At 34.0% G+C, this 72,089-nt stretch overlaps 3 protein-coding genes and 1 long non-coding RNA gene across 4 annotated transcripts; 1 reads left to right on the forward strand and 3 right to left on the reverse strand.

Annotated features, from left to right (window-relative positions):
- Positions 1-12,413: 12,413 nt before the first annotated feature.
- Positions 12,414-14,216, reverse strand: LOC120182697 (glutelin type-D 1-like). The gene is made up of 5 exons (XM_039187590.1): positions 13,964-14,216; positions 13,775-13,877; position 13,742; positions 12,667-13,283; positions 12,414-12,569 (listed from the first exon to the last, which is right to left on the reverse strand). The coding sequence occupies exons 1-5, from the start codon at positions 14,157-14,159 to the stop codon at positions 12,416-12,418; spliced, it is 1,071 nt and encodes a 356-aa protein (XP_039043521.1). The 5' UTR covers positions 14,160-14,216; the 3' UTR covers positions 12,414-12,415.
- A 1,740-nt stretch (positions 14,217-15,956) lies between these two features.
- LOC120182723 lies at positions 15,957-34,609 on the reverse strand. The gene is made up of 5 exons (XR_005521857.1): positions 34,559-34,609; positions 25,776-25,778; positions 24,925-24,928; positions 24,835-24,843; positions 15,957-16,060 (listed from the first exon to the last, which is right to left on the reverse strand). It is a non-coding gene; the product is annotated as an uncharacterized LOC120182723 (long non-coding RNA).
- Positions 34,610-37,331: 2,722 nt separating this feature from the next.
- LOC120182719 (60S ribosomal protein L23a-like) lies at positions 37,332-40,866 on the forward strand. The gene is made up of 3 exons (XM_039187606.1): positions 37,332-37,699; positions 38,041-38,164; positions 40,853-40,866. The coding sequence occupies exons 1-2, from the start codon at positions 37,332-37,334 to the stop codon at positions 38,123-38,125; spliced, it is 453 nt and encodes a 150-aa protein (XP_039043537.1). The 3' UTR covers positions 38,126-38,164; positions 40,853-40,866.
- Positions 39,696-40,816, reverse strand: LOC120182687. The gene is made up of 2 exons (XM_039187584.1): positions 40,718-40,816; positions 39,696-40,638 (listed from the first exon to the last, which is right to left on the reverse strand). Exons 1-2 carry the CDS (start codon positions 40,751-40,753, stop codon positions 39,850-39,852), a joined length of 825 nt encoding a protein of 274 aa, XP_039043515.1. The 5' UTR covers positions 40,754-40,816; the 3' UTR covers positions 39,696-39,849.
- Positions 40,867-72,089: the final 31,223 nt, after the last annotated feature.

Raw genomic sequence — 72,089 nt, forward strand, 5'->3', positions numbered from 1 at the left:
TCACTTGATTTTATGTTTTTTAACTTATATATGTTATGACTTGTGATATTTGTATACCTTTTAATATTGTAAACTTAAAAAAAGTGTTACATATATATTAATATTGTTTTGAATATTATGTAAAATTTAAAAAACTATTATTTTATATAAAATCCGGTTGAACCCGGTTGAACCAGTGAACCAGTACCTTCACCGGTTCAAGGTTCGGTCCTGTTTTAAAAACATTGGTAAATAAAATAAAAATTTAGAGTATTAAATTGAGGCCAAAAAACCAAACTTAAAAAAAACAAAATTAGAGAGTTAATTCACAAAGTATAAATAGTGACTAAATTGAATAAATTTAGAATCCAAAGGTAAAATTACAAATGGTGACCAGATTGTAATGCGATTTAAACTTTCAGGGACCGTGGAGTGAATTCAAAAATCCTCTAATTACACAGAGGCCCCTGGTATTTAAATAGCTCAATTACCATTTTTTTCTCTTGTTTTTCACCATTTCTCAACTAGTCATCTCTCTCAACCAGCTCCCCGGTCGAACCCCTGCCACCGAACGTCGCCGCCTCAAAGCTCACTTAAATAAACCCTCTCGCCCTTGTGAACTTCGATCATAGGCCAAAAAACTCAAACTCCACCTCTACCGCCGTAGATCTTAAGAAAAACCTTTCGGTTTTTTTTACCTTCTTCGACGGCTCTTCGTCTCCCGATGGTCCTCCGGTTTTGAGGCTTGGCTCCTCTTGGTTGCCTTCTGTTTTTTGTTATGGTTTTTTGCTTTGTGTTTCTGTGTGGATGTTCTATATTTCAACTGTTTTGTGTGTTTTCCGTGGCTCTCGTTGATACTTGGTTGTTGGCCCTTTGGGTTCTGTCCGATTGTTCTCGGTTTACTTGTGGGTATTTTCTGTTGGTCGTACCTATGGGTTCTGTTTGGTGTGGCCGTGTGTTTTTCTGGCAGTTTTCTTGGCTTACTGTTGATGGTCGGTGTACTCTCCCTTTGCTCGACGTTGGCAGTGTATTTATATAGCCCCGATGAGGGCTGTTTCCGGCCATTTTGTGGGTCGATCTCAGATATCACGGGTCATTCTTGTTCGTGGTTGATCGACCATTCCGGGATATGTCAATCCTGGGATTTTGGCCGACCGTTTTGCCAATGACCCTTTGACTCCCGTGTGGCGCGGTAACTGAGCATGTTTTAGGGTTCCCAAACCCTAAACTCCAACAGGCTGGATCATGCCCAAAGCTGGACCGAATTTGGATTACTGGACAGTTGACCCATTTGGACCTGAAAAAAATAAAATAAAATAAGTAATAATAAAAAAATAATAGTAATAATAAATAATAATAATAATAATAATAATAAATATAAAAACTATATAATATACATTTTTAAAACAGTTTCTTTTAAAAACTATATATTATACATAAATTCAAAAATATTTTTAGAAAACTATATAATTTTCAAAAATGTTTTTTAAAAACTATATAATTTTCAAAAAAATTTTAAAAATTATATATTATATATATTTTCAAAATGTTTTTCAAAAACTATATATTATATTTATTTTCAAAAATGTTTTAAAAACTATATAATATATAAATGTTTTCAAAATGTTTTAAAAACTATATTATATATATATATATATATATTCAAAATGTTTTAAAAACTATATAATATATATATGTTTTCAAAAATGTTTTAAAAACTATATATCATATATATTTTCAAAATGTTTTCAAAATTATATTATATATAAACAAAATAAAAAAATATGGACGAATATGAGTGTCCACAGTTGTTAAACGGCAAGTGCCTCAACTAGTTCCCAAATTATTTGGTCACCCATCTGAACCAGATCTACGTTGTCAAACTTGAAGTACGTTTTAGCATCTAGGGTATTTCTGGATCCGGTTTGGATTGTTGTGTTGTTGTTGTTCTTACTGTTGTCATTGTATTCTTTCCCAAAATGTGCATGCGTGTAGTCTTTGGGCTAATGCTTCGATATTTGGTTCACAATATACTAGTTCTCTAGATTCTTCCTAGTCATAATCAGTAATTTGCCGAAGACCCCAGTAATGACGCCAATTTGACAAGCTTCATATATTGTCAAATAAATAATCCTTAATCTCAAAATAAATGAATGAATAAGCATAGTAAATAGAAGAAGGGTCGATCCGCAGGGACTAAGGAATTGCTTATGTTAGGGGTGCTCAAAACTGTATTGGGTACTATATTTGTAAGCCTGTGACATGGTCCGCTAAGTTCAAGTTCTCGGTAGTCGAGTGCCCATAAAATTCGGGTACTCGATTCTCATATTTTTTTTATTTTTCTAATTTAATTTTTTTAAACTCATAGGAAATACATAAAATTTTAAAAATTCATAATACACAATCCACACACAAAAATTAGTGATTTGAAGTTAATTGTAAGGATAAATATTTGGATATATATATAATTAAATTTTATTTCTAGAAGAAAATATTAAAAATATTAATATCGATCGTGATCTTTTTCGAATCTCGTATTTACAAATTAATAAAACTTTCTTTGAAAATTTTAAATCTTAAAAGTACATAATATAAATCTAAGAAAAATTTAGGGATTTAAATTTAATTTTAAGGTAAAATATTAAGTAACCTAAAATAAAAAAAATATTTTAAACTATATATATATATATATATATATATATATTAAAACTACCAGGTTGGGTTGGGTACTCGATTATAAAGAAATTTTGGTCCAGACTCGACCCATCTACCTGGAAAAAATCACGGGTCGAGCACCTGACCTGGTTGGGTAATTTTTTTAAGAAGATTACTCGATTTTTTTAAGTTTGAGTCGATGGGTCAACGGGTCTAGTCAACCAGGTCGGGTATTTTTTAACACCCCTAGCTGACGTTGACAAGTTTTGATTCTCACTTGGTGAGAAAATAAAGAAAAATGGGAGGAAATTAAGTTGAGATAGTAAAGTAAAAATAAATGCTCAAAGTAAAAGAATTGAATCTAGAAAAAATGATGGAAGTAAATTTGAGAGAATAAAATTAATTGAATAAAATAGTCTTAAGCCTCTCTTTGCCTCAATTCATTTCGATCATTGAAAAAGATTTTACTTCGAGATTTATGGCGGTTACAATTTACAAGGCCCAACCCCTCTAACTTATTTTTCTCTCTCGTAAATCGATATTCCCAAGTTAATCTTTGAAATTCAGTCATTGTTTGGACTAACCACCGCAATCGACTCGGACCAAATCAATTTAAGTATGTTCATAGGAAGTCAAATGTGCTACAAGTTGATCCTTCCTCCCAACTTTAAATTAGAATAACATCCAAATCAGTGAGTTTTTTTTTTTTTTTTTTGAAATGATAATGTTAAGATTTTAAAGGAAAGGTCGATTGTCAATCCAAGTTTCCATAAAATTGAGAATGTAATCCAAAGTTATTAAGTGCTTTTCGATTCTCATGAAACGAATTGAGTCATCGCTAAGCTTTTGGCTAAATGAGAAAATAAATTAAGCATGGTAGAAATCATACTTAACATGTTTTAAAAGAAAACAAATTAAAATGTAAAGCAAGAATGAAGATGAAAAAAAAAACTTTATAAAAATTAAAACCTAAAAAAAAAAACCAAATTAACTAAGCATGATAAAAATCATACTTAACATCTTTCAAGCTTCACCCTAAGGGGTATTTATAGCTTGAGATAACCTAAAGATAATCATAAAAATATTTAAATAAAATCCTAAATAATAGAAAGATAAAATCCTAAAAATAAGTTAATAATTCTCAAACATTTAAATTCAAACTAAATATTAATTCCTAAGTAATTGTCGTCCTCCTGTCCTTCTAGATGATGTTGATTGGATCGCCTTCTAGAAATTGTTGTTGACTCAACTATCATAATTTGCCATGTCGGACATCGTCATGCCCCAAGTCATGCCCATGTGTCCATCCTTTAATGTGAACATTTTAATCTGCCCATGCCCAAGTCATGCCCCAAGGAATAATTAATGAAAAATAGTAACAAAATAAATAACTCGACAATAAATGTGAACATTTTTTATATATATTAATATTGATGTGAATGAAAGTTGACAATAGAGATCAACAACCACAACTAAAGAAGTTTAAGATTTTTTGTAAGAAAATAATGATCACATTATTATGTGGTTAGTGATTTTGTCGCTAAAGCCTTGAAAATTTGACTCAAGCTAGCGCGAGGTCTCTTGGTTTTCTAAGTCATATTGTCCCTAGAATTATCGGGATATTTTAAATGTTTTATTTTTCAAATGTCCATCGTAATGCTAACAGCCTTTCAGCTTCCTTGGCCATAGGTGCAGTTGATCACACTTCTTGATTTCTCGTCAGTTGATTGGCCTTGTTTTCTTTGATTAAGTAAATATAAATATGAAACTTATTTAATATATTTTAATTTATACTATCAAAATTTCCGTGCATCTCAAATGAAATCTAACTATATATTGATGTTCAACTTCTTATTTATCTTTGTTTTCAAACGTTGATTTCTTTTCCAATTGTATCCATAAGATTTTTTTATGTATTAAATCTAATTTTCTTTAAGGCATGTGATACACAACATTTTTATTACCCTTTTTAACAAAAAAAAATCTTCATACATCTCATATATAATCATACATGGCTAAGTCATTATGTTTAATGACATAACGAACACTTTATTGTATATTACCCTTTTTAACAGTAAACCATGCATTGATCTTACAATCCATGGTGTAGTCATTGTCGTCTTCACCGCCGCCGTAACCTTTCCTTGATAGACTATAATAAGCGAAGCACTTAGCATGGTAGGTTAGCTTCTTGTTATAACAAGGGCCTTCATATTTAAAAACAATTGTGGGTTTAATAACACAACCTTTAGAGTATCCTTCCTTAGGACTTCTGAAACTAGTTCCATAACCACCGCCTACGATCTCATTTCCCCATCCAATTTCAAAGCTCCACAATTCGAAGTCGGGTATTGTACCGAAAAACTTATTGTTTCCTTCAGTGTTTATCACCATGTTTGTTATTGTTTTGGTTGGTCGGTTTATTGTTGCCTTGATTTTACTTTTTCAATTTAGATGATAAGGCATTGAATGAATCAGACCTAATTGTTGCAGATAGTGAAGCTATCATTAGTAGAACAAACACGATGAAGATGCTTTTGAGATTCTTTTTATGGGAGGATTTTCTCTTTGAGCTATCACTTTCTCTTTTTCTTTCAAAGCATGTAGATGAGATAAAAGAGTGTTATGATAAAGTTTGAACTTCCTTTCTCTTTCATAACTATTTTAATCATCAATTGTAGAAGAATACCTCTAATATTTTTAATATTAAGAGACCAAAACATAAACACATGCAGTTTATTTATTCATGTGTCCCCTTTTTCCTTTACGACAACCATGGATTGTATTAGCATGTTGAGCATACTTCTTTTTCTTCTTGTTGCAGAAAATAATAGTTTTGACATGTAACATCAGTCGTGTAAAACATTTGTTATTTATAAATATTTAAATGTCAAAATCGAATTTGATTTTAGATAGCAACTAGACAGTTATATATTGTTTGCAATATCATAAATGAAAATGCCTAAAAATTGTCTAATTTAAAAAATCAACTAATTAATATTTAAACATAATTTAATATTATATTGTTCATTTATATTACTAATAATACTTAATATTATCTATTTTAAAACAGCTCTAGATTTTATGTTACAAACCATTTTATAACTAATATTTATATCAAAGCAGCTAAAATTCTTTATTATACATGTCACTATCTAGGATAGATAACAAAACATGATACCCTTACTGATTTTGGGGTAATTTGATTCCTCGAAAATGATGTTGGTATATTGTTTACTATGCTCTCTTACTTGTAACTTCGTGTGAAACAATCATACGTTAAGTTTTCCACTTAGTGAAGTAATAAGTAAAAAAGATATAAAATTTCTATAAAAACATATAAAACATATATCGTAGTATAAAAAAATTATTAAAATAAAACAAGTATAAAATAAAATTACTTGTCAAGATCAGATTCAATCACTAGAGATTTGTATTTAAACTATTCAACTATAAAATAATTCTATGAGTTTTGTATTATTCTATTTCAAATCATATCACAAGCCAGTGTACATTATGAGGATATATGGTACGCGAGTCTATGTTTGAGTGTTATATGCTATGTGTAGTATAACTATATGTGAATAATTTGCACATAAAATGCCATATGATTGCACCATATGTGCTCTGTGAATGTACATGTACTGTAAAACACAGTAACATTGTATCTATGATCCTGAATACATAAATGTATTTAGTACTTTTGTTGTACATAAATGTACCTCTGCATTATTGATCAATAACCCTCCATCTCTTGTTATGCCAATTGCACCACTAAAACGTATATTCAAGATAACATTTTAAAATATTTTCTTTATAAATCAATCGAGGTTGATTCATTGCAAGCCATCCTCGTATTATCTTTAATAAAATATTTAGGTTCACTCATTGGATGCCTCACTAGCTTAATTTTCTACTATTAATTTAATTCAAACTTAATCCTTTTCTTTTAACTCATTTGGAACTTGATTTCGATCACGATGTGCAGAACGATCAATTTTTTGACAATTTTAAAAGTTGCCATCAATGCATATTTAATACTAATTTTCCTTCATCGAATTGAAACTAACTTTAATTCTATAAAATCAACCTTTCAAGTCCCTTAAGTAATCATTCATCACAACCATTCATTAAACTTTTCAAGACTCCACTTTTAGTTACCAATTAAATTTTCTTTAAAATAATCCCAATCTTTTCAAAAACCTTCAAAGTAGTCCCTTCATATTCCACTCAAATTCCAGTACTATCACCAATCAACCAATTTCACAATACTTCCAAAATAAATCCTTAACATTGAAAAATTGCCATTTCATCACTAACTTTCCAAAACTTGAAAATTGATCCCTAAAAATATTATTCAACTTTTCAAACCAATCCAATTCAACATTTCGTCATTCAAACTATAATTTCTAACATAGTACACTAATTTTCCAACATTTACATTTTAATCCTATAATTCCTAAAAACTTCAAAAAGACCCTTAATGCTTCACAAAATTCCAATTTGATCCAAAACACCATTCCAATCACATAGAATCATTCTTAAACTCAATCTAAGCCCTTACGAAAATTTTGTATATTTTCCCCTAATTATTCTTCATGGTCGCATATTTAGGGACTTGTTTCCCATGGTGTCAAGTTTGGTTCAACCATAAATTCATCGTCTACAATTCATTTCTATTCAATTACAACCATTCTCAATCCATTCCATATCAAACAAATCAAATTCAATATTTTTTTTCATAAACCCCTATAGTAGACGAATTTTCATTTTAGTCCCTCCAATGATTTTTAATCAACTTTCATGCTTGATTATAACTCTACAACACTTCTAATATCATAATCCAACCTTATTTCATTGAATTCTAATCTCCCCTTCATCCACCATAATCACCAATTCAACCAATCAAACAAGAGTTCAATGAAATATTAACACCAAATGAAAGAGAATTTAATGAAGAACAATTTCTATTTCACAACTTAGTCCAAAATCTAAATAAAATGACTCAAAAAATGAAAAAAAATATCACCTTGGGGGAATCTCACGGAAGCAATTAGAGGAAGAAGAAGAGTTTCTTGATATTTCTCTAATAAAAATCTAGCTACACATGGCTTTTATCTAATTTAAAATTCATTTAAAATTCATTTTAATCCAAATATCCTTTTTACCCTCAATAAATCTTGATATTTACCTCCATGCCACCTTTTAATATCTATTTTATAACATTAAATAAATATAAAAATATCATTTGTGAATTTCCATCTTTGCCCTTCTAGTTATCAAAAAAATTCAATTTAGTTGCTTAATTTCACTATTCTACTTTAACATGGAAAATCCACTTAATTCCACTTATCTACATCAAATAATACTGATTAAAAATATCAAAATAATATTTCTAACCTCAAACTATCTTCCTTCAAATTTTTGTAAACTTTTGATTCGATTTGATTATCCGAATATTTTACCAAACTTTATCGCTTCATAACTGTTTACACAAACTCTAGATCAAAATATGAATTTCATAGAGAATCCATTCTTAAGGATAAACTATTTATTTATGGAATAAAATTTTTTTTGGGAAAATTATCACTTTAGTCCTTGAACTTTTCCTAAGTTTATACTTTGGCCGTCAAACTTTCAAAATTTACATTTTGATCACTTGTCAAAATTTTGGAGTATTACAATTGAGCACACTTATTTTTCTTCTTGTTTCAGAAAATAATATTTTTGACATGTTAAAGACAATGATATATACAGAACGAGCAGAAGCATTAGATGTTGTCAATTTTGTGACTTGTTCAAGTAAAACCCCACTTTTTCCCTTTTTCACTTATAAGAGGAAGAGGAGGAGGAGGAAAAAGAAGAAATGTATAAGCACATCTGCAATATGTTTTCACCCTGAAACATCAAGCGAAGATACAACATCATAGCTAATTGAAACCAAAATTTTTAAAATAATTTTTTTTCGCAATTCAAAGTTAAAAGTACTTTGAGCACATTAAGATTGCATAATATTCCGAAAGCTAAGAAAATAAGAAATGAAACACAAATGAGACGTGGAGCAGTAAGAATGAATACATCTTTGTGAATCCAAACTATCTTTGATGTATTTTGCGACTACTCTAAATGCTAATGAATTTATTTCAATTTTTTTACAATTTTATTAGTTTAATTTTTCTCAAAATCTTTTTAAAACTCATAAAATTAAACATAAAAAATATCAGCTCTTGGACTAATGAATTTTAAGATTTGAGGTGTTTGTTCAAAAATTTAAATGGTGAAAAGCATTATTTCAAGAAAGCGAAATAACAAATCCCAAAACTAGTCATGGGATAGTCCCAAAGGATATTGAATCATTAGAAGGTCTTGACAACTGTCGTTTTAGATGTCAAAATAAATTCATTATTCTCAATCAATAAATAAAGGAAATACGTAGTAAAGAGAAGTAAGGGTCGATTCCACAGGGAATTAGAAAATTATAAATTTCTGTATGATTTATTTATGTCATGCGTGAAACAGTAAAAATGGGGGGATTTTGGTAAAAATATATTAAAATAATAAAAGCGATTAAATAAATAACAGCAATTAAAGTAAAAATAAGAAGATGAAGATTGTGAATAAATACGGTAAAAGTAGCCTCAAGCTTCGCTTTGACTCAATTTCCTTATGATCATCGAATAAGGTTTTCTCTTCGGGATTCACGTTAGTTACTTTGTCTACAAGGACTATCCACGTGACTCTATCTTGTATACCGAATACCCAAGGCAATCTTTGATTCCGGCTTCGGTAATTGATTCTAACAACATCAATTGTCGTAGATCAATTATCGTTTAAGTTCATGGCGTCCGACTCGGATTGTTGCTTCGATAACCATCAATTCTGATCTCAATTCCCTCTTGGCGAAGCTATCTCGCCAAGTGTGTTCCCAGGAAGTCGAATTGCTTTCTATAAGCCGAATCTTCCTCCCACACATTTAATCGCAACAACCTTTTGACCAAAGTCAATCTTTGATTTTGAAAACTGTTTTGATTTTGAAAAAATAAGCGCAGAGATTGAGAGAGATATTCTGAAGATATTAAGGATCTGTTTCAATTCTCCCGATGGAATTGAGTCATTGCGACAGCTCTCGGCTTATGAAAAGTTTAGCTAAGCATGACAAAAGTCATACTTAGCATTTTGAAAACAAAGCTTGAAAAATAAAAGAAAAGTGAAAAGAACTTGAAAAGTAAAAAGAAAAAACTTTTATAAAAACTAAAGAGAAAATAAGAATGTAATCTGAATGATGAGTTTAGGCTTATCCCAAGTGGGCATTTATAGCCTCTCAAAGCCTAAAAGATAAACAAAAAAAATAAATAAAATAATCCTAAAGATAATTGTTTTTTTTAATTTAAATTCAAACTTAAACTAGTCTCCTAATGCAACTCTGCTCGTCCATCTTCCAGAAGGCGTGCGGAGAAAGTCTTCTAGAAGCCGTCATTAACTGGACCTTCTAGAAACTTCCACGCCACACGCGTCGTGCCAGGAGTCGTGCCCATGTCTCCAGTCATGACCAAATAATAAAAAAAAATACAGAATTCGCCCGTTTTGTCACTAATTCTGGAAAGTAAGGACCTGCACGAAAACAAACATAACACGACCAATTTAGCAGCAATAATCCCACAAAATCGAAAAAATAACGAGCAAAGATTGACGATTCTAAACACTCATCAGGTCTAAACTTCAGATAATATTTTATTGGTTTTTATTGAATTTTGTGAAAAAATAATCTTAAGAAAGGATGTTAAATCTAAACATTTTGATATTAATATTGACGTAAAAGAAAGTTGACAATAGAGATCAACGACCACACCTAAAGAAGATAAATGTGAACATTCGACTTCGTTATTTATCTTTGTTTTCAAACGTTGATTTCTTTTCCAATTGTATTCATAAGGTTTTTATGTGTATTAGATCTAGTTTTTTAAAAGCATGTGGTACACAACATTTTTATTATGTTGCATTACAGTTTTTCACATTTAAATAGATGAATTTCAAAGTAAATCCATATTAACCAATGGTAAGAGTCAAATGGAAAGCGCAATTGCACTTTGGGGGAAATAAATCTAACTTTGAAAAAGAAATCATATGCCTCAACGGCACCTAATTCCTGTTGTGAAGGAAAACGATGAAGAAAATAAAGAGAATTTTTGGGCTTGTCCCTCCCCTGTATGAAAATCTATCCCTAAAAGTAGGCCTGTAAATGAAATGAACGTTCAGCGAACCGTTCATGAACCGTGCGACGAGAAGTTCGTTTATGTGCGTTTATTTATTAAATGAACGAACATGAACAATATTTTGTGTTCGTTTAATTAAATGAACGAACATGAACATAGGTCTCGTTCGTTCATTTACGTTCGTGAACGTTTGGTTATGTTCGTTCGGTTATGTTCGTTTATGTTCGTTCATTTATGTTTAACCCAATCTTCTTAAATCAATTTTGGTGACCAATTTGTAAGTATCTTAAAAATATTAATTAATTTGATATTCTGATGACCAACTCAATAATTATCCCAATTTTATTTGGAGATTAAATCCAATATGTTAACCTTTGTGGCACCTCGTACCTATATTCATTTTCCCCCTAGTGTTCATTGGAGAGTGGAAACGATCGGTGAAAGCTTCAAAACAAGTTATATTATAGTGCAATCTGAAGTTTTACAGGTCTGTTTTCATCTCTTTCTCTGTTTTATATGGCTTAATAGTTGATATGTAAAGTTATTGTCGGTATCTTCACATCTAAAACTCAAGAAAACATAATACTTCTTTCTAGAAATAGATAGGAAGATAAAGGTAACAATCGGAAGTATATGAGCATCAGTAAAGAGAAAAATATATAAAATTTGCCAGAAAACAAAACAAATGTTTCTATGCAATTTCTGAAAAAGAGTGTAATAGCGAAAGTAATGGATTTTTCAGGAAGAACCCATTAATAAGTAGAAAATACACTTTGACAATGAACTTTTGTTTTCATAGTTCTTGTGTGACTTTTAGTTGTGGAGTAGACTTTAGGTACGTTAAAATTTTGAATGATGGTTTAACAATAATATTAGTTACGATATGTAGCATCGAAGGGATTTCGAATCTATGTTATTGCCTTGTAGTCCAATTTGTACCGTTCGAAATCTTCATGCTGTTAAATTTTCTACTCTACCAACGGAAATGATCATTATTAACAAATCTCACTAATGTCTGACATTGATGTCACGAAACTTTTAGCCAGCGAATTTATTAGAATAACGTAGTGGAAAATGATTGTTCATATGTAATCATAGACCACTAAGATATATGTTATAGCGTTAAATTAAAGTCGTGTGAATCATTTAATATCTTTAAAAGATCGATCGAAATATCTGATATCTTCAAACATTTCATCACTGCTAATCAGCTCTTACGCTATTTATCACTGTAGATTTGGTTGATTTGCATTGTCGACTATTTTTCATGAAAGAACAATGGAAGGTAGGGTCTCCAACGTTTATGTTCGTTTTCATTTATGTTCGTGTTCGTTTATGTTCGTGTTTGTATATTTATTAAATGAACGAACATAAACAAGCTATATTCCTTAATGAACGAACATGAACAAAAAAAAATTTGTTCGTTTATGTTCGTGTTCGTTTATGTTCGCTTATTTATTAAATGAACGAACATGAACATACCTCCGTTCGTGTGCGTTCGGTTCGTTTACAGGCCTACCTAAAAGCCATTTGCTTGGAATAACTAAACCTAAAAGAATAATGTTTCTTCATTTCAGTGGTGGTAAGAAAATGGCATCATTGGTTCTCTTGGACCGGAAAAGCTTCTCCGTCTCAGCAGGAACCTTGAAAGCTGCCTGTAAAACTTCAGGGGATATAGCCTTCCATGCCCCAATGCTTCCAGCCAAGTAAGTGAATACAGGGCTGCAAACGTGAATCAAAACAAGTTATGTCTCGCTATTGGCAAAACTGTTATATACAATTTTAATTAATGGATTTAAACTCTCAACGAGTAGCATACTTGGGAGTGGTGATGATCGAGAACCACGACAAACCCTCCGGATCTGCAATCTTTGAAACAACAAAGAACCTTTGCACAATCAACAGGTTACCTGGTTTCACAATGGTTTCCAAGACCCTTTTTCCATCGACACCAACAACTTGGAGACGGGCGCTGCCCTTGAAAATATAAGTTACCTGCAAAGATGAATCACAAGAGAACCCCGGGGAGCACATTGCATTGCCTTCCAATCTAAAGAGATCAGCACCAAGCCCCACCTGACCAACCAAAGGAAGATTTTTTGTATTCAAGAGCACGACATTTCCAGCGTTCTTGGTATCAGTATCCAAAGGATCTTCCTCGCAGTTCAAAGCCATTCCTTTTCGGTGATCAGGCTTTGGTTCAGGCATCTTAACACTAGCATCAAGCTTGACAATGCCTCTACCTTGTTGGTTGCGAATGAGAGCCTTAGCAGTATTATCATCCACATCCCATGCTCTTTTGACAAAATCGGTTGTGAAGCCAGTGAAGATACCATTAACGCCAGTCAAAAAGAAATCTGTAAATTGGCCGCCCTTGTGACCTTTAGAGGTATCTCCCATAAAGAGAACCTCCGATTCAGAATCTTCCTTGTTGTACTTGTTGCGGAATACGGCTATCAGATATAGCAAAATCGTAGTTGATAATTTGAGAAAATTAAAAGGAAAATAAAAAAGACACAAATTTTACGTGGAAACCCCCTAAATAATATAGGGTAAAAACTACGGGCAAAAGTAAAAGAATTTCACTATGAGAAAATAGGAATTACAACTTCTCTCGATTTAACAAATAGAAAACAATGACAATTTTCTCTTGATAAAAAGAAGAAAACAACTCTCAAGAAAATTCTCTAGTATTGAGAGAAATTTAGAATGATTTGGGATGATTTTGAAGCTAAATAGGTTAGGATATTTATAGTTGAAGTTTAAGGACTAATTTTATAAATACCTTAAAGTATAGGGACTAAATTTATAATTTTCTCATTACCAAAATTCAACAAAATATGCTCTTTGACCATTGCATATTCCGTGCCAAACTTTGATTTCTGGCCATGCACCCTTCAGTGCCAAACTTTGATTTTCAACAGTACCACCTGCTAATGACACCGAAAGGGAGAGCAATGGCATCACCCTTCTTGATTGCTATTACTTTCTCCTCAGATTCAGGGAGAATAATTCCAGCAACACCGGTTCCTATGTATCAATAAGCTATGTTAGAAAAGAAAACGAAACCAAGGAACAGATTAAGAAGAAAAGAGATAAATCTGTAAAGATGATACCTTGAAGCACGTAGGCAACCTTCGACGAATCAGAATACCGAGGGAAGGCAAAGCCATTCTTTTCAAGGGTCAACTTGGCGGCACCATTGTTGCCGTGACAAAGCATGGGGAGTTCATCGGGGCACCAAGCGTAGTAGCTTCTTCCATCGCCACCGTACACTTTCTTAGCCAATTTAGGAGAAAGATCTAGTTCCATCGTCTTCTTTCACAAAAAAAATAAATCCCAAAATCCCTTAACGCAAAAAATTTAAAAAAGAATGAAGAGAAAGAATCACTGAAGTGGTGAATTTTTTAGGTACGACAGCATGATATTTATTCCTTAATGTTTTAATAAATTTATTGAAAAAATAAGGATTTGTTATCAATCAAATCAAATATTCTTGAGGTACTATATTTTAGTAAATGAATTAGATTAAATTAAAATTGCATTGTTCTTTGATTCTTATCAAATTACACATTTATTAAAGAAATTTTTTTTGACTTTATACGGAAAATTAAGAGTTAAGTTTAATTAAAATACAAATACTAATGGTTGTTATTGTTAACAAACACACAAATATATAAGTCAATATTTTTATAACATATCACGTTTGTTGTAATTCAAGATTTTGATTACTATAAAAATTCAATTATATACCTAAATATGTATTCTTATAATACGATTAATTGTGGGTTATCTATTCAATGCATCTTAGAATGATTCAATCAACTTTAAAAAGCAAAATGCATCTATTTCATCAAAGACAACGTGTGCATGAATTCTTATATGAGATTAATATCATATTTTTATTTACAATTTTAATATTTGTATTAATTATTTATAATTAAATTCATATTAAGACTTCTAATTATATATTTTAGATAATTTAGAATGATATTTATTATCTTTTTACAAATTTAGATAAATTATATTTTATTACTGAGATATAACCATATAATCTCCAAATCGATGCACTGAAACAATCGATTGTTGTAGCTCTTCCTCCATTGGGATTGAGAAACATTACCTTATGTTTTACCTTTTCTTTTTTAAATTGAACACTCCCTTACTCTTCGACATGTTTTTCGTCATCCTCAACCCCTTTAGTTTGATGTTGTTGATAATAAAAATTATCAATATGAGGTCAAGTACTTTGATAATTTTATAGATGGGTCAAAGGAGTTAGAGATGTGATGATAAAAATCATCGATTTAAGATCATGCTGATAATTTTATAGATGGTTCAAAGAAGATAGAGATATTTTAGTTTCTTGGGAAGATAAAACTTGGTGCACAACCATCTCAAAACATTACGACATAGTTTACTTCTTTATTGACAATATCTATGTTGGAAGCATAGATGAACACTCAATAAATTATAACTCGAACTATTATTGATATGAAGCAAAATACGTTACAATGACGTTACCACAATATTACAATACTAGCTGCGGTTAGTTTATAAACTCCTTATAGCTTTGTTAAGCTCTCTCAAATCTCTCTACTTTTCTTCACTCGTATTACATTATACACATTAAACTAGAACACCCATATATATATATATATATATATATATATATAATAAACTGCTTCTACATTCTTCTCGTCGTCTTGAATTTGCTTGTCGTTGTGGACATCTTTGCTTGCCAATTATTACTTAATTAATAAGTAGTATATGTGTTGCCTCCATTATTATCCAAGTACGGCTGCTGACATCAAATCATGTTTGCCACCTTGATTTCCACGTTAATTTGCTTCTAAGAGTTGAACACTAATTGTTGCCAATACAACAATCTTGTTGCCGCCACGTTTAGATTCTACACAATTCCAACATATGGATGTTGAGTTTGACTTCCAACACTCCTTTTCTTCATCTGTTGTTGAGTGAGCATCCTCCGGTTTGAAGACTATATCGAATTTGTCATTATTGACCACCTTCTGCTCCATCTCTACTTCTGGCTCACGGCTATTAGTAAATTCACCTTCTTTTTGATCTTTTGCATTGTAGTTTGATACTTCCTCAATTGGTTCCTCATCAATTGAAATGGTTGGTTCCTCATCAATTACATCAACAGGCAACTCCTCTAACAAGTCAATCTCTTGGTCTGCTTGGGTGCACTCATCTGGCAAAGACGGATTGATTGCCGGATCAGATTCTGTCTCGGTATTGCCATTTCCGATTTCATTTTCAGGCTCACAAACTGCTTGTAACATCCCAAACTATGGGTTAGTGACTAAAGTGTAAAACTTCAGAATGTGGTGATTAAAGTAGGATATTTGAATAGTTCAATGAGTTATTCAAAATTATGTCCTCAAGGTTTTAGTAATTATTCAAGGAATCAAAGAGCAAAATGGTCATTTAGCATTAAAGATATTTTTCCCTCTTATAAGATAAGGGAACCACGTGGGGAAAGGAGAGATTTCTCCATAGTTTTCTTCTTCCTTCTCCCAGCCGTAGACTCCAACTTGCAAAGGTAAAATTTCTTAATAGTTGATTATTAGCTGAAATTTAAGTTGGGTTTCTATCATTAGAAGATAATTAAGCTTAAGGAAAGCTTAAGTTATCTTAAAATCAAAAGATGATGGAATTAGGAGAGATTAAAGAATATGAGTTCTTGAATGAAATCTTGATATAGAGTTGATAATTAGAATTGGAAGTTGAATTTGATTTGTCATCAATCTAAATAAGGAATATGAAATGTTAGAATGAGATTTGGAACATGTTGATATTTGCGTATGATTCTTAAATGTCATATAAAAGATATGATTGGGAGGTTAAAGAAGTGATTATTGAGTAGAAATAAGTGTAAATATGTGTATGAAAGTTAGGAATATTAAAGAATGTCAAAAATGAAGTGTTGAGAGGAAAATGAAGGGATTTTCGTGTTTAAAATGACATTTCTGGGTTGTGTGCATCAGTACATCTTCAATGGATATCGATGCACTCTCAAATAAATAAACATTAAATGCAATTAGTGCATCGATGCATAAGGAGTGCATCGATGCATAAGGAGTGCATCGATGCATAAGAAGTGCATCGATGCACCCCCTTAAGAGGAAAAAATTGAATGTAATTGGTGTACCAATGCACAGGTAGTGCATCGATGCACACGTTAAGGAATGCATCGATACACTGTAGAGTGCATCAATGCATACCTTCATTAAAAGATGAAAATATTCTTTCTTTTAGCCCAAGAAGTGATAGTTTAGAAGATATCAACTAGTATACTTATACGTATCAATGTATTACTATGTAGGTTTAGAGCGTAATCTTGTTCCGGAATAATCGAAGAATTAGGATCGAACCAAAGCAAGGCTAAGGTGAGTGCATAGTGTACTGTATATGGTGATTCATGGAAATAAGACTTGTGTTAAGTCTTTTTCCTATATTAGAATGCTTGAATTAATGAATATAAGCATGTGGTTGGTATAAGTAACTGTGTTATATGTTATGATATGTATGGATATATGTTAGAGTAGTAAATCATATGAATATATATATATATATAATTCATGTGATTAGATAAGAAGATGATATATGTTATATGATCATGAACTATGTAGATAATAAAGATTTAAGTTATAACAAGAGAAAATGGTATACACTTGGTGGTATAAATACCCAGAATTATATGGACATGTAATATAGGTTAGTTAATGAGGAATTATGGGTCTATATGACTATGAGAAGATATAAGAACCATGGGTAAAATATATAATAAGTGTACACAAACACTAGGGAATGTTATAAGTGGAAGGGAACTATATGACATATAGTATATTGTAGGGCAATGATTTATATGAAATATGATAACCAAGTATAATTTATGTAAGTTAGATTCTATATAACTAATATGATGGATTCATATCATTAAATGAAGACTGAAATAAGTTGAGTAACATTGATGTATATATATGATAGAAAATGAGAATCAGATGTAACTAAGAAACATTGGCATAAGTTATTATACTAATATTTAATAGTAGTTATATAAGAATTATATAGGAGATCATATGTGAATATAGGTTTAGATAATAAAATATGTGAGGTTGAATTAAGTAAATATATGGAATTAGTATAAACTTTGTATGTTGTAAGGGATTATGCAAATCGGTAAGATACGTTATATGGTATTGATATAAGGGTATATGCATAAAATTATATGAGATGAGTTGTGAAGCTATATGATATGCTATGAGAAATGACCCATGTGAATACATGAGCTTATATGAATTAGTGATGTGAATGTATATGTGAATATAAGTAATATGAGCAACGTGCTTATGAGATATGAATATGGAACATGGCTATGTGAAAATAAGTTAACTAATTACATGTGCAAATCGAAATGTTATGTGAAAAGCTATGTGGCTATGTGAAGATGTGTAATGGTATAAAAGATAAAACCCATGTTATGTGATATGAGAGCTAGGGTATAGTTGGCATGCCAAGAGTCGAGGGATTATCAGTGGTCCATCGGGACAAACAGTGGTCCTTCGGGACATAGTGGTTCTTCGGAACAATCAATGGTCCTTCGAGACATAGTGGTCATTCGGGACAAATATTCAGTGCCCTTTGAGGGAATTATACGAGTTGTGGTGATAGCATAGTGCACAACCTCTATATAATTTAATATCTTTAGTTCTCAGATGTGTACATGGGCTAATAAAGAGATAATATAAATAAACTTGATATGATGATATGTTTGTTTCCTTGTGAAATGTTATGTGTGATATATGATTGTACAAATGGTAACTATAAGATCATATGATAAAAGGAATCTATGATAGTGATAAAAATGAAGATGATGATATAGTTGCTTGATTGTATATGTTATATGATATAAGTGAGTACATATTAAGATATATGATATGAACATGAGAGATTATATGAACAAGAGAATAAGAGATATGAATGATAATGACATGTATGTGTGTGTGTGTAGTGTATTTGTTACATGAATAAGGATATGAGTGGTATGATATAATAGTAGTAATTATTCATGCTTGATTACAAGTTATAGTTTACATTATATGTTTATTTTTCTCACTAAGTCATCGAATTAGCGTATGAGTGTTTCACACGTAGGTTCTGAAAAGCGACATGAGAAGTAAAGAGGATCAAGACAGGTCAGACTCTCCTTTCCACAGATCATATCAGAATTGTAGTTAAGTGTGGATATTTGGTTGTATATAGTGTGTTGGCATGTAACGAAATTGTGAATTACTAATTCTCTGATTGATTTTGTTTATTTTGGTCCAACTTGTGTGAATTAACATCTTTTATTTTAATGAAAGTTTAAAATTTTCATGATTTTCTTTGAGAGTCGAAGTTTGAAAAGTTAATGTGACATCTCAGACTCGGATCCGGGTCGGATACGGGTTGGGGTGTAACATTTAATGGTATCAGAGCTATGGTTAAGCCGATTCTAGGCTTAAAATGAAGTCAAAAGTGTTTTAAAAAATATACATGCGAACACAAAGTAAAATTTTTTTTGATCTGATAGTGTAAGGAGTGTATTGTCCTTTTAATAGAGTTAAATCATTATATTAAATTAGATATCTGATTATGAGAGCTTTTAAAGTGAAGCGAAATGTGATAGACCTGAAGGTAATAGCAATTCACCTGCCCTGACTAGGCAGGGCAAAGAGCGAACACCTCAGGGAATGCTTGTATAAGATTAAAGAATGTTTTTCATTATGTTGAATGAATGTATAGAAGTAGTTAAAATAGTTAAGAGCACCCGAGTTCAATGGTGAATTTCATGAAGGTTATGTTGTTACAGACATTTGGTTAAATGATATGAAGATAATACTAGAATGTAACCCCCCTAGACCCTGCCTATGCATTTCGACTAAGTCTAGTGGATCACAAAGACATTTTCCAAAACCGTTATCAAATCAATGTAAATCCACATTATTCATGACATGAATTATAATAAATTATACTATTTAAAACTCAACTCTTAAATATAAAACCAATCAGTAATAAATTAATTTAAAACATATCTTAAAAATCAAAACCACGATAAACTGAATAGTAATAGCAAAAGTATCATCATTATAAAATCCAATACTTTAAAATAAGTCCATGTCACCAGAATAAAGTCAACTTGCAAGTTTAAAATATTACAATCAGATATACTTCAAGAGATATGTTGATCCTCCAAGTGCTCGAACCGAAGTATCTAACCAACAGTATCTGAAAGGGGAAAAACATTTTCGAAAGGTGAGCTAGGCTCAGTGTGTCCCAATATTACCATAAAATCACAATAGGTACATTAAACAAATCATAGTCCAGTAAATCTCACAAATTCGTAAAAGAGTTTAACTTTTAAAAATCATAGTTTAAACCCTTTTCTGGTACACCATCAGTAGTTCCCAAAATTATTTTCCATATAGCTTACTTTATGCACATAGCAAAAAGAAAGCCGACTTAAGGATAGGCTATGAAGCTTGTATCCTTAAGCCCAAGTCAATAAGTCCATATAGCTTACCCTAAGCACACAGCAAAGGAAAGCCAGCCTAATGAAACATCTTGGGGCCCTAAAGAGTCACATTAGGCCCGTTTATTAGCTTGATCAGAGCTATACAATTGTAGTTCAATCAATCCCAAAATCAATATCCATATACCAGTCATCAAAGTCCATAAATCATCAACAATAAATCGGTGTACCAACAATAATAATTCATAGATTTCAATGTACCATATTTCAAAACATATAAAACCATTATGTAGTAAACAGGAACACACCTCGATAATGGGTTCAGATAGTAGATCTACTGATTGCTGGTTTCACCACGCTCTGTTACAGTTTTCGAACGGGTGAATACTGGTATACGTGGTTTAACTGATCTAAAAGAGCTGGGTCGAGCTGTCGAACGATCCGGAGAGTCTCTTGTACCTTCAAACAATAATAATTAATCAACCCCAAATCTTACTTAATTATTCAAAGCTAAAATTCTTAAGTATATAAGCATTTTTCGGGTTTGACTATCATTTTGGGGTATTTCAAGTCTGAATTTGGCCAAACGGATTAAGGAATCGGAATCAGGACGTCGAAAAACATAAAGTATGAATTTTCAAAAATTCAAATTCTTGGTCAAAGTCAAAGTCAACCACTTTGACCGTCAATTTGGAGGCCTTCGGGTTCGAATTTGACGAAACGGACTTCGGAAATGGATTCGGGATGTCAAAAACTATCAGAATATGTATACACGGAAAAGATATACGGTCGTTTAAGGGTCGGTCAAAGCAATTTTAAGTTTTGGTCAAAGGAAGTCAACGGTCGGGTCGGGTCGAGTCAACGGTCGGGTCGGGTTGGGTCGGGTCAGACCGGTCAAACCGGTTCAGACCGGTCAAACTGGTTCAAATTGGTCGAAACTGATCAAACCGGTCAAAACCGGTTGAAAACTGGTCAAACCGATTTCCAGCCCTCCACTCTCCCTGCGGCGGCGCGTGCGGCGCGTGAGGCCTCCTCTGGAGGTCTAAAAATTCCGGAAAATTTTCTAAAAATTATTTTAAGCGATTTCGAGATACTTACAAAATCGGTTCAAATTTTTGAACGGCGGAGAGCTCGATTTCAACTCGGCCAAATCTTTGACTACTCCACCTCCTCACGCGCCGCCGTCGACGGCGAACAAGGTTGACACCGGCGGACTCGAAACGACACAAGGAACACGATGGTGCAGGAGGTGTCGTAAACGGAGCAACGATCGGCGGTGAATTTAAGATTTTCCCGGCGATAGAGCTAATAAAAACGTCGAGACTTTGACTGTAAATTCCCGACGTTTGGCAGCGTTTCGCTTCAATTAAATTGAAGGATTTGTTCCACGCTCGATGATGAACACAAAGGTGGTTTTAAAACGATGATCAGAATTTGGACGGCGTCGGAATCGGAGTTGGAAACTGCGTATAGGAGAGGAAAATTGGGAGCATTTTGGTTCTGAAAATCAGAACCAAATGCACGCTTATAATCAAAGCTGTCGACAGTTTTAGGGTAAATTCAAGGCTTGGTCCTTGGATTTCCTTCACTTCTAAAATGGCCTATAAACTCTCATAAATTTTGATTTAGTCACCAATAATTTACCAATTTTCACAATTAACCTCTAATTTCAATTAAATATTATTTTATAAATATTCGGGTTGTTACAATTCTCCCCCTCTACAAGAAATTTCATCCTCGAAATTTACCTTATGAGAACAGTTGAGGAAACTGAGCCTCCATTGACTCCAATGTCTCCCAAGTTGCTTCTGAGAGGCCTCAGTTACTCCTTTGAACTTTGACCATTGGAATACGCCTATTCCGAAGAACTCACTCATCTCTTTCTAAGATTTGAATGGCCACCTCCTCATATGATAAATCAGGTCTCAGCTCTACTTCCTCAACCTGAATGATATGACTTGGATCTGGACGTTATCGCCTTAACATAGACACATGAAAAACATCATGAATACGACTAAGATGGGAAGGTAACTCGAGCTGATAAGCAACAGGTCCAACTTTCTTCAAAATACGATACAGCCCAATAAATCGCGGACTCAGTTTACCCTTACGTCCAAATCTCAATACTTTCTTCCAGGGTGAAACTTTTAAAAAGACCTGATCTCCAACCTCAAACTGTATATCTTTCCTTCTCTGATCTGCAAAAGATTTCTGCCTATCAAATGCCTCTTTCAGATGGTCACGGATCAATCTGACTGTGTCCTCTGTCTCCCGCACTAACTCAGGTCCCAAAGTCTTCCTATCACGCAACTCAGTCCAACAAATCGGGGTGCGACACCTACGCCCATAGAGTGCTTCATAGGGTGCCATACGAATGCTGGTCTGGTAACTGTTATTATAAGCGAATTCAGCCAAAGGCAAAAAGTTCTCCCAGCTACCATGAAAATCGATTACACAACCCCGTAACATATCCTCCAGAATCTGAATTACTCTCTCAGATTGACCATCAGTTTGTGGGTGGAAGGAGGTACTATAATCCAATCTCGTACCCAAAGCCGTATGTAGCGCCTTCCAAAATCTCGAAGTAAATCTCGGATCTCGATCTGAAATGATAGATAACGGAACACCATGCAATCTAACAATCTCTGAAATACATAACCTCGCCAACTTGTCCAACGTATAATTTATCCGTACAGGAATAAAGTGAGCTGACTTTGTAAGTATGTCAACAATCACCCAAATTGAGTCCTTTTTCGAAGGAGTCATAGGTAAACCAGTAACAAAATCTATAGTAATACGCTCCCATTTCCATTCATGAATCTTGATAGGTTGTAACAAACCTGATGGATGTTGATGTTCCGCCTTAACTAGCTGACAAGTGAAACACCTCGCCACAAAATTTGAGATGTCCTTCTTCATCCCGACCCAATGATACCTCTCTCTCAAATTCCGATACATCTTATCTCCACCGGGGTGCATAGCATATGGACTACTATGAGCCTCCGTGAGGATAGTCTGCCTCAACTCAGCATCATCTGGCACACAATACCGACCTTTGAAGTATAAAACTTCATCCTGATCAAGGGCGTAATCTGAGCTTGTCCCTTGCTCTACTAGCTCAAAGATGGAAAGCAAGGAGCTATCAAGGGGCTGCTTAGCTTTGATCTCATCAACCAAGGTCGGCTTAACTTGTAATTCTGCTAACAGAGTGCCATCGTCATATAAATTCATCCTGGCCATTAAAGATCTCAACTCTGTTACCTTCTTTCGACTCAAAGCATCCGCTACAATATTAGCTTTACCAGGGTGATAATCAAACACGCAATCATAATCCTTTAGAAGCTCTAGCCAGTGTCGTTGTCTCAAATTATGCTCCTTCTGGGTCAGAAGATACTTTAAACTCTTATGATCCGTGAAAATGTAACACTTCTCTCCATAAAGATAGTGTCTCCAAATCTTCAAGGCAAAAATCACTGCTGCTAACTCCAAATCATGAGTAGGATAATTACACTCATGCGGTCGCAGCTGACGGGATGCATAAGCCACCATCTTACCTTCCTATATTAGAACACAGCCGAGTCCTGAGTGTGACGCATCACTATACACTGTAAAATCCTTCTCGGACTCTGGTTGAATCAACACTGGTGCTTGAGTCAATACTGTCTTTAATTTCTCAAAGCTCTCCTGTTGTGCCTCACCCCAGTCAAACGGCACATTCTTCCTTAACAACTTTGTCAAATGAGAAGCAATGATCGAGAAGCCCTCAACAAAACGTCGATAATAACCAGCCAAGCCCAAGAAACTGCAGATTTCAGAGATATTCTTGGGTCATTTCCAATTCACAATAGCCTCGATCTTGCTTGGATCGACCTGAATACCTCGCGCATAAATAATATGCCCCAGAAACGACACTTCTTGAAGCCAAAATTCACACTTGCTTAGTTTGGCATATAGACGATGCTCTCTCAAAGTCCGCAGAACGATTTTCAAATGCTCGTCATGCTCTACCTCAGTACGAGAATAGATTATAATATCATCAATAAAGACCACCACAAATTGATCCAAATATGGTCAGAACACCCGATTCATCAAATCCATGAAAGCTGCAAGAGCATTCATCAAACCAAAAGGCATCACTAAGAATTCATAATGACCATATCTAGTGCGAATGGCCGTCTTGGCAACATTAGATCCTTTAACTTTCAATTGATAATAACCCGAACGAAGATCAATCTTAGAGAATACAGTAGCTCCTCGCAACTGATCAAATAAGTCATCAATCCTGGGTAGTGGATATTTATTCTTGACCGTCATCTGATTCAACTTCCGATAGTCAATACATAATCTTAGCGACCCATCCTTCTTTTTCACGAATAGAACTGGAGCTCCCCATGGTGAAGTACTATGTCGAATTAATCCTCGATCAAATAATTCTTGCAATTGGACCTTCAACTCCTTAAGTTCTTTTGGAGTCATGCGATAAGGTGCCATAGAAATAGGTGCAGATCCCGGATAAGTCTCTATCTCGAACTCTACCTCTCTATCAGGAGGTAAACCAGGCAACTCCTCTGGAAAGACATCAGGAAACTCGCTAATTGTACGGATCTCTTCGATCGTGGACAATGAACCTTTAGTGTTCAAAATATAAGCAATGAAAGTCTCATACCCCTTCCGGATCATACGATCAATTTCCATAGCTGAAACTATATTGGAGAGATAGCCACGCCGTTCACCAATTAACACCACGGTCCGACTATCTGAAGTCTTTAGAGTAGCCCGCTTGTATTCGCAATCCAGATTTACCTTGTGTTTATTCAACCAATCCATCCCAAGAATTAGATCGAACTCCTCTAAAGGAAGTTCCATAAGATCAGCGAGAAAAATTTCTCCCTGAACCTCGAGAGGACGACGCCGAAATACTTTATTCACTAATACCACTTGTCCTATTGGACTCATAACTGTAACAGTACTTTCAGTGTTCTCGATCGGAATCTGAAGGTTTCGAGATACCGAGCTCGATACATAGGAGTGAGTGGAGCCATTGTCCAGTAATGAAAAGTATGGGATAGAATAAATGGTAAATGTACCTGCTATAACCTCAGGCTCATCTCTGTCATCCCGACGTCTAGTGGTATAAACCAAAGCTGGTTGTCTAGCCTCAGAAATTGTTGGCCCTCTATTTTGCTGAGGTCGGGCTCTACTGTCAGTCTTGGACGCTGAACCACGAGCCTTTACTTGGCTACGATCTCTAATTGGAGTCTGTACTGTAGTCTGAGAACGTACAAGAGTCTGAGTAGCGGTCTGCTCAAACGAAGCTAGCTGAGGACAATCTCTCCGAAAATGACCACTAGATCCACACTGATAGCAAAGACCCATCTTCTTACGACACTCTCCTGTGTGTTGTTTACCACAAAACTTACAGAGGAACCCATGATAATACGACGAGGAACCACCTCGACTGCCAACTAACGGTGAGGATGCTGCAGGCCTGAAACGTGTATTGCTTCTCTAAGGGACTGAAGTACGAGTCCTTTTCCTGGACTGTGCTGATGACTCCATCGGGCCTGAAAATTTCTTAGATCGTTCTTGTTCAACACGCTCTCTACCAGAAGCTAAAACCTCCACCTCTTCAGCATCTTTGGCTCTGCCCACCAGCACATCAAATATCTCATCCTGATGGGTTACAACTTGCCTACGCAGCTCGTATCTGATTCCAAGGGAAAATTTACGACATCGATCTCTCTCAGTAGGTACCATACTGAATACATACTTCAGCAACTTCAAGAACTCGATCTCGTACTCAGAAACAGTCATGTCTCCCTGAACCAGGTCTTGAAACTGCTGACGTCTCTGAGCTAAGTAGCGCTCTCCCAGAAAACAACTCTGAAAGCGATCCTTAAAGAAATTCCAGGTCAAACGATCGGTAGGAACACTACTGGTCACTGACTCCCACCAAGTGTAGGCATTGCCATCTAACATCGCCACAACACCCTGATATCTCTTAGTTGAGTCTAAACCCAACTGATCCATGCGTCTCTATGTATCCTGGAGCCAATCCTCAGCTTCAGTAGGAGCTCCACCAATCTGTCCCCCAAAATTTCTAACTCCATTGGCAATCAAAGTCTGCGAAATAGGAACTTCTGATACAACACCAGTAGCTCTGACTGCTCCCTGTATCAACTATAGAAATTGACTACCAAAATTCTCATCCAAAGCAACTCCGGTAGACTCTGACTCAATATCGGTCGCTCCTATGATCGGTGTAGTCATGCCAATACCAGTGGCAGGAGGAAGATTCGTTGGGGTCGTAGGAGCAGGATCACCTATCGGAGGTGGGGGATCTACCCGTATCTCATCAATCGGATATGTAAATGTAGCCACTCGACCTCGTCCACGGCTAGTTCGACGACCACGTCTAGCACTCATTTTGATGGATCTCAAGTTTACTACAGAAGATAAAACTTAGGGTTAGATAAGCACTTAGAGTCTCGAACACAATTTAAAAATCTTAATAATTTTGTGACATGGCCTTTGTAACTTGTTTTGTAAAATATTTCAAAACCGTATTTTCAATATGGACTCATACACGATCCGAGGGTTAAAAACCAAAAGCTCTGATACCAATAATATAACCCCCCTAGACCCTGCCTATGCGTTTCGACTAAGTCTAGTGGATAACAAAGACATTTTCCAAAACCGTTATCCAATCAATGTAAAACCACATTATTCATGACATGAAATTATAATAAATTATACTATTTAAAACTCAACTCTTAAATATAAAACCAATCAGTAATAAATTAATTTAAAACATATCTTAAAAATCAAAACCACGATAAACTGAATAGTAATAGCAAAAGTATCATCATTATAAAATCCAATACTTTAAAATAAGTCCATGCCACCAGAATAAAGTCAACTTGCAAGTTTAAAATATTACAACCAGATATACTTCAAGAGATATGTTGATCCTCCAAGTGCTCGAACCGAAGTATCTAACCAACAGTATCTGAAAGGGGAAAAACATTTTCGAAATGTGAGCTAGGCTCAGTGTGTCCCAACATTACCATAAAATCACAATAGGTACACTAAACAAATCATAGTCCAGTAAATCTCACAAATTCGTAAAAGAGTTTAACTTTTGAAAATTATAGTTTAAACCCTTTTCTGGTACACCATCAGTAGTTCCCAAAATTATTTTCCATATAGCTTACTTTATGGACATAGCAAAAAGAAAGCCGACTTAAGGATAGGCTATGAAGCTTGTATCCTTAATCCCAAGTCAATAAGTCCATGTAGCTTACCCTAAGCACACAGCAAAGGAAAACCGACCTAATGAAACATCTTGGGGCCCTCAAGAGTCACATTAGGCCCGTTTATTAGCTTGATCAGAGCTATACAATTGTAGTTCAATCAATCCCAAAATCAATATCCATATACCAGTCATCAAAGTCCATTAATCATCAACAATAAATCGGTGTACCAACAATAATAATTCATAGATTTCAATGTACCATATTTCAAAACATATAAAACCATTATGTAGTAAACAGAAACACACCTCGATAATGGGTTCAGATAGTAGATCTATTGATTGCTAGTTTCACCACGCTTTGTTACAGTTTTCGAACGGGTGAATACTGGTATACATGGTTTAACTGATCTAGAAGAGCTGGGTCGAGCTGTCGAACGATCTGGAGAGTCTCTTGTACATTCAAACAATAATAATTAATCAACCCCAAATCTTACTTAATTATTCAAAGCTAAAATTCTTAAGTATATAAGCATTTTTTGAGTTTGACTATCATTTTGGGGTATTTCGAGTCTGAATTTGGCCAAACAGATTGCGGAATCGGAATCAGCTTGTCGAAAAACATAAAGTATGAATTTTTAAAAAATCAGATTCTTGGTTAAAGTCAAAGTCAACCACTTTGACCGTCAATTTGGAGGCCTTCGGGTTTGAATTTGACAAAACGGACTTCGAAAACGGATTCGGGACGTCGAAAACTATCAGAATAGGTATACACGGAAAAGATTTACGGTCGTTTAAGGGTCGGTCAAAGCCATTTTAAGTTTTGGTCAAAGGAAGTCAACGGTCAACGGTCGGGTCGGGTCAACGGTCGGGTCAGGTCATTCGGGTCAGGTCGGGTCGGGTCAAACCGGTCAAACCGGTTCAGACCGGTCAAACCGGTTCAAACCGGTCGAAACTGATCAAACCAGTCAGAACCGGTTGAAAACTGGTCAAACCGGTTTCCAGCCCTCCACTCTCCCTGCGGCGGCGAGTACGGCGCGTGAGGCCTCCTCCGGGGGTCTAAAAATTCCAGAAAAATTTCTAAAAATTATTTTAACTCGATTTCAACTCGGCCGAATCTTTGACTGCTCCACCTCCTCACGCGCCGCCGTCGATGGCGAACAAGGTTGACACCGGCGGACTCGAAACGACACAAGGAACATGATGGTGCAGGAGGTGTCGTAAACGGAGCAACGATCGGCGGTGAATTTAAGATTTTCCCGGCGATAGAGCTAACAAAAACGTCGAGATTTTGACTGTAAATTCCCGACGTTTGGCAGCGTTTCGCTTCAATTAAATTGAAGAATTTGTTCCACGCTCGATGATGAACACAACGGTGGTTTTAAAACGATGATCGGAATTTGGACGGCGTCGGAATCGGAGTTGGAAACTGTGTATGGGAAAGGAAAATTGGGAGCATTTTGGTTCTGAAATAAGAACCAAATACACGCTTATAATCAAAGCTGCTGACAGTTTTAGGGTAAATTCAAGGCTTGGTCCTTGGATTTTCTTCACTTCTAAAATGGCCTATAAACTCTCATAAATTTTGATTTAGTCACCAACAATTTACCAATTTTCACAATTAACCTCCAATTTCAATTAAATATTATTTTGTAAATATTCGGGTTGTTACATAGAAGGTTTTCATTTCTCTAAAGTGGAGAAGTTAAATTGAGTAGCTTCATTACTACGTGGGCAAGCTAGAGTATGGTGGACAAATGTCACCATAAAAACGTTAAAAGATCAAATGATGGGGTTAGAATTGTAGAAGAGTTCAAGAATAAGTGCATCATTGATATGTTTATAAGATGAATGAAATCAAAGTTATGAATTTGAAACAAAGGGATAGTATTGTGTATAAGCAAGAGTATGGATATGATAAGGGTTTGTAATCTAGAAGGAAAAAGTTAGCGTTGGCTAAAAAGATTTCGTGATGAAATTGTATTGGATATAGTTGTATATCTTGAGTATGTAAATGTGATGTAGTGAAAAAGATAAGGATTTACATGTTTAAGAGGAGATAAAGAGTAATAGAAAAGTTTAAGAATGAATATATATCAGTGATCAGTTTATAAGACAAAGAAAGTTACAATGTTTGATTTTGAAACAGAGGAATAGTACTGTGTGTGAGTAAAAGTATGAGTTTGAAAAGTTGAGTAAGATACCTTTGAGGAAAATTTCGAAGGAAAAGAAGGTATATGATCGGGGTGATAAGGTTTGTACAATAGATTGAAAAGTTAAAGATTGTGTTCAGAAATTTAAATGTGCAGCCGAATAATGTTAGAAGATCCCCACTATTCTAAGTGGATAATTTAGATGAAGTAATTTAGTTACTATGCGGTTGAGCAAAAGTATGGTAAACAAATGTTGTTATGAGAATAATGAAAGATTCATTGATGTGAATATTGTTTCGGAAGAGTTTAAGAAATAAGTACATCGGTGATTAGTTTATAAGATAGAAGAAGTTAAAATGTTGAATGTGAACAAAGAAATTTCATGGTATATGAGAAAGAATTGTGGATTTGATAAGTTAAGTTAATCAAGTATGAGGTGAATCTAGATTTGGTTATGCATTCTGATCATATAGATATGATGTAGACAAGGAAATAAGTATTTGTAAAAGATTAAGGAAGAAATTATCAGTACAAGAGATGATAAAGGAAGAGGTTTTATATAAATAAAGGAAGATTATCGAATTACGAAGATGTGATGAAAATTGGTAATCATGGATAAGTATAAGTGATATGAAAAGAGTATAAGAGCCTGAAGAAAAGATATGATCTATGTTACAAGGAGATTTTGATTTATGGAGGAGTAAAGGGATAAAGAAAGTAAGTGAAAAAGGAAATTAAAGGGTTAAGTAAGATAAATGTTATATGGAAGTGTAGATGATAAGTTTGATATAGAAATAAGAAAAGTGTGCAAGGTAATGTGAAAAGACTGTTTGATTCTGTAAAGTATATGTTGAATCACAATTGAAGAAGATTTAAAGTTGTGTTTGGTCATATGATGATGGAATATAAGTTTTGTATTGTTATAAAGTAATTAGAAATTAATGAAGAAATAGATGAATTTATGATATGGAGTGATAAGAATAGAGGGTGTTGTCTATATAATGAGTGACATTATATGGATTTTATAAAGGTCAAGGAAAATGCAAAATAGAATGAGAGAAATGACAAATAAATTGAGGTTACTGGTTACTGTTTATCTGATAAGTGACAGTAGATGAATATATATAAGGGAAAAAGGTAATTGAAGAACTAAAGGAAGGAAAGATTAAGTAAATGAGACAACATAAGAACATTAGAAGATATGTTTTTATTAATGTGTGCAATGAAAATTCGAGGACGAATTTTCTTAAAATGAGAAGAGATTTGTAACATCCCACTCTATGGGTTAGTGACTAAATTATAAAACTTCAAAATGTGGTGATTAAATTAGGATATTTGAATAGTTCAATGAGTTATTCAAAAATATTTCCTGAAGGTTTTAGTAATTATTCAATGAATCAAATGGAACATTGGTTATTTAGGATGAAAGATATTTTTTCCCTCTTATAAGATAAGGGAAACACGTGGGGAAAGGAGAGATTTCTCCAGAGTTTTCTTCTTCCTTCTCCCAGCCGTGGACTCCAACTTGCAAAGGTAAGATTTCTTAATAGTTTATTATTAGCTGAAATTTAAGTTGGGTTTTGATCAGTAGATGATAACTAAGCTTAAGGAAAACTTAAGTTATCTTAAAATCAAAAGATGATGGAATTAGGAGAGATTAAAGATTTTGAGTTCTTGAATGAAATATTGATATAGGGTTGATAATTAGAATTGGAAGTTGAATTTGACTTGTCATCAATCTAAATAAGGAATATGAAGTGTTAGAATGAGATTTGGAACATGTTGATATTTGCGTATAATTCTTGAATGCCATATAAAGGATATGATTGGGAGGTTAAAGAAGTGATTATTGAGTAGAAATAAGTGTAAATATGTGTATGAAAGTTAGGAATATTAAAGAAGGTGAAATATGAAGTGTTGAGAGGAAAATGAAGGGATTTTCGTGTTCAAAATGACATTTCTGGGTTGTGTGCATCGGTACATCTTCAATGTGTATCGATGCACTCTCAAATAAATAAACATCAAATGCAATTAGTACATCGATGCATAAGGAGTGCATCGATGCATAAGGAGTGCATTGATAAACCCTCTTAAGAGGGAAACATAGAATGTAAATGGTGTACCGATGCACAGGTAGTGCATCGATGCACACATTAAGGCATGCATCGATACACTGTAGAGTGCATCGATGCATACCTTCATTAAAAGATGAAAACAGTCTTTCTTTTAGCCCAAGAAGTGAAAGTTTAGAAGATATCAATTAGTATACTGATACGTAACAATGTATTACTACGTAGGTTTAGAGCGTAATCATGTTCCGGAACAATCAAAGAATTAGGATCGAACCAAAGCAAGGCTAAGGTGAGTGCATAGTGTATTGTATATGGTGATTCATGGAAATAAGACTTGTTTTAAGTCTATTTCCTATATTAGAATGCATGAATTAATGAATATAAGTATGTGGTTGGTATAAGTATATGTGTTATATGTTATGATATGTATGGATATATGTTAGAGTAGTAAATCATATATATATATATATATATATATATATATCTAATTCATGTGATTAGATAAGAAGATGATATAGGTTATATGATCATGAACTATGTAGATAATAAAGATTTAAGTAATAACAAGAGAACGTGGTATACACTTGGTGGTATAAATACCCAGAATTATATGGACATGTAATGTAGGTTAGGTAATGAGGAATTATGGGTCTATATGACTAGGAGAAGATATAAGAACCATGGGTAAAATATATAATAAGTGTACACAAACTCTAGGGAATTTTCTAAGTGGAAGGGAACTATATGACATATAGTATATTGTAGGGCAATGATTTATGCGAAATATGATAACCAAGTATAATTTATGTAAGTTAGATTCTATGCAACTAATATGATGGACTCATATCATTAAATGAAGACTGAAATAAGTTGAGTAACATTGATGTATATATATGATAGAAAATGAGAATCAGATGTAACTAAGAAACACTGGCATAAGTTATTATACTAACATTTAATAGTAGTTATATAAAAATTATACATGAAATCATATGTGAATATAGGTTTAGATAATAAAATATGTGAGGTTGAATTAAGTAAATATATTGAATTAGTATAAACTTTGTATGTTGTAAGGGATTATGCAAATCGGTAAGATAAGTTATATGGTATTGATATAAGGGTATATGCATAAAATTATATGAGATGAGTTGTGAAGCTATGTGATATGCTATGAGAAATGACCCATGTGAATACATGAGCTTATATGAATTAGTGATGTGAATGTATATGTGAATATAAGTAATATGAGCTACGTGCTTATGAGATATGAATATGGAACAAGAGCTATGTGAAAATAAGTTAAGTAATTATATTTGCAAATGGAAATGTTTTGTGAAAAGCTATGTGGCTATGTGAAGATGTGTAATGGTATAAAAATATAATGCCCATGTTATGTGATATGAAAGCTAGGGGTATAGTTGGCATGCCAAGAGTCAAGGGATTATCAGTGGTCCTTCGGGACAAACAGTGGTCCTTCGGAACATAGTGGTTTTTCGGAACAATCAGTGGTCCTTCGGGACATAGTGGTCCTTCGGGACAAATATTCAGTGCCCCTTGAGGGAATTATACAAGTTGTGGTGACATCATAGTGCACAACCTCTATGTACTCGCATATCTTTAGTTCTCACATGTGTACATGGGCTAATAAAGAGATAATATAAATAAACTTGATATGATGATCTGTTTGTTTCCTTGTGAAATGTTATGTGTGATATATGATTGTACAAATGGTAATTATAAGATCGTATGATAAAAGGAATCTATGATAGTGATAAAAATGAAGATGATGATATAATTGCTTGATTGTATATGTTATATGATATAAGTGAGTACATGTTAAGATATATGATATGAACATTAGAGATTATATGAACAAGAGAATAAGAGATATGAATGATAATGATATGTATATATGTAGTGTATTTGTTACATGAATAAGGATAAGAGTGGTATGATATAATAGTAGTAATTATTCATGCATGATTACAAGTCATAGTTTACATTATATGTTTATTTGCCTTACTAAGTCATCGACTTAGCGTGTGAATGTTTCACACGTAGGTTCTGAAAAGCGAGAGGAGAAGTGTAGAGGAGCAAGACAGGTCAGGCTCTCCTTTCCACAGATCATATCAGAATTGTAGTTAAGTGTAGATATTTGGTTATATATAGTATGTTGGCATGTAACGAAATTGTGAATTACTAATGTTATGATTGATTTTGTTTATTTTGGTCCAACTTGTATGAATTAACATCTTTTATTTTAATGAAAGTTTAAAGTTTTCATGATTTTCTTTAAGAGTCAAAGTTTGAAAAGTCAATGTGACATCTCGGACTCGGATCCGGGTTGGATACGGGTTGGGGGTGTTACACGGCTACCTCATGATCATCCTTTGGTAATGAGCTCAGTTTATCATCTTCTGAGCTATTATCCACTAGAATTTGTTCCTGAGTTGACGCCGATGAGTTGGTGGAAGTGAATAATCTATCAAAAGAGGAAAAACCTGAGGTGGTGGAAGTAAATGATCAAATTCCAGTGGATAATAGCTCAGAAGATGATAAACTGGAAGTGAACGATCTATCAAAAGAGGAAAAACCTGAGGTGGTTTGATACTGCCTCAATTGGTTCCTCATCAATTACGTCAACATGCAACTCCTATAACAAGTCAATCTCTTGGTCTTCTTGGGTGCACTCATCTGGCAAAGACAGATTAATTGCAAGATCAGATTCTGTCTCGATATTGCCATTTCTGATTTTATTTTCTTGCTCACAAACGGCTACCTCATGATCAACCTTTGGTAATGAGCTCATTTTATCATATTCTGAGCTCTTATACTACTTGTTGGAAGCGTAGATAGACACTTAATAATTTATAACTCGAACTGTTATTGATACGAAGCAAAATACGTTACTATGACGTTACCCCAATATTACAATACTAGTTGCGGTTAGTTTATAAACTCATTATAGCTTTGCTAAGCTCTCTCAAATATCTCTACTTTTCTTCACTCGTATTACATTACACACATTAAACTAGAACATCCATATATATTTATATATAGATGTAATAAACCACCTCATATGCTTCTACATTCTTCTTGCCGTCTTGAATTTGCTTGTCGTGGTGGACATCTTTGTTTGTCAATTATTACTTAATTAATAAGTATTATACATGTTGCCTCTATTATTATCCAAGTGCTGCTTCCGACATCAAATCATGTTTTCCACCTTGATTTCCACGTTAATTTGCTTGTGAGAGTTGAACACTAATTGTTGCCAATACAATAATCTTGTACGCTATTATAATCTTCTGAGCTATTATCCACTGAAATTTGATCATTTACTTCCACCACCTCAAGTTTTTCCTCTTTTGATAGATTATTCACTTCCACCAACTCATCGGCGTCAAACTTCAACTCAGGAACAAATTCCAGTGGATAATAGCTCAGAAGATGATAAATTGAGCTCATTACCAAAGGTTGATCATGAGGTAGCCGTTTGTGAGCCTGAAAATGAAATCGGAAATGGCAATACCGAGACAGAATCTGATCCGGCAATCAATCAGTCTTTGCCAGATGAGTGCACCCAAGCAGACCAAGAGATTGACTTGTTAGAGGAGTTGCATGTTGACGTAATTGATGAGGAAACAACCATTTCAATTGATGAGGAACCAATTGAGGCAGTATCAAACTACCTCAGGTTTTTCCTCTTTTGATAGATCATTCACTTCCAGTTTATCATCTTCTGAATTATTATCCACTGGAAGTGAATGATCAATCAGAAGATGATAATTTTATAGATAGGTCAAAGGAGTTAGAGATGTGATGATAAAAATCATCGATTTAAGATCATGCTGATAATTTTATAGATGGGTCAAAGAAGATAGAGATATTTTAGTTTCTTGGAAGATAAAACTTGGTGCACAACCATCTCAAAACTTTACGACATAGTTTACTTCTTTATTGACAACATCTACAAGCTTGTGATGGGTTCGGAGGGAAGATTTATTTAAGGCATGGTGGTAAGTAGCTCTGAGGGAGAACGTTGTGTTGCATTTCCAGCTTAAATAAGAGGGATTACGGGCCTGTTCGTGTTGGGTGAGCGTCAAAATTGGGGAGAGCGCGAGGGATGCTTGTCTCGTAGTGTAGCTGCAGCTTGGTTATGAGCTTGATTGAATAAGGATGAGTGATGATCCGTGAATCCTTGCAACTGTGCCCGAGGATGGTGTTTCTAAGTAATTAGCAGTGGGTCGTAATGGTAGGTGTTAAGAGATCAGCTGATGCTTAGGGCCTGCTGCTCTAAGGTACTGGTTCTCCTTGTTATCTAGTAGGTGGTTTGCCCGTAATTATTTGTCCGTTGCTTTAACTTTTGTATTACGGGTTGTTGGCTGATTCATCTGTTGTTTAGGAGTTACATCTTCGCACAAGCTTGGTTTCAGACCAAGGTCCTGCGGGGTTGAATAGTCCTTTGCTTTGGTCACATCTCAGGATCTGTGGATGAGTTTAGGTGTGGCTACCGTTTTGTTGTGTTATCTTTCAGGGTGTTACATCTCTACTTGGTTAGAGCTACTCTTTTCCTTTATTTAGGCTTAAGTAAGATGTTAATGAGGTCCCTAATTTAGGTTTCGTTTTTAATAAAATCCATATTGCTGATAAAAAAAACATCTACAAGCTCAGAGGGTACGACTTTGACAACCTTTAGACTATAATTGTTTTGCATGCGATAAAACAACCAATCAGTGTGTATATTCGTTGTTTTATCATCATATAGGAAGAGGAATCAAATAATAATTTATGTTATAATTAATGTATTTTCAACCTAAGAAAATAAAATTTACAAATATCAAGATTTGGATCTCTAACTTTACTTAAGGTATCCCACTAGACCAACAGATTGTTGGTATAAATATATGATTATAACATTCTATAATTTATCTTATAATTAATATATTTTATTTCTATTTTTTATTCTTATTAATTAATCTTTTAATTTTGTAATATAAGTTATAAATAATGATTATAAATTAATATATTATCATCGATATTAAAAATGTACTTATATTGTTTTAAAATTTATATATATTTTTGAATAATCTAGAATGACTACAAAATAATATTCGATAAATACTTCCTTGACGTAATTATTTAAATCCATGACGTCTAGAGAGAATAATAATTTTTTTATCAATTGGTAGGTTTAAATATAAAATTAAGATTAATATTATAATATAAATGAAATTAATACACAATTTAACCTAGATATTATTTTTGGCAAGTACAAGATCAATCCTTATTAAAGCGATGCATGTTGTTCACTTGTTTGACGGCAGAGATCATTACAAAAGCGAGTAGTATACCTCCTACTCAAAGAGATATAAAGGTAAGATCAATTGTAAAACAATTCAGGCTCGAACAATATTATCTATGAGATATACGTGAATTTTATCTAATAGACCATGGTCTAACATGAGATCATATTCGAAGAAAGCGAATCCAAAGGCACAGGCCTTGAAGGCTGCGAAAGCAGTGAAATCTGGATCAGGTTTTAAGAAGAAGGGGAAGAAGATCCGAACCAAGGTTACTTTTCACAGGCTAAGGACCTTGAAGAAAGATAGGAACCCAAAGTATCCACGCATCAGTGCTCCACCAAGGAACAAGCTTGGTCATTATCAGATTCTCAAGTTTCCCCTCACAACCGAGGCTGCGATGAAGAAGATTGAGGACAACAACACTTTGGTGTTCATTGTTGATATCCTTGCTGACAGGAAGAAGATAAAAGATGCTGTGAAGAAGATGTATGATATTCAGGCCAATAAAGTTAACACCTTGATTAGGTAAAAAAAACTTCATTTGTGCTTGTGAACTATTTCTATGTCCATGAGCTAGTCGATATAGCTTTTATTTTATAGGTCAGTATAATTTCTTCTGCATAAGTTCGTAGACCAATAGATCACTTGACACTCATTGGGCAAAGTTATTTGTTATTAGAAAGGCTACCTATGGCGAACTGAGAATAAACAATGCTTTGAATTCTCTGTAATGGCATATATAGTTGCTTATGATTGTATTCTTCATCTGTGGTTTCTTGATGATCCATTTCCTTTATATGCTATCTTTTCTTTATGCTCGCAATATTGTGGACATTGTTTTGATGCGCATGTTTCTTGTAATCCAGGCCTGATGGCACAAAGAAGGCATACGTTAGGTTGACGCCCGTGTACGATGCCTTGGATGTGGCAAATAAAATTGGAATCATCTAAGCGGTTGTTGACTAGCTTGTTTTGAAGGGTTTATCTTTTGTTTTTTGCAAAGAGAGACGGGTTCTTTTGAGACTAAGAAGGAATATTTAATATTAGCTTTAAAATGGTTCAATGCATGAATTTTGGCTATTATTACTTGAGAAATAATCATTTTGATGATTGCATTTTATGTATCGACTTGTGATCTAATGGCAAGTCATCGTATTCATTTGAATCCAAAGTTGATCTAATCACCTGGAAAGCGATGAGAACTGCCTACACAATCCTTGTCATGGTGCTCTTGTGTCTCATCGCATTGCCCTTCATTTATCCCTTAAGAATTATCTGGGTCAATAGAAACCATTTCATTTTTCGGGAAAAAGATGAGTCATTCAGTTAGCTCCAGAACCACCAATGTTGATGGTGAATGCTGTGCAATGTTGTTCAGACTAAACAAAAGGATCTTCCTGTCTTTCTCGTAAGATGGTTACCTCCGTCGACTGGTTCCCTGAAAGTTAATTGTGACGGTTCTTAAGTTGGAATTCCAGGTCATGCTAGTGCTCGGTTTATCATCTGATACTCTAATGGTGACTGGTGTGTTGGATCATATCCGTTTATAGGTAAAGCCACCAATATTATTACTGAACTATAGGCGCACTTAGGGATGGTCTCAAATTGGTCAATAACCTTTGTATCACCCACTTGACTGTTGAAGTCGATGCACTTGCTCGTTCTTAAGTCTACTGCTGCATTGGAAAGGTGTGATTTGGGTTTGAGCAGATTAATTAGGTGTATGTAAATTTATTTAAATTTAAAACCAGTCATAAATATTATCTTATAATCGAATTAGAATGCTAAAAATGTCAATCTTTGTTATTTTATGATAAAAAGTTCTCGGTTTAATCTGATTTCATCACAAAATAATTATTTGAATCCATATTAAAATTTTAGGAGTGTAATGAACATATGGTACAACTAAACCAACTTCAATTATGGATTTAGATACAATTTTTTTCATAATATTTTTTAGTCATTAATAATATACACTCCATAGACAATTGCTCAAATCCATAATTTCTAGAGAATACAAGAGTTTTTGTTGCATCTATTTTGTAGACTTGCATCATATTATAATTTTATTATCTAAGGTTAAATATTATCTGAATCTATAAGAATAGATAAAATATTTGTCAACATCTAAATCCAAATCTACATTAAAAACTGCATTCTTGAATCGGAAATGATAACAATTACTATTTGCGAAAACCCAATGGAAAACGAACATCAAAAGGGTAAAACATCTAAAGCACAAGTGTGAAAGCATGTATGATATTATTTTGTCTATACTGGTCCGCAGAAGAAAGGTGGAAGGTTGGTGTTATTTGCTGTAATTGAGGTCTGAAAGGAGGCTTTCATGGCGTCCCCATCACTCTGCCTAACAATCACCGACTTCAGCCTTTCTTCTTCAATGATTCCTATTAACAACAAGTTTCTCTTTGGGTTCATAACAGAGTTGAATTGGATTCATTCAGGTCGACTCAACGAAGATTTTAGTTTTGTAAAGCTATAAAAAGTGGGCAAAATGCATTTAAAAAGAATAAACTGAAGTAATTAAAAAAAGTGTAAAATGGCTATGATATATCTTTCAATCAATTCAACCCCTCAAAAAGTATCAAATTTACACCATCACCCCTCAACTTTTTTAATCTTTACAAAAATGAAGCCAAAGCTTCTTTCAAGCCTCGTTAAATCCTCTGCCGCTTTGTCAGTGTGATTTGAGCATTAGCACAAGCACCCGAACTCATGATCGGCGAGTGAATCATCCCAGAACCAGAACTTGCAAAACTCAACATGGCCGATGAACACATTTGATGAGTCCCGCGAGTCACTTCAGGATACCATGACGAGTTCACTCGTTTTCGAATCACTGGTTTCTCATTTTCAGTTTTAGAAACGGATACAGGGGGGATTTTAAAAGTGTCGGAAGGAGGAGGGTTTCTCCATTGAGGAAGAGGACCGGCAACAAGAAGTGTCGAAAGGAGAGGCCCGGCTTCCATTACAGCCTGCAAAAGCTTCCCTTTCTCCGGCAAAGTTTTCCCCTTTGCAAGGTTATCAATCACACCTTTTTCACCATTAAACATTGAAGGAACCAACCCAAAGGGTTGTGTCAAAAGCCCCATTCCACTCGGATCGGCCATTTTAACGGCGGGAAAATCCGATGAATTGACGGCATCGAACAAGGAATCGACAGGGGAAGAATGATTATTATATGCGTCTGATAAACTGTTGGATTCAGTGATGCTGGAGTTGGTTTTGGCTGCAATCATAAACGGGGTTTCACACGGCATGAACTTGTTGAGTAGCTTCTGCAATTGGTCTCTTGCTTCATCTCTTTCTTGGTAAGCAAGGTTCAGGAGATTGAGCATCAGCTTCAACTCCTCCTTGTATTTCCTTATTTGCTCATTCGCTTCCATTTTCGCAGACTGTAGCTCCATTGCAGTGTATTGAAGATTCAGTTTCAAGTCATCAAAACTCTATCAAAACATGAAAATTGAAAACCATTAACATTAAAAAGAACATAGAGACAAAACAGAAATGAAGAAGAAAACCCACCTCTTGATAGTTCCAGAAAGAACCCAAATCTTCCATTTTTAAGGTACTGTCCTAGATGGAAAAATCAAAAGCAATGAATGCAAAGGGAAGAAATTATGAAGAGGGAGAGGGAGTTAAGGAAAGGTCTTTAGTGAGTGATTTATAGAGAGCAATCAAAGGCAAATAAAGACAAAAGGTAAGAGATGGGTCTTATTCTTTATCTTCATCTTCATCTTCTGGCTCTTTCTTTTTTTAACTCGGAGAACAAGACAACAAGTCCACATCAAAGACCTTTGGGAGATTCCTTTTTTATTAAGCATTAAACTCCTCCCGCTGTTTCAGGACAGTTGTCTCTTTCTTTATTTGCATTAAACTTCATGTTCATGGTCAACGTCATTTTACTGCTTTTAAATGCCTACCGTAATTTGTAAATAAGCTTTTACTCCAGGGGCGAAGGATGCATCGACCGTCGCTCTCTAAGTAGTTTTAATCTTTTATGGAATGTTATTAATTAGTATTTAAATAATAATTTAAAATAGACTTTAAAAGATACTCAAACGCTATTAAATAATAATTCAATTTAAAATTAACTTTAAAATTATTTATTTTAATATTTAAAGGATTGATATTATTATTAAAATTTGTTTTTAGGAAGAAAATTAATTATTTTAGAGATGACATATAAGTTAAAATTATATATTTAAATTATATTTAATTTTTTAATATTATAATCAATAATGGATCAAGGCGGTGTTTGGGGTGCAATCCATCCCTAGAAAATTTAAATTCCGTTATATTTTAAATTTTTCTTTATATTTTCTAATCATAATATAATTTCATATCTTATATTTTAAGTTTATCTTCATCATTTTCAAGTTTTAAAAAAAATCATGCTCCTTGGTCATATATGACAACCAGGATTGATTCATGTAATCACAACTCAAATGAGTTTTAATTTCGCCATCTTTTTTTATAATTTTAATATTCAAATAACGAAATTGTTGAATATCCACTTTAAAAAATTTTACAGTGGTCTAAATAAGATGGGTTGAATTTAAATTAAATTAATGTAAATTCTACTTCTATTTTTTTTAAATTAAGAAGGGTCGTTGGATAACGAAGATGGAGAGTATGGTCACTAATTGTTTATATTATGAGCCAGGGATGTCCTAGATTGCATTATGAACTGCTCAATCATGTAGTCGTCTCACTTTATTCTATTAATCTGCTTAACTTTTTCCTGCAACCTATTTGCATACCGACAAAAAATGTGCAAGTGAACACAAATCAATGATGGTTTGGAAAAAATTAGGGTAAAATACACTAGTCATGGTTATAGGGCAATGTTTTATTGAGTCTTTTGTTTATTAAAAATTACAAAATGGTTCTATAATTATATGATGTTTTGTTAAGTGATTATTAAAAATTATAAAATAGACATTTTATATTTTGTATATTTCAAATTCATTCTTTTTTGTATAAAAATTGACGCTCATCTAAGTTTGATGTCAACTTGTTGACTGTGATATGATAAAATTTTATCCCAAAAGTGTTTGAGCTATATTTTGAGGATTAACTCTCCATTTACGATATGTCGTCAAGTCAGTGCTCGAAAGCAATTGGGATACCAATAAGCATTATTAAAATATGATTTTATCATATCTCGGTCAAGAACTAACGTCTATCTAAGACAAATATCAAAATTTTAATGAAAATGACGAGTTTAAAATATATGAATAGTTGAGGTGATCATTTAGTGACTTTTAATAGTCGGGGACTTAACAAACTGATGTCCATAGCTAAAAGATCATTTGTATCTTTTAATAATTATATGATTATTTTATGATTTTTAATAGTCAATAGACTCAACAAGATAATAGTTTACGGTTAGAACTATTCTTATACTTCATTTAAAAAAATAAACAAAGGATATTTTCATGTATTCAACATGTTTTAAATAAACCATCAATAACAGTAATTAATCATGTTTTATTTACAAATAATATTAGAATTAATTGTAACAATTAAATATAAAACGTAAAAATACTGATTTTATCATCGACTAATTCTTTATTAGATGATAAGATTTTTCATTCTTGCAATTTTTGCGTGCACCCACGTAATAAATTATTAATCATATAAAACTATCGAACCAGTTTATTAGATATACACGCATTTACTCAAAAAAAAAACATACACACATGTATTTAGGGATGATAATAAGTCGAATTGGGCAGGTTATTCTAATTTAATTTGAGTATAATATTTTTATTCGGCATTTAATTTAATTTAGAATAAAAATATTTAACTCGAAATTTGATGTGATTTTAAAATAAAAAATATAAACAAAATGTATTATAACAAGCATCCCTAAATATATAAAAGATTAATTATATTATTATTCTTGAGATAAATATTTTTTATTCTAAATTTAAACCTGACCTAACTAGACCTTATACTTAAAATAGACAATTAAACCCATGATTTTTTTTTTGGAAAATCATATCTATTATTTTGAATAATACAATGGAGGGGGAAGCACAAAGTCTCATAGGGGCCAAATACATCCCATTATTTAAAAAAATGGTTAAATTAGCTTAATATGTTAACGAAAAAAGAAAAAAAATTACATATCTATTATTTTTATAAAAAAACTAAAATTTTAGACCCTAATCTTAATTTTTTTTAATTCGCCAGACTATTTATAAGATTATTTTATTTAATTTAAACTACGAATCCAACCTGAAAGTAAAAAACCTCCTACTGACAGAACAAAAGAACATGGACAAGGCTGTACGTTTTTTTAAGAAGGAAAAAAAGAAGAAGCAATTTCTTTAACCCCGACAATGATCTCCACATGTTCTCTAATATTTTTTTGTACGTATATATAGAGTTTTTGTGGGATAAAAACTCCCATACCCCAGCATCATTAGCCATTAGATCCCTCCTCCCTTGTTAATAATGTCATTATTCCTTAATCCAGCTGTTAATCTCAAAGTAGTGCAATCGAAGCTGTGCATCTGGAATGATAGAGAGCTTTTCCTATATTAATTATTACAATTTATGCCATTTATTTCTAATTATTTTTATTATTGTGGTTACACGTTTTTCTTTTCTTAGCTCAAGAAGCTGACAAATGCTGCTGGATTTTTAAATTAGACTTGACAAAGATGAAAAATTAAAATAATAAATGAAAAAAGATAGGCTTCCTTAATACAATGAACCTGGTGAACTGTTGGACTGCACAAGAGTTTGTATTTAAATCATTTTCAATCTTTTGCTTTTATCTGTTGGACGCTTTACGTTACATTTGACAATTTCGTGCATTGTAACGTGTTACAATAGTAATTAAATTGTTTTGTAAGGAATTATATTTAATGCTAAGGTGCATATATAGAGATGATATTTTTAGGAGAAATAATTATTTCAAATATGCTTTTATAAAATAGTTATGAAAAAAATACCATTTTTATAAGTATATCAATTTGAATAATAGTTTTATATTTTATATAAATTTTAAAGAAAAACGCATCTTTATCATATGATGTAAGTTTTAATATTATAAAGTCTAATTTGGATGAGTTATAATAATGAGTTGACCCCTAATCCTCTAGCTTTGGTTTGTTAAAAAAATGAAAAACTTAATTAGGTTGAACAAGCAACAAAACCTAAACCCTTACACACTTCAACTATGCCATCAAATTTCTTCTGGTCTAATATTGTTAATTGATGGGCAACTATGGATTTTCAACTCAGTAAAGAGAAATCGGGTATTAGTATTGACAAGGACGCAATTAAGATTATAGTTTAAGAGGACAAAGTATAATTAACAATAAAAAAAAGGGAGAGATAATCTAAATGAACTAAAACTTGAAGTTCAAAGGGTAGAATATAATTAATAACAAAAAATAAGAGGGATAAAATCAAAATAAATCAAAACTTGAAGGACCAAATAAGTAGTTACTTCTACTAATTTTTTAAAGTTCAATTCATCCTCCAATTGACATTTTTTTGGTTAATTATTTAATTTAATAAATATCTTGAAAATTATTACCAACCCTTTATTAAGATAGGACGTGATCAAATCTCATAAAAACAAGATTTTATTTTCCTCTAAACTTCTTTCTACAAAGCGACGAGGTTTTTGAGTTGGTTGGACACCTCAAGCGAAATTATTTTTATTTATTTTTTTATTTAGAAAAATAATTGTAGTACGTGAGAGTTTGAGATCACGGTTATGAACATGTTATAATCTAAGTGTTTATTGAAAAATATTTGGAAGAGACATTTAGGGGTGGTTAAAATACTCAAATTCGATCGACCTAATATGATCTTATAGGGGCAGTTTTTTTTTAATTTCGAGACACGAGGCAGGACGGGATGAGTTATATGGTATAGAATTTTGGGGCGAGACAGGGTCGAGATTAAGGTGAAAAATCACCAATGCGGCTCGACTAGATTACTTTATATATATATATATATAATATTTTTATTTTTTTTATTTTTATATTATTAAAATATATTATTTGATTATAAAATATAAAATATATTTTAATTATTTTAAAAAAATAATATATTTAGATTGAGTCACGATCGGAGTTTTAGAAGGAAATAACCTAAAATTTATCAGGCCAATATCAGATTTTAGATACATATTTTTTAGATCGAGATGGAGACGGTGAAAAAAAAAACCGCCCCACACCGTGCCCATCCCTAGAGAGATTTGTGAGGCTATATGTAATATAAGGAGAGGATTTACAAATAGAGTGGAATTAGATTGAGGTTACCGTGATTGTTATACTAAGAATTCTATAATAAATGTTTTGATAAACAAAATTTAATAAAGACAAGATATTTAAACTGCGTAATTGATCTATAATATTATTCAAACACAATCACAAGCAAAATTTTAATTCTATAAGTCAAATTATTGGAAAGAAAAAAACTAGGCTATAGAAAAATTGGTAATAGTGACCTACTAAATAAATTATAAGGGGAATTATGTCTCTTACTATTTATAGCAGTTGAAAATAAAATTGAGATTAAGAAACGGTCCAACGAAGTGGAGACCAAGTCCCGGTTTTACTATTACACCATTTAGTTTCCAAACAAATAACGACTTTACCTGTCGAACACTCCAACTATTCTTGCAAATTCAACCACTGTCATTTATCACCGAACAAAATAAAAAAAGAAATCCTTGGAAATTATGTCTGCTTTACTTTTATAATACTGTGCCACGAGCCTTTTAGGTACAAACAATTTCAGATGCATTGCATTGATATCATTTAAACCATAGAGATGATATAATTAAAATTTTCAAATAAAAGAAATGAAATGATATTAGCAAGGGGAGGGTCATTTTGGATATAAAAGAACTTGGGAAGTGGGGTGGTAGCCAATGGGATTGTCATCTTATGGACTTTCCGCACATGGCGGTTAGGTATGGGTCATGTGGGCGCACTGGTTGTGAACAAAGTGACAAATCAGAGTGGACGTGCGCAGCCGAAAACACGAGCAATGTGTGCCGATGTCTTCACGACACTTGGCGTGTAGAACGTGCGTTGTGGCACATGCCAATGCTTCTCATCCAGAAACGGTAGGTCGCTCGTGCCTCACCTTGCTAACCACAACACTTGCACAATTTGGACCCAAAAAATATCTAAAACTATAATCCACTTTTGTGTTTATGGACGTATTAACTCAACCAACATGATTCCTATGAATATAGAGATTTTTTTAACAAAATTAATATCTCAACATTTTCTCAATACGTGATGTTTACATAAACAGTTAAAATATCTAAACAACTTAAAGTCAAAGTGTTTTTTTCCCATTTTTTAAATAAAGTCTTTGAAACATCCGAAAGATGCAAAATTTGAAAACGGCATTGCATTGGTACTGTTTAGGGGTCAAGTCGAGGATATTGATGAGACATGATTGGGTTAAAACCATTGTTTAACCCCGTAAATGGGTTGACACCAAATGTAAACAAAACGACTTCCTTTTGTTTTCTACGGGGACCGTTCAAGAAGGATTACATCTACTTGCCCATTTTCCAAAGCGAAAGGAAAATTTTCATATACGACATGGAAATTCTATACTAATGCATGCAAAATATCTAGCTGTAGCTATGGCTGGCCTCCGTGACGATTAAGGGTTAGACCTAAACTCAGTGGCGGAAATATGTCAAATTCAGGATGATCACGTGTTTATTTTGAAATTTGAAATTTTTTATATTAATTATTTATTTTATTGAAGATATATATCTTAAAATTTAATTTGTGTCCAATTCATATAAAAAAAGTTTTGTTATTAATACATATGTGTCCACCCTGAAAAATATTTATACCGTCTAAAATTTTCGCATTTGTGCAATCCAACCAAACTTGTACTGGTAAGGCTATAGCTAATCTCATGTGCTTCACGAGCATAATATCCATAAGTTTTTTTATTCCAATTATAGATGATTTGAGTCTTCATTTGAAAAAAATCAAGATCATCTGAGCTTTTCAATTGTATTACCTTGATCACATTAATTTTTCTTAACTTTATTAACCTCATAGCATTTGATTGGTTAAACTTAAAAGGTATAAAACAATTATAAAAATCTTAAAATTCTTGAACTTGTTCATCTAAGTGAAAATTTGATTTTTGTTAAGTTTGAATGCTTCAACACATTTGAGGATTTTAAATTAAATTTTTACACTTTTAGAATTCATATTAAAGTGGAGATTGATAAAGTTTCATCTAACCCAAAATTGATGAAGCTGCAAAATTAAAACAAAAGCATGAAAGTAGGAAACTTAGTTTGATTGAAAGTATGAAGTTTATTCTATTTTATGTTAATTGAAAGTCGGAAATCTATTATATTTTATGTTGATTGAAAGTAAGAAACATAGTTTTAGTAGATTTTGAAATACACAAATTTTCATATAATTAACTATTCATATAAATAAATAGTAGGGATTAGAATTAGAAGTTATGTACAACTTCTGAAAATACTTTTGTATTCTTCTATTTTCGACAATGAAACTCTCTTCTTATGCTCGTCAAATTTTTAAAGGATTTTTCACATGAAATCTTGTATATATTTTATTGTGCGATCATTATGTTTGTGATTATCTTTTAATTTTTTTATTTTTATGGAAATTAATAACACATTTTATAAAAAAAATACGATTTTATTTTCGATAATGATAATATGAAACACATTGGGTACCTATTAAAGTCAAAGATTTAAATACAGATCAACTCATTAAGTAAAAACCCTTATTTTTCATATTTTTACTTTATAGAATAGTTTTAAAAACTCTAATTTGTGAAATTAAGGAAAGATCCTAAGATAGGAGGGATTCAGGCTTTCTTGCCGTCCAAAGAATAAAATTGGGCCTTCTTCAAAACTTTACTTTTATCATAAATTTGGGCTTGCTGCATGCTATCTCAAGTTTGGGTTGAGAGATTACCTAGTTAAGGTCTACATTTTGGTCTAGTTAGTTCGATTCCATATAAATTCAAAATAAACGACATCGTTGTTTAAATAAAGAGAAAATAACCTCAGTGACCAAAAATCCCATATAATATACGATTTTAACCAACTTTTTCCGGATTTGCCAAAATGACCAACAAAATCGCAATGCGATCGCTAATTCGCAACGCGATCTCCATTATCGCAAATTCGCGTTGCATTTTCGCAATGCGATAGTTGAAAATCGCGTTGCGATGGTCTACAGTGTCGTTGCGATTTTCCCAATTCGCAATGCGAATAAGTAAATCGCAACGCGAATTGGGAAAATCGCAATGTGAATAAGTAAATCGCAACGCGAATTGGGAAAATCGCAATGCGATACTGACTATCACAATGCGATAATACAAAATCGCAACGAGATACTTACTTTCGCAACGCGATACTGACTTTCGCAACGCGATTCTGACTTTCGCAACGCGATAATACATAATCGCAATGCGATTTTCAAAGCGCCATTAGTATCCTGGCCAAGTATTTTATTTTTAAATTCCAAACACGAATATTAATATATTGGAACACTGAACCGTCCACAGTATATCCCGTAATCGCAACTCATAACCTAAAACCTAAAATCACAACTCAGTCTCATCTCCATCTCTCACTCTCTCACCCATCTCCGACGAAATCCGTCCCCATCTCCGGCGAAATCCGTCTATCTCCATCTCTCAGAGCCACCCTCATAATCAGAGATGGAAAATCAACCAAATCAACCAACGAGGGTTAGTTTTTTTAATTATTTTCTTTTTGAAATTTTTGCATTATTATTAGGTTTTTCATATTGAAATTGATGATAAGTTTACTGGTAATTTCAATAATAGATTAACCATTTCACTTAGATTGCTTATTAAATCAACCGAGAATCGCAACGCGAAATGCAAATCGCAACGCGATTTTAGTTTCGCGTTGCGATTATCTCGTTGCGATAGTCAAATTCGCGTTGCGATAGTCATTTTCGTGTTGCGATTTTCATTTTCAGAAACTATTCTTCTTATGCAAATTGAAACTTGAATGAATTGCATTACTTCAACCAAAAAACAAAGACAAATACGAAATTCACAGTGTTGCAAATTTAAGTTTGAAGAATAAACTACTACTCTTTATGTTTATTATTGTTTTTGGTATATCTTCACAGTGTAGTTTTTGGTATATCTAATTTAGTATGTTTATTGTTTTTGTAGAACTTTTATTCGGCTCAATTGACCTTGAGAAATAAAGTCAGCCTGGCCAAAACAATTGCATCGAAGCTTTCACCTGCACAAAGAAAATTTTTTGAGGATACATGTTTCGGGCCATGGCTGAAAGTACAACATCCCGGTAGAGATGCGATGTTGACACACCTGTTTCTTCAAACCATGACTAGCGATCTACCAGAGACTATACAACGTCGTGATGAAGAGATATGGTTTGATTTTCCACCGGAGTATACGTGTTTTGGGCGGGAGGAGTTTTGCTTAATCACCGGTCTACGCTTCGGACACGATGATGTAGGTCGGTACACTAGACACATTACCCGCCCATCATGGCTATCCCGGGTTTTTCCTGAGCTGGAGAGGCCGAGTCTACACGTAGAAGACCTGACAAGATTGTTGATTAATAAAGATGGTTTTACTCGGATGGATGACGTCGACATTGTCCGAGTATGCCTTCTAATTCTTTTGCATGCCGGCTTTTTAGGCAGAGAGGCCAAACAACCTATTCCAAATGATCTAATCAAATTGGTAGAAGACCTAAATGCGTGGAACCTGTTTCCGTGGGGCTCGTATTTATGGAAAGCTACATGGAATAAGTTATCGTCTGCCTTGGATGATCGAAAAAGTTTGCATGCGATGGTTCCAAATACACTTTGACAGGCTTTATTTGGGCCTTTAAGGTAAGAATTTTTATATGATGTTTCCAAAATTATAAGTAATTATTTAACAATTACTAATGTTTGTTATTATATTGTTTGTAGATTTGGATATTTGAGGCCTTTCCCGCCATGAAGACATATGCAATAAAAACTTCAAATGATATTCCCAGGGCTATTTCCTGGAAGAGGAAACGGACCTTGCAATGGGAAGATTTACTACGGTATACGACAATAAATAATGTAAGTTAACATAAATACTACCATATGTTTATAAACAAGTTATTACTAGTACACGTTTAACTTTGTTTGAGCTTTTATATTGTTAGGAGGCCAACACTCCTCTATAGAGGCTGACACCCACGGAAGCTGAGCTTGCCACTGATTGGTGGCAAGCTAGTAAGCATTTTTTTGATGGAACGGTTGATGAGCAGCCTCCACTTCGGGAGCCATCACCTCGCCTAGAGCAATCACCTCACCCAGAGCCATCATCTGATCGACCCGGCTATACACCTCCACAACGACAGCCATCACCTATTCTGTCACATCATCGAGCCTCTTCTCCACCATCACCGCAAGATAGGCGACCGACAAAGATGCCACGACGATTATCTCCCTGTTCTCCACCTCCACCTCAACGGGATGAGTTAGGGGAGTTACGTGATGAGGTCAATGCCTTGCGTGAGGAGGTCGGTACTTTACGCAAAGACGATGGTGCATGGCGTGTTGAGGTGTCTACATTACGCGGTGAGGTAGCCGCTCTACGTGAGATGGTAGCATCGTTGCAGAATGAGGTTCATACTCTACGCAACGAGGTAAGTTTAAGATTTTTCATACTCGTAATTCATTCGGTTGCTGCCAATACTGCTAAACTATTTTTGTTAGTATTTGTTTTTGGTTTTGTTTTTGTCTTTTGGTTGAAGTAATGCAATCCATTCAAGTTTCAATTTGCAGAAGAAGAATAGTTTACTTTCGCAACACGAAAATGACTATCGCAACGCGGAAATAGCTATCGCAATGCGAAATGGAAATCGCAACGACAAAATCGCAATGCGAAATGAAATCGCAACGACAAAATCGCAACGCGAAATGAAAATCACAATGCGATTTGTGTTTCGCGTTGCGATTTTGTCGTTGCGATTTCATTTCGCGTTGCGATTTTGTCGTTGCGATTTTCATTTCGCATTACGATAGCCATTTCCGCGTTGCGATAGTCATTTCGCGTTGCGATTTTAAGTTTCGTGTTGCGAAAGTAAACTATTCTTCTTCTGGAATGTTTATATATGTTGTCCTTTTAAATGTTTACATAAGTGCTTACTTCTGGAATGTTATCTGAGCATTTTGTGAACTATGATAGAATAATGATTTGGGTGAATACAATACTAGTTTGAAACATATTTTTCTTTGTTTAATATCATGTTTGTTTATTTACTGATTTATGTATTAATTTTTTTTAGCGGCCCAATAAGGTGGATGCTTTACGTCGGGTTTTCCTTGCACGACGGAGTTCACGCATCAGACGGCGTGGATGAGCTATTACGTCTCCGTTCACCCCAATGGTGCGAAGACTCCGCAAGAAGAAGCCCGACTCACCGGTCATCCCTCAAGTGTCCCCTCCAATCGTTCAAGAGGCCCCTATTCTCCCTCAAGATTCTCCCCCACCGTTCAAGAGGCCACTGTCATCGTTGAAGAGGTCCCTCCCACCATTCCAGAGCCCGATTCACATGGGGTAATATATCGAAGTATTGAAAAACCCCCACCGGTTCCGGACATGATGGATGAGAGTTGGCTCTCATATGAGTTACCGGCTAGTACCCTTCCGGTATCTGAAGTGGAGAGGAGACAACTACCGGAAACAATTGTGGATAATACCCTTTGGGCTAAGACCGTAGTTGATTTTTATCTACATGAGCGGAGCCAAGGGTGTTACACTGACATCAGCAAACTCAACGATGAAATGTTTTTGTTGCTTGATCGGTCTTGATGGGGTGTGCTATTAGGGGTTGAAGACAGTGGCTATTTGGATGGGGAGGTAAGTCTTATATTTGTCTTATATATGATTTTGATTAATTTGTTTAAAAATTAATGTAATTCACTAATATATGTATTTTTTTGTAAAACAGCATATCGATGCGTGGGTGTCACGTCTACTAATAATAAGGAAGCTTAGGAAAAATAAAAAAAATTCGCTATATACAATAATGTCGACGGCTTTTCACGCAGTTCACTTGAAGAATCAACGAGATGAATCATTTTTGTTGGGCAATGGACAAGCTAAACTTTATCCTGTATGGTGGGAGGTCGATAAGGTTAGTGTTTATTTTTTAAATTTTTTAAAGGTGTTCATAAATAAGTGCGCAAATAAATGAATTATTACTTATGATCGCAGGTGTTTATCCCTGTTTTGGAACGTCGTCACTGGCTTCTCGTCCAACTTCAGCTCCCATCCCTGAAGATAATAGTGTATGACAGCATGATCAATTACATATCACTGTCTGATTTGAGATATATTTTCAAGGGATGGAGCTCTCATTTGGCTAAATTCTTGGATGAGATTAAGTATTGGAGTCATTCTGGACATAAGAAGCCAAAGAAGTTTAATGTCACAGTTGTCAGAGACGAGACCGTGCCACAGCAATCGCCGGGAGCCAGAGGGGATTGTGGTCCTCTCGTATGCCTTTGCTTGGCGCGTTTGACGACGGGAAGCACAGAGTTTTTACCTCCCACCGATAGAGATAGAGCTGCAGTAGGCTTGTGGTTTCGGCATTATATGGCTAGAGCAATATATTCGAGACGCTGCCTACCTGCATTCGCGTTATGAAAGTGTCCATTGTTAATTGGTAAGTCAAATGCAAGTTTTGTTAACATATATACTCCTTTTAGTTTGAAAATGTTTGGTTAAGTACCTAGAATTCAATAATTTTCTATTTGTAGGTTTTAGATGTGTAGGAAGTCTTGTTTGAGCAAATGTTTGGTTTCTGCAGGTTAATCCTTAAGTGAGCTGCGTGAAATGGATGTACGGGGTCACAAAGTTGTTGATTCATTGATTCAATAATTGATGAAGAAATAAGAATTATTATTATTTTTTGATTGTTTAATTGATTTGTAAAAGATGATTTGTAAATGTTGATTTGTTTAATTGATGTATACATAATTTGTGTTGAAATGTAATAGTTGATTTGTTGATTTTCAATCTGCTTTATGTTGAAGGCAAAACAGACTATCGCAACGCGAAATGGCTATCGCAACGAGAAAATCGCAATGCGAAATGAAAATCACAATGCGAAATGAAAATCGCAATGCGAAATGAAAATCGCAACGAGAAAATCGCAATGCGATTTTCATTTCGCATTGCGATTTTCTCGTTGCGATAGCCATTTTCGCGTTGCGATAGCCATTTTCGCGTTATGATAGTCAAATGAATGTCTAATAAGTGATAACAACTGAACAGATCATAGCAATGTTCAAACTCAAGTTACTAATACATGCCTAACTGAAAATGTTAAAAGTGCACACATAAAATACACATAATGCAAGTTTTGTTAACATATATACTCCTTTTGGTTTGAAAATGTTTGGTTAAGTACCTAGAATTCAATAATTGTTAAAAGTTTATGCATGTTAATCCTCGTTGCCTTTTTCATTTCGCATTGCGATTCTATCGTTTCGATTTGCATTTCGCATTGCGATGGTCAAATGATTGCCTTTCGCAACGCGATTCTGACTTTCGCAACGAGATAATACAGAATCGCAATGCGAGTTTCAAAGTTCGTAACAGGTTTTAGTTTCGCAAGCCAAATTTTTTGTGTATATATATACGCAGCAGCAACAACTCATAACCTAAATCCCTAAATTGCAACTCATTCCATCTCCATCTATCACTCTCTCCGGCGACATCCGTTCCTATATCCAACGACATCCTTCCCCATCCGGCAACATGTCTTAGTTTCGCATCTCGTTTGTTTAGTTACAACCATGAAATCAACTAATGTTGATCATGTTTGGATAGATTTGTGTTTTGGAGGGTCATGGGAGAATGTTCATGGTGTTTTACAATATATGCCTTTACCCATGAATCTTCAACTAAAACTGTCATTAAAGAAGTTAACTTATGAAACCCTAATGTTACGTGTTTCAAAAAAATTGAATTTAGAGCCCCTAAGTGGATTTAGGCTATCTTATCAGAGAAATGGTAAAGTTTATTTGTTAACCGACAATGAAGATGTTGAACGATTCATTGCTTACATTAATGTTTCAAGTGATGATGTTACATTGTATGTTGTTGAACCTAGAAGTAGTATTGTTGGGTCAGTAGCGGGTAGTAATCAACTAAGTGGGTCTCAAAACCCACAACCTTTCTCTAATCCAAATCCAAATCAACTTTCAGCACCAAATTTCGGTTTTCGTATTGACCAATTAGACGATGATGAGCCAAGAGAAAAAATTGTGAGTACTAGTCAGTATTCGAAATTTGATCTTGGTCAATACCTGGACTTTGATATTAGTCAATACACGGATTTTGATGATGTTTCAGAAGAAGAAACAGACCCTGCGTGTAATGATTTTGATATTGGTCAATACCCGAATTTTGGTGATGAAACACCCGTTGCCGAGGAAGATGTTGTTAATGATAATGAGGAGGAAGTTACGACTCTGAATGAACATGTTGAACATCCATTCTGTAATTCATATAATCCTGAAGAAGAAAAAGAAGAAGAAAAGAAAATGCCACGGGAGTATAACTGGAATATGCCAGAATTACTTCAGCTACCGGAAGAAGAGTTGGCAAAGAAAGCAGTTGATTGTTACACAAAAGTTATTCGTATCAAGAAAGATGATTGTTTTGATACAAAGGAAGACTTGAAGATAGCTTTGTATACGAAATGTGTGGAAGATGGCTATCAACTAAAAGTTAACAAATCAAGCAAAGATCGTTTCGAAACAAGGTGTACGATTGACAAAAACTGTACGTGGCGTATGATTGCAAAGAGGATAAAAGATTGCGCAATGTTTCAAGTTAGGACTTTTATTGATAAACATACATGTTCAAGAACCCAAGTTTTTCCTCACCATAGACAGGCAAACAAAAAGGTGTTGGGTGGTTTTCTGGCTGAGTTAATGTTTTTGAATGGCATGGTATATCGGGGACATGAAATTATGACTGACATGAATGCTCGGTTCAAGATTAGTATATCATATTCTCAAGCTTGGAGAGCCAAATGTTATGCCTTGGAATTGTTGAGGGGGTCGCCAGAAGCATCGTTTGCCCAACTGCCGGCTTATTGTCACAATTTAAAGCTGAAAAATCCTAGGTCAGTAACTCATATCAAAACAGATAGAGATGGACGCTTTGAGTTGCTGTTTATCGCCATTGGTACTGCGGTTAGTAAATCAATATAATTCTGTTGACTCATTTCTGTTAGTTACATGCATTTCACATTTAAATGATTATATTTCTTGTGTATATTATTTTGTAGATTCGTTCGTTTATTACTTGCATGCGCCCAGTTATTATAGTTGATGGAGCACATTTGAAAGGTCGATACCTTGGAGTAAACTTATTAGCAGTAGCCATGGATGCTAATAATGGGATATTGCCAATAGCTTACGGGGTTGGCAAATCTGAAACCTCTGATTCATGGACATGGTTTATGGGGCATCTTAGGGATTGTATAGGTCCTATTAGCAATATGACAATCATATCCGATAGGGCAAACTAAATTGACAACGCTGTTAGAAGGTGTTTCCCAGATGCTTTTCATGGACTTTGTGGTGTTCATTTGTATAGAAATCTAAAATCAAGGTCTGCTGGTATAAAAAAGCACAAATGGACATACTGGAAGGCTGTAAAGGCTTATCGGGAAGTGGATTTCAATAAGCATATAAACTGTTTAAGACGTGTTTTACCTCAGTGTGCTCAAACACTAGAAGATGTCGGGTTTGAAAGATGGTCAAGAGTACATCAACTTGGAGCAAGATATGGTTTCATGACGTCTAATAGTGCAGAATCAATTAACGCTCTAAGTCGTCATTCCCGGAAATTACCCATTACTATGTTAATGGAGTTTTTTCGAGCCTCTATTCAACAGTGGTACTACAAGAAAAGAAACCATGCAGGTATTATTTCTTTGAATTCGTAACTTATCATATATTTTACTAAGTATTATTTATTTAAATTTACAGGAACATTGGAACATCGTGTTACACCATGGACTGAAAAAAAGATAACGAAACGTGTTGTGAAGTCAACGTCATGGAGATTTGAACCATGTTCAAACACTTTGTTTGAAGTACTGAATAATAACTTAAATGGGCTTGTCGATCTAAATGCAAGGACGTGTAGTTGTATGAAATGGCAAACATCTGGTTATCCGTGTGGCCATGTTATAAAAGTTGCTCTTCATCTAAACCAAGATGATTCAAGCACATACGCTATGGATTGCTACACTACAGAAGTATATCGACAGACTTATGCCGAGATTGTCTACCCTATTTCACATCCTTCTGAGTGGGACATACCAGATGACTTACAAACAGTTTTGCCACCAGCCATTGATAGAAGGCTACCTGGCCGACCAAAAAGTCACGATCGTATACCGTCTAAGGGTGAAGAGAAGAAGAGATCGACATGTAGTCGGTGCAAGGAAAGTGGTCATACAAGGTTGACATGTGGATCACCAGTGCCATCACAATCATCTTTTCCTCTACCAAAATATGGATCATCATCAAAATCCAAAGCTCATATGGTGTCAAGAAAAAGGCAATCAAAATCGCAATCATCTTTAAAATCCCAATCACAATTGGCTTCACCTTTTGGGACTGTTAACTTAGGTGATTTTTAAATGCAAACGTTGTATTATGTAGATTTTATGTGTGAACTTTTAACATTTTCAGTTAGGCATGTATTAGTAACTTGAGTTTGAAAATTGCTATGATCTGTTCAGTTGTTATCACTTAATAGGCAATCATCTTAATGTCTATCGCAACACGGAAATTACTATCGCAATGCGAAATGAAAATCGCAACGAGAGAATCGCAATGCGAAATGAAAATCGCAACGCTAATTTCGCAATGCGAAATGAAAATCGCAACGAGATAATCGCAACGCGAAAGGCTACCTGGCCGACCAAAAAGTCACGATCGTATACCGTCTAAGGGTGAAGAGAAGAAGAGATCGACATGTAGTCGGTGCAAGGAAAGTGGTCATACAAGGTTGACATGTGGATCACCAGTGCCATCACAATCATCTTTTCCTCTACCAAAATATGGATCATCATCAAAATCCAAAGCTCATATGGTGTCAAGAAAAAGGCAATCAAAATCGCAATCATCTTTAAAATCCCAATCACAACTGGCTTCACCTTTTGGGACTGTTAACTTAGGTGATTTTTAAATGCAAACGTTGTATTATGTAGATTTTATGTGTGAACTTTTAACATTTTCAGTTAGGCATGTATTAGTAACTTGAGTTTGAAAATTGCTATGATCTGTTCAGTTGTTATCACTTAATAGGCAATCATCTTAATGTCTATCGCAACGCGGAAATTACTATCGCAATGCGAAATGAAAATCGCAACGAGAGAATCGCATTGCGAAATGAAAATCGCAACGCTAATTTCGCAATACGAAATGAAAATCGCAACGAGGGAATCGCAACGCGAAATGAAAATCGCAACGCGAATTTAATTTCGCGTTGCGATTTTCATTTTCGCATTGCGATTATCTCGTTGCGATTTTCATTTCGCATTGCGATAGTACTTTTTGCCTTCAACATAATGCAGATTGAAATCAACAAAATCAACCATTACATTTTAATCAATTAAACAAGCACAAATAAGAATTATGTTAACATCAATTAAACAAATCAACTTTTACAAATCACCTTTTACAAATCAATTAAACAATCAAAAAATAAGCAATAATTATTAGAGAAAATAACACTTCTACTATTGAATCAACTTTTGCAGCCATACATCATTTTCACGCAGCTCACTTCTGAGATTAACCTGCATAAACCAAACATTTGCTCAAACAACACTTTCTACACATCTAAAACCTACAAACAGCAAATTATTGAATTCTAGGTACTTAACCAAACATTTTCAAACCACAAGCCTATAAACATACCAATTGTTTATGGACATTTTTATAACGCGGATGCAGGTAGGCAGCGTCTCGTATATATCGATCTAGCCATATAATGTCGAAACCACAAGCCTACTGCAGCTCTATCTATATCGGTGGGAGGTAGATACTTTATACTTCCTGTGATCAAACGGTCCAACGCCAAGCATACGAGAGGACCACAATCCCCTCTGGGTCCTTTCGTTTGTTGTGGTGCGGTCTCGTCTCTGCTAACTGTAATATTGAGCTTCTCTGGCTTCTTGTTTCCAGAACGAGTCCAATAATTTATTGCATCCAAGAATTTAGCCAAATAAGAGCTCCATCCCTTAATAATATCTCTTAAATCAGCCAATGATATGTAATTTATCATGCTGTCATATACTATTGCCTTAAGGGATGGGATCTGAAGCTCGACGAGAAGCCAATGGTTACGTTCCAAAACAGGGATAAACACCTGCAATCATAAGTAATAATTCATTCATTTGCGCACTTATTTATGAATACCTTTAAACTCAATCTAAAATAAACACTAACCTTATCGACCTCCCACCATGCAGGATAAAGTTTAGCTTGTCCATTGCCCAACGCAAATGATTCATCTCGTTGATTCTTCAAGTGAACGGCGTTAAAAGACGTCGGTATAATTGTATATCGTGTATTTCTTTTATTTTCCTTAAGTTTCCTAATTATTAGAAGACGTGACACCCACGCATCGATATGTTGTTTTACAAAAAAAGACATATATTAGTAACTTACATAAATTTACAAATCAAATGAAAATATAAGAAAAATATAAGACTTACCCCTCCATCGAAATAGCCATTGTCTTCGACCCCTAATAATACGCCCCACCAAGACCGATCAAGCAACAAATAGATATCATCATTGAGCTTGCATATGTCAGTGAAACACCCCTGGCTTCGCTCATGTAGAAAAAAATCAACTGCGGTCTTAGCCCAAAGGGTGTTATCCAGAATTGTGTCCGGTAGTTGTTTCCTCTCCTCTTCAGATACCGGTATGGTACTGGCCGGTAACTCATACGAGAGCCAACTTGAATCCATCATGTCCGGCACGTAAGAGGGTTTCTCAAGAATCCTACATATGACGCCATGTGAATCGGTCTCTTGAATGGTGGGAGGGACCTCTTCAACGATGACAGTGGCCTCTTGAATAGTGGGAGGGGACTCTCGAGGAATGATAGGGGCCTCTTCAACGATAGGAGTGGACTCTTGAGGGATGACGGGCGAGTCGGGCTTCTTCTTGCGGTGTCTTCGCACTATTGGGGTATACGGAGACTTAATAGCACGTGCACGCCGTCTGATGCGTGAACTCTGTCGTGCAAGAAAAACCCGACGTAAAGCATCCACCTTATCGGTCCGCTAAATAATTAAATACAAATATCAATAAATAAACAGACATGATATTTAAACAGTGAAAACAAAGATAAATATATTTCAAACTTTCAACCAAAAGACAAAACAAAGACAAATACTAACTTCACAGTGTTAAAGTAAAAAGTTTAGCAGTTTTGGCAGCAACCGAATAAATTTACTAAGCAATCTAAGTGAAATGGTTAATTTAAGTGAAATTCCGAGTAAATTTATCATCAAGTTAAATATGGAAAATCTTAAACTTACCTCGTTGCGTAGAGTATGAACCTCATTCTACAACGATACTACCATCTCACGTAGAGCGGCAACCTCACCACGTAAAGTAGACACCTCCACACGCCATGCACCATCGTTATCAAGTAGAGTACCGATCTCCTCACACAAGGCATTGACCTCATCACGTAACTCCCTTGACTCATCCCGTGGAGGTGGAGAATAGGGAGATAGAAGTCGTGGCATCTTTGCCGGTCGCCTATCATGAGGTGATGGTGGAGAAGAGGCTCGATGATGTGACGGGATAGGTGATGGCTCTCGTTGTAGAGGTGTATAGTCGGGTCGATCAGGTGATGGCTCTAGGTGAGGTGATGGCTCTCGAAGTGGAGGAAGTGAAAGCTGCTCATCATTCGTGCCATCAAGAAAACGCTGACTAGCTTGCCACCAATCAGTGGCAAGCTCAGCCTCCGTGGGTGTCAGTCTCATTAATGGAATGTTGGCCTCCTAAAAATATAAAAACTCAAACAAAGTTAAACGTCTACTATTAATAACTTGTTTATATATGATAATATTTGTGTTAACTTACATTATTTATTGTCGCATATGGTATTAAGTCTTCCCAATCCAACAGACGTTTCCTCTTCCAGGAAATAGCCCTGGGAATATCATTTGAAGTTTTTATTGCATATGTCTTCATGGCGGGAAAGGCCTCAAATATCCAAATCTACAAACAATATAATAACAAACATTAGTAATTGTTAAATAATTAATTATAATTTTGAAAACATTATATAGAAATTCTTACCTTAAAGGCCCAAACAAAGCCTGACAAAGTGTATTTCGACCCATCGCCCCGCAAACTTTTGCGGTCATCAAAGGCAGACGACAACTTAGTCCAGGTAGCTTTCCATATATACGAACCCCACGGAAACAGATTCCATGCATTTAGGTCCTCTACCAATAATATTAGCTCCTGAGGAATAGGTTGTCTGACCTCTCTGCCTAAAAAGCCGGCATACAAAAGTAGTAGAAGGCATACTCGGACAACATCGACGTCATTCATCCGAGTAAAACCATCTTTCTTATTAAACAATTTCTTCATGTCGTCGACGTGTAAGTTCGGCTTCTCTATTGAATCATCAGGAAAAACCCTGGATAACCATGCTGGGCGGGTGATATGACGAGTGTACCGGACTACATCATCGTGTCCGAATCGTAGACCAGTGATTAAGCAGAACTCCTTCCGCCCAAAACAAGTATACGCCGGTGGAAAATGAAACCATATCTCTTCCTCACCACGTTGTATACTGTCGGGTAGATCGCTAGTCATGGTCTGAAGCCACAAATGGGTCAAACTAGCATCTCCACCCGGATGCTGTACACTCAGCCATGGCCCGAAGCAGGTTTCTTCAAACAATTTTCTTTGTGCAGGTGAAAGCTTCGAAGCAATTGTAGTGGCTAGGCTAACTTTATTCCTTAATGTCAATGAAGACGAAAAAAATTTCTACAAAAAAACAATAAACATACCAAGTTAGATATACCAAAAACTACACTGTCAAGATATACCAAAAACAAAACAATAAACATAAATAGTAGTTTATTCTTGAAACTAAAATTTGCAACACTGTTTTTGTCTTTTGGTTGAAATGAAAATCGCAACGAGATAATGAGAATCGCAACGCGGAAATGACTATCGCAACGATAGAATCGCAATGAGAGAATCGCAACGCGAAATGACTATCGCGACCAGACAATCGCAACGCGAAATGAAAATCGCAACCGCGAAATAAAAATCGCAACGCGAAATGAAAATCGCAATGCGATTTTTGTTTCGCGTTGCGTTTTTTATTTCGCGTTGCGATTCTCTCGTTGCGATAGTTATTTCCGCGTTGCGATTTTCATTCTCGAAACTATTCTTCTTCTGCATTACTTCAACCAAAAGACAAAACAAAGACAAATACTAACTTCACAGGCTAAACAGTTTAGCAGTATTGGCAGCAATCGAATGAATTTAATAAGAAATCTAAGTGAAATGGTTAATCTATTATTGAAATTACCAGTAAACTTATCATCAATCTCAATATGAAAAACCTAAAATAATGCAAAAATTTCAAAATAAAAATAAAAAAAACTAACCCTCGGAGGTTGATTTTCCATTTCTGAATGATTGTGAGGGATTTTTGACTGTGAATGGTTGTGAGGGATTTCGCCGGCGATGGGGACGGAAATCTTCGGAGATGGGGACGGATTTCGTCGTAGAGAGTGAGAGATGGAGATGGGACTGAGTGTTGTGATTTTGGGTTTGAGGTTATGAGTTGCGATTACTGTGGACGGTTCAGTTTCCGATTTATTAAGAAAAAATTCATGTTTGGAATTTTAAAAAAAAATACGCGTTAATACGAATGGCGCTATGTAAATCACGTTGAGAAAGTCAGTATCTCGTTGCGATTTTGTATTATCGCATTGCGATAGTAAGTATCGCATTGCGATAGTCAGTATCACATTGCGATTTTCCCAATTCGCGTTGCGATTTACTTATTCGCATTGCGAATTGGGAAAATCGCAACGACACTGTATACCATCGCAACGCGATTTCCAACTATCGCAACGCGAAATGCAACGCGAATTTGCGATAATGGAGATCGCGTTGCGAATTAGCGATCGCATTGCGATTTTGTTGGTCATATTGGCAAATCCGAAAAAAGTTGGTTAAAATCGTATATTATATGGGATTTTTGGTCACTGAGGTTATTTTCTCTTAAATAAAATATATTTTGCAAGTATACAGACAATAAAATGAGCTATTGGGATTAGAAATGGGCATGAGACTCGAACACGACGGGTTTCGACCCGACCCGATCCGATTGGATTGGAGTTTTTTAAAAAAATCGAATTCGGTTTGGGTCGGAATTTTAAAGGTGATGTTTGGGTCGAGTCGGATTTGAGTTTAGGGTGAAAATACCTGATCTGACCTGAACCAAAAATATAATTTTACCTTATATATTTAGGAATAATTACAATAATACCCCTATATATATTATTTTTTTCAATTAAATCACTGTTTTTATTGAATAAAAATAATATTTTATTATTATTTCGGGTCAAGTCGGGTTAGGTGGAGGGTATATATTTTTCAGGTCGGGTTTGGTGAAGGGTATATATTTTTCGAGTCGGGTTGGTCGAAACCCGACCCATGCCCATCCCTAATTGGGATAGGTGGAGTTAAATTTAAAATTGGACATGGAAATGATATATTCTTTTTAGGGATGTAAAAAAAGTTGACATGACTTGCAAAATTTACTAAAACCGATTTGAGTCTATACAATTATGATTTGAGGTGGTGATGATTTAAAATCGATTTAAGTCTGAAGCGATGTTAACTTGAACTCAAGTTGGACCTGTAAATTGTTGATCTAAATCCAACATGCATCCGATCTGAGAACAACTTGAACCGAATCTGAACCCAATTTGCATCTGACTGATTTAAACCGAACTTAAGATTAACTTGGTAAATAACTGGTATTATCTAACCTGTTATTCAACTTGACCTATTACGAACTTAACTTGTAAATAATCTAACTTGTTATTGAACTGACTTGATATTTACCTTACTTATTATAAGTTACAATTGATGAAGTTGTGAGATTTTGAATTTATGATAAAATATGATAATTAAATTAATAAATTTACTTTCTATATTAATTATAATCCATGTTTTATAAATCTTAATTATAACCATTAAATTAATTTTATTAAATAATTTATTTATTAAACATGATTTTATTAGATTATATAAAATTAATATAAATATTTATATGTTTATTTTATTTTTATGTAATAATTTATTAATAATTTAAATATAATTTTACTTAAAATTTCAAAAGATATATATATATATATATATATATATATTGAAAAAAATATTTTTTGTTAATAATTAGGTGATAAAAAACAAAATATTACATTAAAACTTAAAAAATTAAAACCAGACCCGTTTTGTTTTTGCAGGCCCGTCTTATTTTGAAACTTAAAAGAAAACCCTAATCTCTAAAATGATTGTTGTCGCCGCTTACGTATGAAGTGAAGAGGAAAATTTTGACTTCTTAGCTGCATTTTAGAAAAGGAGATCAACAATTAATGAGGAGTGTTTTTTTAAGGAGAACATTTATTCTGCTACCTTAACAATCTGTGGCAAAGAAGCATGAATAAAATCGTGGCCGTTAGATCAAGATTGAACCTAATGACCGAGAAGCCTTCTCTTCATTCTGACCGTTCCTCTCTCGTCGGCGCGTGTGGCTCACAACGGTCCCTTCATCTTCTCCGGCCATCGTTATCACTGGAACACCATCGTTTCCGTGCATGTTACCGAAAAATCACAAAAATGCACATGCGCACGCACACAAATATAAATATTTATGTATAAATATAATGTATGCATAAGTATATTTGTGTTTCGGAGTATGTATATATATATATTAGGGATGGGCATGAGTCGAGTTTTTGGTCCACCTGACCCGACCCGAGAAGAATGGGTCCTTTACCCGTGACCCGACGAAATTATAATTTCACCCGACCCAACCCGATAGACAATTTAAAAAACCGATCCGACCCTACCCGATTTAATTTTTTATTTATTAAAAATCGACCCGATCCGATTTAATTTTTTATTTGATAAAAAACTAACCCGACTAGCATAATCAGTTTACCTTTAGTATCTTTGGCTTGATTATAAATTTATAATCTTTTGAAAGGGACTTTACATTCAGCTTTAGCCAACTGCACTTCACTTATTCATTTCAGTGCCGAGGCCAATGCACTTGGTGGGGTTATCCCAACAGCCATTGGAGCTCTTCCTAAGCTCCAAGTCGTTTCACTTGCTCATAACAAACAACTAAACAGTATGCTAAAGAGAATGTGCTTAGCAGAACACGGTTTGAGTTAGTTTTCAAGGCTTGTTACAATGACGGAATGATGCTCTCTATCCCGATCAAATCTAACAGACTAACACCTAACAACTCAATATGGAAACAATTTTATAAATCCATAATTAAAATACATGTTCACAATTAAAATTATAAATCCATACTATTCTTAAATAAGTTCAAACATAATTATAATAAAATGAGACATAAATACGGATGCCTGATGGAAAAATGATACATTATCATCAACTTGATAAATTCACATTCTCAAATCTTAACTAACCACTCAAATAATCAAATCCTATAAAATAAAATTATAAATTAATATTTAAAAAAAGATTATAATAGGAGTAAAGTAACAAATATGAAATTATTACTTATAGTTATCTCATCTTTTTCGATTTCATCATCTTTATAAAAATTACCTTCATTTGAGTTTGATTCTAAAACATTGTAAATGAAAATAAAATCTAATAAGAAATAATGACAAAACATATAAGTAAAATAATGCAAAAATTACACGATAAATATGTTTGTACCTTCTTCGGCCCATAACCAATTTTGACAACATGTCAAAGTTTCTACAGTTGATGGATGAAGTCTATTACGTTGTGCATTCTCCAATCTCCCTCCAATACTAAAAATAGACTATGAAGCAACAATATAAACCGGAATGGCATAAATATCTCTTGCAATATAGGAAATTGTGGCTCAATTGTCTTCCACCAAGTCAATATATCAAAGTCCGACGTCCTAGAAATAACATCCACTTCTAAGTAACGGTATAACTCAAATCTGACTTTTGTCTCTTCCTTGAAATATAAATATCAAAATCACATGGGTTACCCAAATCAACTGGAACACTGTCCAAAGATGCACCATTGAAGGGTTGAAGTTCATTCTTTGAGGACATTATTCTTTCTTCATACTCTGTGACTAAATCCCGACATAATTGTACAATTCTTTCAACTTCATATTCAGCAGTAACCCCATAAATATTTTCAAAGTAATACTCCAACAATGTTTTTTGTACATTGGGTCTAAAACAGTGGAAAGACCCATGATACCATTAATATCGTTTCAATATTTCTCAAATTTCTCCAACATGCACTTTGCCATTCTAGAAATAATGATATCACTATGTGTAATCCACTCATTCAATGCCACCATAATCTACAAATACTCGGAAAATAAAAGTTTGTTGTCGTAAATTTTGTACTTGAAAAACCTTTGGTGATCTCGTAGAATAACTTCAGCTTATCATAAATCACCGATGCAAAAACCCAATCATCATCTGTTGGCAAGTACTTGTACAAAGGGTCACGATGTAACTGCACACAATGAGTAAAAACATCTTTATAAGATAAAGTTGTTTGGAGCATCAAGAATGTAGAATTCCATCGTGTTCTAACATCAGAACATAGCTTTTTTGTAGTTGAAATAAGCAACCACCTCATCAAATCGTTCCGACCTTTTTGGAGTAGCACTCCAAAAAAGAACACTATGACGGATTCTTCCAATCACATTTAATCCATCTTTAACAATCAAATGCAATATATGTGCACAACGCATGTGGAAAAAAGTTACGTTAAGCAACAACATATTACTTCTCATTCTATCAACCAACAACTTAATGACATCATCATTCACACTACAGTTATCAACTGTAATAGATGTGAGTTTCCTATCAATATTACAATCTAGGAAACATTTTATCAAACTAGAAGCAATGGCATCAGTGGTATGTGGAGCTGGTATATATTCGAACCTAATTAAACAACAAATAAAATGAATTAGTTTTAAACATATCGAAACATAACTAAATATATGTAAACAAATACCTTAAAACGTGTTTTTGAAAACTCCAAGAGTTATCAATGTAATGAGTAGTTTGGAGCATCAAGAATGTAGAATTCCATCGTGTTCTAACATCAGAACATAGCTTTTTTGTAGTTGAAATAAGCAACCGCCTCATCAAATCGTTCCGACCTTTTTGGAGTAGCACTCCAAAAAAGAACACTATGACGGATTCTTCCTATACCATCTCCAATCACATTTAATCCATCTTTAACAATCAAATGCAATATATGTGCACAACGCATGTGGAAAAAAGTTACGTTAAGCAACAACATATTACTTCTCATTCTATCAACCAACAACTTAATGACACCATCATTCACACTACAGTTATCAACTGTAATAGATGTGAGTTTCCTATCAATATTCCAATCTAGGAAACATTTTATCAAACTAGAAGCAATGACATCAATGGTATGTGGAGCTGGTACATATTCGAACCTAATTAAACAACAAATAAAATGAATTAGTTTTAACCATATCGAAACATAACTAAATATATGTAAACAAATACCTTAAAACATGTTTTTGAAAACTCCAAGAGTTATCAATGTAATGAGTAGTAACAACCATATATAATTTATTTTGGTGATCTAAAGTCCACATGTCAGTTGTTATAGAAATTTTGCCTTCATTAGCCTCCAACTTTGACAACATATTTCCCTTCTCATTTTCGTACAAATCCAAAAATATCACGTTTTATAGTCTTGTGAGAAGGCATTTCAATCATAGGTTGTAGACTAGAACAATACTTTTTAAACTGTGAATGATCTACTATCGATAAATGATATCCATGCATGATTATCAGCTTCGAAAGCTCTTTCCTTGCCACATCTTGATTAAATGAGAAAGCCCATATGTTTAATTTTTCATTTGACTTCTTTTATTAACTACTAAGACTTTTTGTCGAATATCTACTTGAACTCGCTTCTTGCACCTTTTCAAATGATCACGCAAGTGACTTGTCCCATTCTTAGATTCACCATTGAATTTGTTTTGAAAGTGGATGCATATTGCCTTTCACTCGTTGATATTTTTTTTAAGTGTTCTCATACCATAGACTTTAGCTTTGATGAAGTGCATTCACTTGACACATTATTTTCAACCACAATATTAGGTTGACTTAATGTATGAACTGAATATTCTTCAGAACTTGGTGATGGACTTCCCTCGGTTGATATTTGTGGAGAGTTAAAAGTAGGAGATGTAGATGAAATGGAATTCTTTCCCAAGTTAGACATTTCCTATACAAATAATGATAAAGACATCAATTAATATCTCTTAAACTTAAATCAATTAATATATCCATATCTGAAAAAGTTAAATTAATAAAGTAAAACTAGCTACATCAAATGAACACGACATTAAGAAAGAGCAAAATTACAAGTTTTTAGCAAGTCAACTAGATTGTTAGCATATGATTTGCTTTCATCATAAAATAAGTTGACAGATTAACCAAAAACATTAAATCTTTAATGTTATCCTCAAAGTTAAGGTTTTTTTTAAAAGCATTTGAGGTAGGGATGTGCATGAAATCATAATTTATAACCCTTTAATTGAAACCCCAACCTAGTCTACTACCACTATTCAAGAATAATATACAATCAAACTATCACTAATAGTTAAACAAAGTATAAGTTCAAATAACAAATGATTAAAAGCCATGGGGAGTATGGAAAGTGATTTGGATTGAATGAAGCATTATTTATCCATGGCACAATAAAGGTATTTCCTCTTATGAAGTTTTGCAGTTAATGAGATTGTCAAGAGTTTTTGTAAAAAAAAAGTGAACAATGTAAAAAACTTAGAAGAATCTCTCCCAGATTTGTTGTATAGAAGTTGAATTTTTTTGTAAATGAAAAAAACTATTTTATTACATAACTACATGCATGTCAAATTGCGTGATTTTGGTAACTATGAAGGACACTATTTGAATCATTTGAGAGTTGAAATCAATAATATTTAAACCAGATATATATTATCTTTAGTTTATTTGATTTTTCATATATTTAGAAGATCATATCTTAGTATCAATATTTGAATATAATATCATGAAAAAATGAGTAGGGAGTAACAAAGATTGAAGCTAAAGAAAGTAGTCACGTTAAAGAATTGTCAAAGTTGATGGCTTTATAAAAAAACGATTCGAGTGAGAGAGAAAGATTTTGTCTACATATTTAAAGGGTAGCATTTGTAAGTGTCTCAACTGGTTTGGTTCTCCCTACAAAAATCACAAATCATTAAATCAATCAAAATCCCCCATACCAAACACCAACAAAAAGAAAAAAAATCAGATTAAGGACTCTCACACAATTACCAAACTTATATAGACAATGAAATAAAGGAATTTGATTCGTTTCTTTTACTATTTTTAAAGTTTGGATTTTCAATTCAAATAAGGGTACACTACTCATGACTTAAGTCCTAAGAACAAGGACTAAACATAGAGTATTACTGTTCCAAATGGTATTCTTCCTTAGAGAACAATGAATGCTCCAATAATGACTAATGTATTGTATGGTAATAAAATTATACTAGACATTTTAACACTTTCAACCTAGCAATTAGATTAATCCAAAAATATATTATTTCAATGTCTTATTTAATATCTAAAATTTCAGTAATGGCTAATGTACTGAAACTGCCAAGTGTAGCTGCGCAACTTCTTTGAACAACACTAAATTTTCAAGTTTGAGATCATCTTCACCTCGTTTTGTCGATGTTGCAATTTTATCCTAAAATTGGTGAATAGCTAAAGAACCATGTGTTCGAGGGGAAGTGTAGCAAGAAATACATAAATGGTTATTTAAGTAAACAGTGCTAAGCTTATAGACTGTTAGTATTTGGACTAAAATCAAGTACTTTAATTTTTCTTGGGGTAATAAGTACTTAGAGATTTAGGAAAGATCACTAATTGATACAACACTTGTAAAATAACAGTGGGTTTCATTCGACTAGTATGTAGTATCTGTTTTGTTTCTTAGAGAATTTAACAGAGAGAGAGATACAGAGATATCAGATACATGAAGGCTGAAGTAGATAAATCAGAAAGTGAGTCACTGCGTCGGTGGCTCAGTGGCTCGAACCTTCGGTGGAGAATTTACAAAGGGAATTAGGGCTCCGACCTCTGTGTTTAAGTGTTTGAAGTTCAAAGCCTTGAAGGAGATGCTCGGGTAGGATTAGGGAATGTAAAAAAATTTAATAATTATACATTAACTATTTAGGTCGAGTCGGGTCGGGTATGATTATTTTAGCCCTAAACCCGACTTCGGTCTGACATCGAATATTTTAATATAAAACCCGACCCGACCCCAAACTTTTAAAAAAAAATCTGACTCGATCGGGTCAAGTCAAGTCGAAACTTGTCGGGTTCAAGTTCGATGCCCATCCCTAATATATATACTCCAAATTACAAACATGCATAAGTATATATAGATATATAAAAATACTTATATTATATATATTTGTCGTACTTTAATTTTGTCCGACCAACCAAACCATACTGAAAATATTCAGGGGACAGTTTAAAGTTTGTTTGTGTATCGACATCAAATTAGTTCAAGTGGCTTTATTGCATGGATGAGAAATAATTCGGAGACTTGATGAGTTCGAGGAAAACTATTTCGTTTAAGAAGGTTTGTTAAAATTAACTAGGACCTCAATTTCCTAAAACGACATATTTGATCTCTAAACATTCTTAAATTAGACCCATATACATATTTCCAGAATCCATCAACCCAACATTATAAAACAACTAGCAAGCCCAAAACAAAGGCTCCATGTGATGATCCGAAATAAGGTTTGTTACAATGTACTTAGCCAGCTTCAGAACCTTTCGAATGAAGGTGACTTCACGTGTGACACTTCATTTTTGGAATTTTTGCAAATCGAGTTCTTTTATGGATGAGCATAGAATCCGAACTCGACGGGTTTTATCCCGACGTCGGATTTTTTTAAAAAAAAATCTGGTTTGGATCGGGTCAAGTCGGGTTTTATATTAAAATATTCAGAGTTGGGTCGAAGTCGGATTTATGGCTAAAATAATCCTATCCTACCCGACCCAACCCAAATAGTTAATGTTTGTTTTTTTATTTTCCTTAATCATACTCGAGCATTTGAACTTCAAACACTTAAACACAGAGGTCAGAGCCTTAATTCCCTTTGTAAATTCTCCACCGAGGGTTCGAGCCACTAAGCCACCGACGCAGCGACTCGATTTCCGATTTCTCTGTTTTCTTCGTATCTCTATCTCTCTGTTAAATTCTCTAAGCAACAAAACATATACTACATAGTAGTCGAATGAAACCCACTGTTATTTTACAAGCGTTGTATCAATTAGTGATCTTTCCTAACTCTATAAGTACTCAATATCCCAAGAAAAATTGAAGTACTTTATTTTAGTCCAAATAGTAACACATTCTGTAAGCTTGACACTGTTTACTTAAATAATCATTCATATATTTCTTGCTCCACTTCCCCTCGAACACATAGTTCTTTGATTATTCACCAATTTTAGGATAAAATTGCAACATCAACAAAACGAGGCGAAAATGATCTCAAACTTAAAAATTTAGTGTTGTTCAAAGAAGCTTCGCAGCTACACTCGGCAGTTTCAGTACATTAGCCATTACTGAAATTTTAGATATTAAATAAGACATAGAAATTATATATTTTTGGATTAATCTAATTGCTAGGTTGAAAGTGTTAAAATGTCTAATGTAATTTTATTACCATACAATACATTAGCCATTACCGGAGCATTTATTGTTCTCTAAGGAAGAATACCATTTGGAACAGTAATACTCTCATGTTTAGTCCTTATTCTTAGGACTTAAGTCATGAATAGTGTATCCTTATTTGAATTAAAAATCCAAACTTTAAAAATAATAAAAGAAACAAATCAAATTCTTTTATTTCATTGTTTATGTGAGTCTGGTAATGGTAATTGTGTGAGAGTCCTTAAGCTGATGTTTTTTCTTTTTATTGGTATTTGGGATAGAGATTTTGATAGATTTAATGATTTGTGATTTTTGTTGGGAGAACCCAAACCAGTTGACACTTACAAATGCTACCCTCTAAATATGCAGACATAACATTTCTCTCTCACTCGAATCGTTTTTTATAAAGCCATCAACTTTGACAATTCTTTAACATGTCCACTGCTTCATTTACCATTTCTTTAGTTTCAATCTTTGTTACTCCCTACTCAATTTTTTCATGATTTTATATTCAAATACTGATACTAAGATATGATCTTCTAAATATATGAAAAATCAAATAAACTAAAGATAATCTATATCTGATACATGGTTTGTATATCATTGATTTCAACTCTCAAATGATCCAAATGGCTCCCTTCATAGTTATCAAAATCACGCAATTTGCCCATGCATGTAGATATGCAATAAAATAGGTTTTTTTTCATTTATAAAAATAAAATTTTCAACTTCAATACAACAAATCTGGCAAATATTCTTCGAAGTTTTCTAATTTTTTCTCTTCTTTTATAAAA

The sequence above is a fragment of the Hibiscus syriacus genome, unplaced genomic scaffold, assembly GCF_006381635.1.
Source record: "Hibiscus syriacus cultivar Baekdansim isolate YM2019G1 unplaced genomic scaffold, ASM638163v2 tig00112737_pilon, whole genome shotgun sequence".
Classification (NCBI taxonomy): Eukaryota; Viridiplantae; Streptophyta; class Magnoliopsida; order Malvales; family Malvaceae; genus Hibiscus; species Hibiscus syriacus.

Bases quoted from the DNA above. Each gene is read 5' to 3' on its own strand.
- LOC120182697 (XM_039187590.1), bottom strand. From the start codon at position 14,159: ATGGAACTAGATCTTTCTCCTAAATTGGCTAAGAAAGTGTACGGTGGC. The intron at 13,878-13,963 runs GTATCATCTTTA...ATTGATACATAG, and splicing joins GGTTGCCTACGTGCTTCAAG to GAACCGGTGTTGCTGGAATT. The intron at 12,570-12,666 runs GTATGCTACTCG...TCACGTTTGCAG, and splicing joins TCGATCATCACCACTCCCAA to CCCTGTATTCACTTACTTGG.
- LOC120182719 (XM_039187606.1), top strand. From the start codon at position 37,332: ATGAGATCATATTCGAAGAAAGCGAATCCAAAGGCACAGGCCTTGAAG. The intron at 37,700-38,040 runs GTAAAAAAAACT...CTTGTAATCCAG, and splicing joins AAAGTTAACACCTTGATTAG to GCCTGATGGCACAAAGAAGG.
- LOC120182687 (XM_039187584.1), bottom strand. From the start codon at position 40,753: ATGGAAGATTTGGGTTCTTTCTGGAACTATCAAGAG. The intron at 40,639-40,717 runs GTGGGTTTTCTT...ATGTTTTGATAG, and splicing joins CTTTCTGGAACTATCAAGAG to AGTTTTGATGACTTGAAACT.